The 71,646-nt window shown below is 31.1% G+C and overlaps 7 protein-coding genes across 10 annotated transcripts; 3 read left to right on the top strand and 4 right to left on the bottom strand.

The window, feature by feature from the left end:
• Positions 1–1,419: 1,419 nt before the first annotated feature.
• LOC106765293 lies at positions 1,420–3,698 on the bottom strand. Its single transcript, XM_014649866.2, has 3 exons — positions 3,567–3,698; positions 2,111–3,051; positions 1,420–1,719 (listed from the first exon to the last, which is right to left on the bottom strand). Exons 2-3 carry the CDS (start codon positions 3,047–3,049, stop codon positions 1,714–1,716), a joined length of 945 nt encoding a protein of 314 aa, XP_014505352.1. The 5' UTR covers positions 3,050–3,051; positions 3,567–3,698; the 3' UTR covers positions 1,420–1,713.
• Positions 3,699–4,879: 1,181 nt separating this feature from the next.
• Positions 4,880–11,361, bottom strand: LOC106765280 (stomatal closure-related actin-binding protein 1). Of its 3 annotated transcripts, none has more exons than XM_014649848.2 (13): positions 10,847–11,361; positions 10,219–10,519; positions 9,897–10,025; positions 9,442–9,534; positions 8,838–8,978; positions 8,419–8,487; positions 8,099–8,182; positions 7,199–7,379; positions 6,429–6,545; positions 6,190–6,248; positions 5,817–5,948; positions 5,418–5,567; positions 4,880–5,305 (listed from the first exon to the last, which is right to left on the bottom strand). In XM_014649848.2, the coding sequence occupies exons 2-13, from the start codon at positions 10,498–10,500 to the stop codon at positions 5,258–5,260; spliced, it is 1,485 nt and encodes a 494-aa protein (XP_014505334.1). In that variant the 5' UTR covers positions 10,501–10,519; positions 10,847–11,361; the 3' UTR covers positions 4,880–5,257. The 3 variants fall into 3 exon arrangements, with proteins under 3 accessions (XP_014505334.1, XP_014505335.1, XP_022637639.1); XM_014649849.2 differs by lacking the exon at positions 10,847–11,361 and adding an exon at positions 10,631–10,777; XM_022781918.1 differs by lacking the exon at positions 10,847–11,361 and adding an exon at positions 10,661–10,777.
• A 2,056-nt stretch (positions 11,362–13,417) lies between these two features.
• Positions 13,418–16,525, top strand: LOC106764413 (transcription initiation factor TFIID subunit 9). 2 transcript variants are annotated; one of them, XM_014648699.2, is made up of 4 exons: positions 13,418–13,528; positions 15,092–15,364; positions 15,813–16,046; positions 16,146–16,525. In XM_014648699.2, exons 2-4 carry the CDS (start codon positions 15,101–15,103, stop codon positions 16,215–16,217), a joined length of 570 nt encoding a protein of 189 aa, XP_014504185.1. In that variant the 5' UTR covers positions 13,418–13,528; positions 15,092–15,100; the 3' UTR covers positions 16,218–16,525. The 2 variants fall into 2 exon arrangements, with proteins under 2 accessions (XP_014504185.1, XP_014504186.1); XM_014648700.2 differs by having other exon boundaries at positions 15,813–16,525.
• A 3,375-nt stretch (positions 16,526–19,900) lies between these two features.
• LOC106763249 (floral homeotic protein GLOBOSA-like) lies at positions 19,901–20,878 on the bottom strand. The gene has a single exon (XM_022781695.1). It carries the CDS (start codon positions 20,876–20,878, stop codon positions 19,901–19,903), a length of 978 nt encoding a protein of 325 aa, XP_022637416.1.
• Positions 20,879–26,692: 5,814 nt separating this feature from the next.
• On the bottom strand, positions 26,693–29,360 carry LOC106762993 (G2/mitotic-specific cyclin S13-7). Its single transcript, XM_014647142.2, has 9 exons — positions 29,067–29,360; positions 28,759–28,888; positions 28,607–28,652; positions 28,278–28,481; positions 28,046–28,162; positions 27,713–27,961; positions 27,458–27,619; positions 27,186–27,367; positions 26,693–27,080 (listed from the first exon to the last, which is right to left on the bottom strand). Exons 1-9 carry the CDS (start codon positions 29,095–29,097, stop codon positions 26,939–26,941), a joined length of 1,263 nt encoding a protein of 420 aa, XP_014502628.1. The 5' UTR covers positions 29,098–29,360; the 3' UTR covers positions 26,693–26,938.
• A 7,348-nt stretch (positions 29,361–36,708) lies between these two features.
• LOC106763991 (blue copper protein) lies at positions 36,709–38,556 on the top strand. The gene is made up of 2 exons (XM_014648183.2): positions 36,709–37,098; positions 37,884–38,556. Exons 1-2 carry the CDS (start codon positions 36,888–36,890, stop codon positions 38,375–38,377), a joined length of 705 nt encoding a protein of 234 aa, XP_014503669.1. The 5' UTR covers positions 36,709–36,887; the 3' UTR covers positions 38,378–38,556.
• Positions 38,557–40,489: 1,933 nt separating this feature from the next.
• Positions 40,490–70,830, top strand: LOC106764665 (proteasome-associated protein ECM29 homolog). The gene is made up of 35 exons (XM_014648986.2): positions 40,490–40,933; positions 41,674–41,841; positions 42,075–42,164; positions 42,669–42,805; positions 43,203–43,293; positions 43,904–43,986; positions 44,116–44,222; positions 45,276–45,428; positions 46,275–46,339; positions 47,043–47,130; positions 47,216–47,294; positions 49,618–49,726; positions 53,256–53,315; positions 54,975–55,093; positions 55,843–56,209; positions 56,363–56,538; positions 56,643–56,712; positions 57,994–58,138; positions 58,238–58,407; positions 58,722–59,069; positions 61,042–61,209; positions 61,335–61,628; positions 62,371–62,547; positions 63,834–64,097; positions 64,810–64,908; positions 65,002–65,186; positions 66,413–66,748; positions 67,637–67,790; positions 67,905–68,015; positions 68,139–68,306; positions 68,754–68,877; positions 69,337–69,495; positions 69,580–69,692; positions 69,770–69,829; positions 70,593–70,830. Exons 1-35 carry the CDS (start codon positions 40,748–40,750, stop codon positions 70,776–70,778), a joined length of 5,409 nt encoding a protein of 1,802 aa, XP_014504472.1. The 5' UTR covers positions 40,490–40,747; the 3' UTR covers positions 70,779–70,830.
• Positions 70,831–71,646: the final 816 nt, after the last annotated feature.

The raw sequence follows: 71,646 nt of genomic DNA, 5'->3' as shown, positions 1-71,646 counted from the left end.
GGTTCTAATTGGAGTCTAAAAAATGGATAATGGTTCATATTAGAAATCCACTAAATTGGGATTCCAACTAATAAGATAGGGGTTTACAGTCCATTTTGTCATTTGTTTTCCAAATCCACTCGAAACCTGTAGGAGCCGCTCCTTGTCTGTACCTCTTACACCGGCGATTACTCCTCACCCTCGTCAGTGTCCAGATATCACATAAATTATAATTTAATCATATTTTAAGGCAAGAATCTCCCACCTTATGTACAATATTTATTCGGTGTAATAATTTATTAATCTTAGGTGCCTTAAGTTATGCAATATATATATATATATATATATATATATAATAAATTTAATTTAAAAGATTAGTTTAATTAAAAGTTTAGTAGGATGACATCTTAATTAAGAGTGAAAAAGATTATAGAAACTATTAAAATTAATCTAGAAACATTTTAAGCATAAAATTAGAGTATCTACTAAATAGAAACTATGAAAAAAAACTAATAAGAAATTATTATCGGTATAGTTTTAAGATAATTATGAAAAAATTTAATCAAATTCTTAAAATAACATATAATATACTTTATTTAAAATGATAATTCAACTTTATTGAAAATGAAAATTTCATAATTCAGTAGCAGAAGTGACGGCAGCGATGGTGGTAGTATTATGCAATGATGGAAAGTGTGGAATCTTTTCCTAATATAGTGGGGGTGCAGCTAGTAATTTTGGCAGGACGCAATAGCCTACTTTCAAACTAGTATTCAAAGTATTAAAATAATGTTTATATTCATTACCAACATTTTTTTACAATATTTTAATAATGGGTCACCATTTCATTCGTCTTTTTAAATTTATTTTAAAAAAAATATTTAAAATCAACCAATCATAAATTACTACGTTATAAAAAAAAATTATTAAAAGAAATTTTTCCGTAACATAAGGGTGCAAAAAGTTGTTTTTGTATGACAATAATATTAGTATATAACTTTTATATACTTAAGTATTAAAAGATTGCATAGATTATAGATGTAATACTCCAATTTTGATTGGGAAATAGTTCACACATTATCTAAGTTTTGTCCTTTCAGCTATACTCGTTCGAATCAAGCATTACTTTTACTAGTATTTTGGCCCAAGAAATGTTAGTCTAAAAAAGAACCTTCTCTTTATGGACGAATTTAGTAACCAATATTTTGAAATTACGAGGAAGATGCATTTTTTTGTTTTAATTCTTAGACCAGAACAGGCATAAAATTTTGGAATGTTTTCATGTTGTTTGGTACAAGTACCCTTTGATTCAAACTAATAATACAATAAACTGTTTGATTTAAGGTGTAGACCATACACAGCCCTCAAAAGAAACCATAACACGACCAATTCTCAGTCCTAAAATGACTAACAAAACTCCACCTCACAAACAGATAGATAAATAGATAAAACCGACCACATACTATTTTCAAGGCAAATCATCTTTTATCTCACATTAAGATAACATTAGATTCTAAAGATAATCAATTAAGTACAACAAAAGCATGATTCAAACAAAGAAAACAAGCCAAACTGAAGCATATTTTCACTAAAATTCTGATACTATCTCATAATTTGAATGTCAACCTGATCTCTAAAAATACATATCAATGCCATCAGAACTCATAAAGTAATGCCTCGAACTTCAAGTCTGCTTTTATTAGTAACTAGTAAATAAGCTGCTACAATTCTTTTTCAATCCTGCAAAGAAAAAGATTATAGACAGAAGTTATGAAACAAGCATATACAACTTATACAAGATAAAGAGATTACCAAGAGTTAGTGTTGGGAAGCAACCTTATTTCAGATAAGAATTTCTCATATAAGTAAAAGACAAAAAATTGTTCACCTAATCTATTTATCAAATTTCCAACCAATTACAGGAAGTGTTTTTTTTTTTTCAATACTAGATTCTGAAGCATTTCTGTTATATTGAAAATATGCAAGACAAGGGCTACATATGTTAATTCAAAGCTATCTCCCGTCTGATGATATGTGCAGTTGCAAGCCAATACCTTATCATTTTGTAGAGAATGTTGAAAACATTGAAAGGAATCAAGAAACATAATTAAAAGAAGTTTTATTAACAAACCTCATCGTCGTCATCATCATCGTTTTTCTTAAGTTTGGTTGTACCACCCTCTTTGCTGATGGGCAATTTCATTGCACCAAAGGGAGTGTCAACATCAATATTTCCTTTCATGGTGTAACCAGTTCCCCTTCCTCTAATCATATCCCAGAGGGCAGAGCCAAAATCCTTAGGCCTGAAGGTAATTGGTATATCAATATAGGTAATCCCACTTTTCTCAATTTTAGCAGACTTGGTGAGTTCAGCACCACCAATGCTATCATCACCAAGCCACACCTCATAATCAAGAGCATTCAGGCCAAGGTCAAAATCATTCTTGTTTTCCAACTTCAAATGAAGAGTTGCAACTGTCTCTTCAAAAGAGAACCTCTCAAAATGAATCTTCTCAAGATCAATATCAGGCTTATAAGGTATGGGGATTTCTCCAGTTTTCTCCAAAGGTAGAGTTAGCCTTCCCAAGATGGGAACATCAAAAATCAGACTCACCTTCACCCTATAAGGAATGATGCTTCCTGGTTTAATATCAGCATATGTTTGCTTGATGTCATCATAAATCAAAGTAAGAGGAATTTTCACAGTCTGCTCTCCGTGTGCATGGATGGTACCTGCATCTGGTATCAATCCAGAAACTAGCTTCCTTCCATCACTCTCAACCAAGTAATCTATGTCAATCAGAGGGATTGGCACTGGATTAGGGTTCTTTATGAGCACATCAACAACAAGATCTACCTTGTGAAGATTAATTGATGGAATGTGTATCGCAGTAACATCAGCAGAAGGCTTCCCAAACCCAATAGCTTCCTCAATCTTCTCACCAATGTCGTGAATGAAATCCTTCACCTTGTCAATGAATCCACCCTTCCCTTCCTCTTTGTCATCTTCCTTGTGCTTTTCATCCTTGGTACCCCTTTCCACCACCTCTGGCTCATCAGATGTCGACATATCTAAATCACAGATGCCAAATTTTCACATAAGTTAGCTTCATCAAGATCCAATTCCAACCCAATCACACAACCAATCAAAGTCAACCAAAGTCACAAGTTAACTCTCTGATCAATTATTTGCAAAGGAAAAAACACTGCAACATGCTGGATCACTTACATCAGCATTTGATAGTTACAAACACACGAATCAAAAATACAAACTTTAGATCTCCATGATCCAAAAATTCAACCAAACTTGTCATTCCATATCAGGGTGATGATAATAGGAAAAAAAAATCAACTTTATTTGCATTTTGATAAGTAATTACTTTTTGCAAGTAGATTTCCCAGGAATCAAAAATAGAAGATGCACAGAATCATAAGACTGTCAATGCTTGATTATTTGAATTGAATACAGGATACCATCCTCACAAAATGAGGAAGCATGGCCAAATTGGCCTTAAAGGGGATCAAAAAAATGGAAGATACTGGGTGGGAATGAAGCAGAAACATGAGAAAGAGTGCAGAGAAAGTACCTGAGAATTGAAATGAAACGAGTGATCCAAGAGAGAGAGAAAGAGTATGTAAATGTGAATCAGATTAACACAACACAACAACAACACTCAACAGCATAGAGATCAAGATTTTGTAGGTGGAAAATAAATACAACAAAAGAAAGTGAAAAACAATTAGCTGTGATAATGAAGGGTCGGATATTTGGCACGAAGACAAGACGAATGGTAGCCGTTGATTGAACTTTGACCACAAATCCAGCATAGCATGGTCCACACGGAATGTACATGGTTTAAAGAGGGAAAATGCGTAAATAAAGATTTCAACTATACTAACAGCTACAACTACAAAGTTCAGCAAAAAGTCAAAATATGATGAACTTATCTTTTTCTTGTTTATTAAATATTGAGTTCATATTATTGAATGTTTTTTACAAAATTATTATGGCTTATTTTTTCATTTTTGTAAACTTTGAAATAATTCTTTTAGTTTTCGTCATATGCCTAAATTTTTGTTTTAGTTTTCATTAAAAATATTTAAAATTAAAATTTATTCATTTTACAGAAAGTAAAAAGTAAAAGCACTCTTTATATCGATTAGTGTAGAAGACAGAACACCTACCAGTCAAGAGTTGGCAGTATTAAATATTTTGATACAATATGTTCTTGATTATTTTAATTAACAAAAATTGTGAAGTTTAAAACTAAATTAATAAATAGTAGTATTCAAGCAAATTTTAAAACATGGGGACGCTAAGTTGGTAAGCAACGGATATCTTATGCACTGAATTTTGTAGAAAAAAAATAGTATATAAAGAATAAAGTACATAAAAAAATAGAAAAGAAAAAATAAACAATAAATAGAATATATTGTTGGAATATCATTTTAAAAACAAAAAATAAGTACATAGAAAATAATAATAAACAGACTATTTTTAATTTTTTTTTCTGTAATATATGTTTCTAGCACTTTTAATCTGAGAAAAAAAAAACACTGAAACATCATGAAAGGTCAATTTTTGAAAAATTCACCACAATTGAACTGTTACAAAATGTTAAAACATTCACTGAGCGTTTCTTTTTTGCAACTTCAACATGTTTGTGTTGTACTTTCTTTGATATTTATTCTTCCTTATTTTAACTTTATCAAACCCTCACATTCTTTTTTAAAATGTTGATGCATAACTACATTAATACTTTAAATATATAATGAGCTTTTTTTTTATAGTTTTTGTTTTTATTTGTAGTTTTTGCTGCAAATTCTTAGTATACTGATAAACGTATAGTATCCATTTATGTGTCTACGACAGAACATTGGATTCTTGAGGTAAATGGAGTAATATAAACATTGGATTCTTTTATATCACAAATGAAAGAAGAACAAGATTCACATATTGTCCTGTTCACGAGGTCAGTGTCCATAGACAACAGCAATCAGAATTCTCAGTAATTGTCTGTCCATAAAAATACAACCAATTAGCATTTCAATACAAAATGCTATGACTAAGCAACCTAATCTCACAGGCAAATAAAAATATGCCTTGAACTGATGAAACAAAATTATATATATATGATTCAGACCACAAGGTGTGAATCACTACAAGCTAAACCAATATTATAAGGAAGATTTCAAGAGTTTAAATAACACTTATGGTAATAATACAAGGTAGAAAAACTCATAATTACAAGGGTAGGGGAAAAATATGTAAGGAGACTCATGATGTCCCCAGAGGAGCTCTGTCATCTGGTCCAGCAAGCATGATCTGTCATTGTTTGCAGTTTCAATTTAGCAATGGTGGTGGTCAAAAAGAGAGAAAGAGAGAAAAGATCAATTCTCAAATTCTAACCAATGTGTTAAGTTTCAGAAGGACATACATTACAGTCAAATGCAAATCTCCTTGCAAGCATGATGGCAGCATTCCTTTCTCGCTCTGATTCAAAAGCTAATACAAAAGAATGCCCTTGCTTTGGCTGCCAAAAAGCTCCCTGTGCTGCTGCATTTCCACCTCCTCTAACACCACAAAGCTAAAGAAAACAAGATCAAAGGGCTGTGGTTAACCAAATTCATTTATCATAAGTGACAAGAGCACAAGAACAAATGCATTTTCATGAACACAGATAGAATCGAATAATTCAATGCACAAGGTGTGTGTCTGTGTGTATATATCAGCACAGTGATTAACAATAATATAGAGAATGAGTACAAGAAAGAGGTTAGAGCATTGATTTGCTTTTCACAATCAAAATATAAATGGTGTCAAGAGTTCTAAATACCTGCATTGAACTTGAATAGTATTCTTTGGCAATTGTGGTCTTTCCTTTGCAGAGTTTTATTCTCATCTTTCCAACATGAAGCACATGGATAGATTCAGTTGGAGGTGAACCATTCATTTGAGTTACAACTACCTGAAAAAGTATTAAATGAAACTACAACATTATTATCATGTAATCTGACTAGATGTCACTTGTAAACTTTATTTTGAAATGTGAAGAGCAAAGTACGAGATAACAACAGTTTGTCAAAACTAAAAATTTTGATTAAATGGGTAAGCAACAACTATGAAACCTTACACCTTTGGATAAAAAAACAGCTCAACTTAACAAGGCACGCATGTAAACAAAAGTTAAAAGGAACAGAACAACATACGTTAAATTCAGTGTCATGTTTGCGCACAAGTGCCTCAACATAGGTTCCCAAACCAGCAGCTGCATGAGAGTACAGAAGAAATTTAAGCTCAACAAGACGGCACAGCAAAATGTGTCTCTACCTCTTAAAAAAATAGATAACAAAACAACTTTATATTTAAAATAGAAACATGCGCAGAAGCAATGCCTCTTAGTGACTTCTACTATAGCAAATGAGGATATGTCAAATTGAAACCAGACCTGGATCTATTGGACCAGCAGTTGAAAGTGTGACATGCTCACTTTCTGAAATAACATCAGCTTGCAATATACGCCCAACATCAAAAGGCTCAGGGGCGTAAACTGATTTCGTTGCTCCTGTGAAAGTTATACTATATGATAAGGAAAGATAAAAATGATGAACTTACTGGATGACATATTTAACAACAACCAGTCTTCCGGCATCTTAAACAGCACAGCATACATAATAAGCTCCACTGACAGTTATGTTTGGCTAGCTTAAATGTATAATAGCCAGAAAATGCAAGTCACAATCTATGAATTAAGATCTTACAAAGTGATTCAGACCTAACTCAACCCTACAAAATCAGTTTGTAATATGAAGTTTACATTCATTTATATACTAAAAGATGGGCATGTATCTCTTGTGGGTGTGACTGAATAGTGAGTGACATGATAGAATTAATAAACCTCACCAGAATAGGTCCGGATACCATCTTATAAAATAGTTTGAGTCTAACTAAATTAATCATTAGTATTAGTATTTAAACAACACAAGTAGTTACATTGAACATTCATCTTATAGGAATATAATTTTCTATGAATACTAAAGGATAGAACTATCATAATCATAACTGTTATTTGCCTTCCGGAAAGTGACCAATAATAGAAAATGCAATACAATCAGTAGGAGATATGCATAAATCATGAATCAGCCAACTCGCTAGTTAAAAATAAATAAATAAATAAATAAAAAAGAAAAACACAGAAAAAAAAAACAGAAAAACTACCTGATATAAGTTCTTTTTTTGCATCATCAGGTGATACACGATACCACTGAATTGTACATTTAGAAACTTCGGGAGCATTATCAGAGCAAGGTTGAATTTGCAAGTAAGAACCTAAGGTTTCATTCCCCTCAAGTTCATATAAGTGAGGAATATTCTCCCCGCCTTTCTTTGTCCTAGTTAGCTGAAAAGTATTATGAAGGATTAACAATAAAAGAAGCTTACAATGATCAATGGAAAAATAAAAACACTGTTCAACATCAATGCCCAAACACTAATTCAAATGAATAAAATCATGGAATTTCCGAACACACCATGTCAAGAATTAGAAGATTCTCCCATGTATCTAAAGATCATACCGCCTCAGCAAAGAAATATGGAAAATTGAATAGCTCATGTTTTTCATGTAGTATTTAAAAACATTTCCTTATATATCAATCATCAGAAAATAAAGCAATTATGAAAGGATTATAGGCCCAGATTTTAAGTGTTGCCAGAGAATTTGGCAGTATGAAGGTAAATACTGCATGACACAAAGCGGAGGTGACAAAAACGCTAGCTGATAAAAGGGGGAAACCAAACACTTGAGGATTCCAGCAAGCATCTCATATTACTACTCCATGTGAAACTTTCACACGCTCAAGTCCCTCTCATAAAATATCCTCCAATGGTCATGGTACACAACAATTCTCAAGGCATGTCATCCCCAAAATCCATGCATGATGCAAAACCATGTTAAACATATTTTCAACCAAAAACCAGAGTGCAAAACCAAATTCAACTTACAAAACGTGATTCATCATAACATGGTGCTTAAAACCCCAATAACTATCTAAAGTCTTCCACATGATACTGAGAGTATATCATAGAATTGACCATGGGTGGTTTATATGACACACATACCTCCTTCTGAAGTCTAAGATACTGTCTAGTCTTCTCAGCAAGTTGAGCCCTCAATGCTCGAAGTTCATGCTCCATATCCATGACCTAGAATTTAATCAACAATCAATATAATCATCTATCTTAAATAACTTAATAAAAAGTCTTAACAATATCGAAAAAAGAAGTCTATGAAAAAAACGGAAAGAATGCTAATTCAACAAAGGAGATCAATCAAGATACTGGCACACCTAAGAAAAACGGAACCCAGAAAAAGAGAAGGCATTCGAAATAGCAATCAGATGGAAGAAAACATAGGTACATGTGTATGTGTTCATATATACCTTGCTTGGCTGATGCAGCATTTTTATTCTTCGAGCCTCTTGAACCTCCTTCATTAATTGTTCCATGTCCTGAAAGATAAAACCTTTTTTTGTTGAAATGATTATTACTAAATTAAGACACACCAACAGTATTTGTTTCCTCGTATAAAAGGAAAGAGAAAGCAAAAACAATTGAGTGGGAATGACAAACAATGCATGAAAAGGAGAAGCAGTAGCTCAATTGCATGAAACCTTGAAGCATAATTGTAAACATAAAGGTAAAATACTGAGCAAAACTCTCATCTTCCACTTTCACTTGTTCTTGTGTCAGATAACCAGCAAATATATACTGTGAGCCTATTTGGATAAACTTTTCAACAAACGCATATTACCAACTCCCTATAATAAAACATGATAAATGATAAGTAAATAGCACAAACTTGTTTCCCAGAGGCTTGAGACATTCTCTCATGTTCTTGTAGTGCCTCTTCAACTCTTTGAACTGCTGCTCTGGCATCCTCTATTTCAGCACGAGCAAAAGCTCTTTCTTCATCAACAAGTTTCTTAGCATCTTCAGAAGCCTAAAAATTAAATGAACTATCAACATCGGACAAGGAATTTCTTTATGCAGCTATGGAAAAAATATTTCATTACCAGAAACTAGTATATTCGTGGAGTTATATAGTTAATATGCAACATTCTGGTCTAGAACAGAATTACAATAATGCATTGCTCAATTCATGTACGTGCACAATTCATGTAATTGCACAATTCATGCTTTCTTATTTCATTGTTGGGACAAAGTGCTTGGAAATCTTTTTGCCGAAACTTGTGACATCTCTGTGGAGCTCAGCAAAGAACTTTTTCAGGAAACTTCTTCAGTAAGGATTGTAAGGGACTGGAGTCCTCTTTGATGCAATTGCTGATTTCATTGTGTTTACTTTTATTGCTTATAAAGAGGATTTCTTATAATGCTTGATCTTCTTTTCTTTTGCTATTTCTAATCAAAATTCTGTCATCACCATGTAAAACAGGACAGCTCACCTGCTTAAGAAAATTTGCAAGCTTCTTCACCTCTGCCTTCTCTTGTATTAGTTCTCCTTCCCTCTGAGTCAACTGAACTGCTAGAGCTTCAACCTGAAGAATGCACAGAATAAATTTACAATTTAGAAGACTGTGAATGCACAGATAAATTGGCACTGCAACCAACCTTCTACTAAAAAAATTAAAAGAAGTTTAAATTCATTTTTATTCATGGAGCAATGAAAGCATTATCTAGATAAGATGCACTTCTACAAGTATATACAAAATTTAAAAGAAGTATTTCCAAGTTCATTCTCAATTTGACTTCTCTAGCAATACACAAGACTTTATACTATAGAGCCAGCTTCATATGAAAAAGAACATAACAATATAGATATGAAAACCTGATTATTAGGTAGAAACAAAGTAGAAGTAGATATCTTCCTTTTTAAAAATAAAAATAAGAAAGAACTAACCATAGCAATAGCTTCTTCCACATCATCCTTGTTTCTGCCTGCCACACGCCCTTTTAAGGATTCAAGTGCATCTCTAAGTTTCTTCAAAAGAACATGTTTTTCCAAAGATGCTGCCTCTCTAAGTCTAGCCTAATTTCACCAGCATATGAAAAGCTTAGTTTAAAAAAGGAACATCCCTTTCTTCAAAAATTATGAATATGATCACTGGTTATTTGAATTACAAGCACTGTAAAATAACAATCTCAGGTTGCAAAACCCTCCAAAGGAATAACTGTATTCCAATGTAAAAAATAATTGAGTTTTAACCAGAACAAAGGGTAACCTCTTCAGACAACTTAGCCGCAGCAGCCAAACCCTTCTCGAATTTACTGGCAAGGTCACGAACCGAGAGACGATTATGCTGCTCCAACAGCTGAGCAGTCTCACGTGCAACAACTTCCTTCATAGACAGCACTCTAGGATCATCCTTTGTCTCCATTATCTGATTGTTAGCTCCAATTCTGTAATTAGGAAACCGACTAGAAGCAAAGACAACATCAGAAGACACCGCAGGCACGGCCTCTTTTTGCATTGTATCACCAAAATCACGAGTCACCCTTGTCATTTTTCACACTCAATTGCCTCTGCCAATCACAAAACCAAACCTTTTATAGCTTACAACAATAATACAAAAAAGGGAGCATATATACACACATGAAGAACAAAAACAGAAGCACTTTACAAACAAAACATACAAAAAGTGAGAAACTGATAAACAGAGATACCCCAAGTCCACAACCCAATAAGCCTATTGAAGTCAAAGCATATTTTGAGAGTTTTTCAGACGGAAATTAAACCCCCCTAATCATCCTTATTTCCACTCCTTTTCTTATTTTTTTTCTTTTGGGTTAAACTTAAAGCAGCAAGGAAAAGGCTAACAAGAAAAGGACAAAAAGAAAGCTTTAACTTACAGATGATGAGAAGATAGAAAATGGGTAGATATGCTTGTGATTCTAGGATCAGATGCAAAGGGGTTTGCTCAAATTTGGTTATACACACACAAGCAGTGGTCAGATCAATGGTTTGAAAGAAAGAGAGAGAGAATAAGCACTTAGCATATGGATAGAGAGAATGAGAAAGATGAAAGCTTGCTTTTTGAAAAGAGGAAAAGGAATAGGTTGTGTGTTGTGCCGCCCGTGTGTGAAGTGGCCCCGCTCTTACGGGATTTTAGTGTCAACGTTTTGTGTTGTATTGTCTTTGTGTGATCCTTTGCCACACACAACACAATACAACACAACACAACAGCTTTGAATGGAACTAGGCTACTTGGATCCTTGTCTTTAAGATGTTACGCACAACTATGGTGTTTGTTTGTTCTTATTACTAACATAACCATTACATTACATTGTCACCATTTTCATGCTTCAAACTTGAATTTCTTCCATTTTCAGGGTCCCATTCAAACCCCATTTCTAGCTGTTCCTTCAGCCTTTACTTCACTCACACTTCCATTTTCATTTTGCTTTAAAAAATTAAGGCTGGCAATGGAAACCCTATCCCTCTTTTTTTCTATTATTTGATCTGCAATTATATTATTCACGTTCAATGAATTCGAGATAGCTTTCCGTGTTGGTTCTTTGACTGGGATTTGATTTTCGTGCGCGTGACTGAAGTTGAAGGAAAACATTCCAAAATATCATTTTTTTCTTAAACAAGCTGAAAAAAAAAAGTTAAATCAATAATCTCCTAATTTTACCTATTAATTTGGGAGATCAGTGTTCCAATAATGGAAGATGATATCATATTTTTCTTCTATAACGTGTGTGCGAATAAATTATGGCAGGCTGGATAGTTGACATTTTGTAATCCATTTGTTTATCTTTCCTAATAAACCTAATTCAGAATTAATCACAATTAATTGCTTATTACCATTAGGTCATATATTAAAGGGAATAATTTGCTCCTAATTTATAATTGTTTGGTGTATATATAATGTAGATGAAGGTAGAGGCAAAATTTTCACATAATATCATCATGTTATGGATTTATTATTATGCCTATGTCTCAAAAACATTGGTTCAATTAATAATATTTTTAAATAGAATTCGGATGGTAATTTTATATTAAATATTTGAAGAAAAAAAAAATCGTCATTTATTGTCAATAAATCTTAATTCGATAAAATTATATTTTATAAAAAAATATTTGTGATCTATAAAAATATGAGCATTTATAAGACCTTTCGTGAAATATGGTATAGATTATTTTGCGATAATTTGAAGTATTAATATTAATTTGATTATTTTAGTTTTCTTTTGTAAATTATTCTCTTTATTTTAAGAAATTTATGTAGGATTCACACAATAACATTGTTTTTATTAATAAATAACTTGTAGAAGAAACTTTGATTAAAAATGACTGGTCTTTGTGATTTATAGGTTAAATTTATATTTTATCTATTTACAACAACTTAAATTATTAAAAAAATAGAAAAATTAAATATAAAATATGCGTAAAAGATAAAGTACGTGGAAAAGGCTGTTAGGTTCCATCTCCATCACGTTTTCTTTTTTTCTGAAATTTCATTTAAAATAAACAGAAATGCAAAGAGTGTCACTATTTCAGTATTCTATAGAAATTAAATTATTACAACTCCTTTACACTTTTTCTTTTCTTTTATCTCTCTTTGTCATGTCACATAGATTTAATTTAAATTCAATTTTAAATTTCGACAAACCTGTCTTTATTTTAAGAAGAGATATATACATACTCAAAATTAACTATTTTAAATTAACCTTATTTAATAAAGATAATGAAATATATTGTTATTACTGAAATTCTTTCTTATATTATAGTCACATCTATTAGTTATCATCTATCCAATGATGAAGATTTCAAAAGTTTGAATTAATTTAATTGTTGGATGATAATTATATGTTTCTTATTATCAATCATCAAATCCAATGATAAGATTTCAAAAGTTTGAATTAATTTAATTTAAATAAACAATTTTTTGTTCTGCGACACGGCTTAAAGAATTTTTTAAAAATTATTTATAAAAAATTATAAAATTAAGGATTAACGAAATTAAAATAAAATGCTTAGATTTTTATTCTAAAAAAAATTGTCACATGATCAATTAGAAGACATTATAAGTTCTAAGGATTATGTGATGTCAATAGTTGAAACTCAAGCTTAAAAAAAAGTTATCGATAAAAGTTTGATAAACTTTAAGGATTAATTAGATTAAGATTGAAATTCTTGGTGTTTAATTAAAAATAATAATAAAATTTAAGATTAATCGGAACATAATTAAAAATTTAGACATCTTTTTGAAAATGTCACGAGGATTAAAAATCAATTAAAATTTAGAGTTCATAATTATAAAACAATAACGTTTTAGGATGATTAAGTGCTTTTTTTTCTCTTTATTTCATTTTTCTCTTAATCTTAATAATGCTAATTTATTATATTTATTTATCAGTGTAATAAAATATTTATGTTTCTTTAATCATTTCATTTTTAGATACAAACCCTATATTCAGAATTCAGAAACATATCTAACGTCAGTTTTCACTTTTGAGCAGAGAAGCCTCCGATTCCGGCACGGTGGGCGGCATTGCAGATTCTCGGTGGTTCATCTCCGCGCCGACGTGAGTTCCTTAATCCTTTCCTTTTTCAGCTGTGAAGATGTTGAGAATTTCATGGATGTGTATTATTCCATTTTCATCTGTGAATATCTTTATCAATGCAAACCATGAATTTTTAGTACTTGTTCTGTCCTGGTCTTGGTTATATTATATGCACATATATTATATCTCCCCGTGGATAATATATGAGAAATTTTCATGGTGATTGATTATTCACCTTCAGACCCGGAATCTGCTTTGGAATTATTACATTTGATGTAATTAGCCAAATTATGCCGTTCCTGTCATGATTAAATCGCATCTTCAAGTTGTCTAAGTATTTGTTTTGTGTTTGTGAAATAGGTTAACATAATGTAGGAATATAGTTAGATTGGAGGAATTATTAGAGCTTTATTCGATCTTAAATTTGAGTCCCGAGTTTTATAAGAAATCTCCATTGAAACATAACGATATAACACGAAAAGGATTTTAAATTCATGACTTGAGATCTTAAAAGAATTCAGTCTTAACCTAATAATTAAATTAGCCTTTAAGTTGTAACGAATTGAATTGTAAATAAAAAATTATAAAAAGTAGATGTTATAGGATCTTTAGATTGGACCAAAACTTGTAAGAAAGTCTTAAAATGATGTAACAAGGTGGTAGAATAAGAACTTGTAAAATCATCTTCATCAGGAGATGTTTACACAGGTGTTTTAATAAAGTACTAGTTGTCTGAAGCAACTTTTCATTGGAGGAATATGAGATGATACGCAAGTTGCATAAAAATAGTTTGTAGCTGATATGTCAAGAAATCGTTGCTTGTCAATAAGAAAATAATTTTTTGGGCCAAGGGAGAGGGAGTGCAAATAAAGAGAGTATAAAATAAGGAGATGGAGAGAGTAAACATATAAAATAATGAGTTAGAGTTTCTTAATGTTTTTTTTTTCTATTAGAGCAAATTTGAGTATGAGTTGAAGTTTCTTAAAAAAAAAACTCAATTTGAGAAAAAATTGATATGAGTTGCTTAAAAATAATTTGAACCACATTTTACATTTTTCAATATGGGGAGTTGCCCTAAGAAGGTCTAATGAGATCCTGTCAGTTTTAATCAATATTGTACAAAACATATTCAAGTTTTTCATTTTACTCGAAAGAATTAACCGTAGTTAAATCTCCTAAGCCACTTAATAATGCATCATTGGATGATGATACACAAATATCTTATTTAACACCCATCCAACACCAATAAAATATTACTTTTATTTTAAAATATAAGTTGATTTAGGATAAATTAACTAGAAAGTAAACATATTTTTTTATTAGGTGTTAAAGGAGTGTAGGAAATTGAAAGTTCTACATGTAAAATTGTCCGATAGAGCCTATGACATGATAGGTAAACAGGCGAGATAAAGCTTTGTAATTAGGAACATCAAGTTTAGCCCGATTCACCACTACGGCAATTCTTTTGTCCTTTTCTCTATCTACAAAACCTGTGTCAGATTGGATTTTTCAACACCGTTGTAATCTGATAAGATACAATTATCCATTTTGTTTCAAGTAATCAAAAAATGTTTTTTGGTGCAGTGGACAGGCATGTCAGATAAAGATGAAGAGTTGGCTATGCCAAGGGATGCAAAGATTGTGAAGTCTTTGTTGAAATCAATGGGCGTGGGGGAATACGAACCTCCTGTTATACACACGTTCCTTGAGTTATGGTATCGCTATATAGTTGATGTGTTAACGGATGCCCAAGTGTATTCAGAGCACGCAGGCAAGTCCGAAATCGACTGCGATGATGTTAAGCTTGCTATTCAATCCAAGCTTAACTTCAGTTTCTCGCAACCACCTCCTCGCGAGGTAATATTAGTTATTTTATATTTTTCAATATTCTTACCCAGTGGTTACATATTATATTTTTTTGTTGTTGAATTTAGGCTGGTTGTGATGTTTCTAATAGAAACTACAGAACTCCTATTCCCAAATGCTTTTATTTTCTGCCTTATTTGTAGTTAAAAACTAAACAGGTGTTGCAAGTCTCACGCTAATATGAGAGATTTTGGCATGTTTATGTACTTCAATTTAAGTAAAACCCACGAGGAGAAAGTTGTTCAGTTCTGTTAGTTTCTAATATTAGGAGATATGTTTCATGGAGGAACCTCTTTCAAACTGAACATCCTGAATGGAATGATGACACTAACATCTAAGACCACAATTGCAAAAGCTTTGGTCTAGATCAGTGGTTTTGTTAGGAAAGAAATCACATGTATTACTTCTTGAACGAGTGTTTAATTTAGTGAGTTGGCAGGTGCTTCTGGAGTTGGCTCAAAACCGCAACAAGATACCACTGCCAAAGACTATAGCTGGGCCTGGTATCCCGCTTCCACCTGATCAGGACACGTTAACCAGTCCGAACTACATGTTTGGAATTCCAAGCCAAGGGTCTGGTGAACCTGAAGAAACAGAGGATGAAGAAACTAGTATTCCCAACCCCTCTCAGGAAGAGAAGACAGACATGCAACAGCAGGATCCCCATCAAAGAGTATCATTTCCAACTTCCTTTCATGATTAACAATCTTACTATAGCTTTACACGAACTTGTTTTACTACAGTGGTAGTAACAAAAACTAAAATTTTGTAGCTTGTTCAATTTGTACTTTTGACAAATTGGTTTCAAAACGGCTCGTTGCGGTCTGAAGTTCTTGTGAACTGAGACTTCACCTCAGCTCTCTATAGTTGTTGGTTTGGAGCCATGGTAATTCTGATAGGGTGAGAAGATGGAAAGTGGAAGGAGGAAGAAAAAGAAAGGATTTTTATAAAAATGGTGACGTCACCAATAAATTATTTGAGGGGAGTAGCTGATAGCTGACAACATTCTATTTTTTTTTTTGTATTATTGTTGGTAGAGAAGCTAAATAAAATAAAATGATGTCTTCTAAAATGATTTAAAAAATAGCAATTAACAGAATGGACGTCAATAGCTGTTATTTATTATGTATTTGCTTGTGTTTATTCCTTTGTCTTGAAATATTTATATTGAACACTGAAAATTTTATATTAATTTCATAAATTATACATTTAAGAAAAGAAAATTAGTTTCTTATTCAAATCATATTAAAATATTTGTTTGTAACATGCTTTATTTATTTTTATTTGTTATAATTTAAAAAGAAATCCTAAAATGCAAATAACAGTAACATTAAAAATGTGTTTTATAATAGCTTTAGAGTATTAATCGTACTCAGTTATTGTTTTCTTACCTTGCTAGTTTAATATTTGAGAGAATTATGTTTTGGTACGGTACCAACATTTTACTAATTTTTTTATACGGATTTCTAAATCTGTTTAACATATTTTTTTAAATTGTTTTTTTAATTTTAAATTTAATAAATAAATAATTTATTTTAATATTTTAATTAAATTTTTTAATTTTAAAAATATTAAATTACCTTTATTATAAAATTTAAAAAATATTTAGTTTATTTTAATATAGGTTATTATTTCAATAGTTATTATTACAATTGTAATAATACTAAAAATAATAAAAATATAAAATCTGATTTAATATATTTTAACATATTAAATTATATTAAAATTAATTAATTATCTATGAAAATTTAAATTAAAAACAAAATTTGAAAAATATGTTAAACAATTTTTAAAAACCATTAAAATATAAAAACAAAATTATATTAACAGAATTAGAAAAAAATAATCATATTAACAAAATTATTAGATAAAATTTACATTAGAAAGCAAAATTTGAAAAAATATGTTAAATGGTCTTTGAAAACCTTAACGTGTTAACAGATTTTGAAAACCATTTAACATATTTTTATTTTTTTTAATTTAAATTAATAAATAGTTTATTTATTTTAATATGATTTAATATATTAAATAAGATTTTACATTATTATTATTTTTATTATTAGTATTATTAGTATTATTTTATTATTACAATTGTAATAATAATTATTAAAATAATAACATGTGTTAAAATAAACCAAATATTTTTTAAAATTTTATAATAAAAGTAATTATTTAAATGGAGTGTATAAAATAAAGACCTACACTTGAAATGAAATAAGCGGAAAAATAAAAAATTTAAATGAAGCAGTTTTGATTTAAAAATTGGTTGAGATTTTTAACATATCATAGAATTTAATTAAAAAGAAAAAGAAAAGGAGTTTAAAAAGGAAGACACGTAAATAATTGAGAAAAATGGGAAGAGAACACAGTAAAACAATTTTTTTAAAAAAGATAAATGTTTTCTTTTAGAAGAAATAGTATAAACCTCAAGACATAGCGTATTGTTGATTGATCTGTTAAAAGCTTTGTAATTAATTAAAGTATGAGAAATTGACCTTATTTTATTAGTGATCATTGCAATTGTTAATTTTAAATGTTTTGACCGATGGTGTGATTTTTGTGCTCCATTGAGTGATTATGATGTTTTTCTTTGTCTTTCTAAACAATTTGGGAAGAGAAAATTTTTTAAAAAGTAAGGATTAGATTTTCTTCTAATAATCTTGAAACTTATTACATAACTGAAATGAATACATAAAATTATTTCTTTTAGATTAAATCCTTTTAAAAGTTTCTTTCTATGTGGAGTTTTCTCAAGATCTCGTCTTATACGTGGATTTTTACTAATGAAACTCTTGTACATGGCATTTTCTAAATGAAACATTTTAAAAATTGGGATTTTTCTGAAAGATTTTAAAATTAAGGTTAATTGAAATTTGAATTGAGAAGAGAAATTCTGAAGCTTCAAATTGGTAGGATTTCAACCATGGAAGCATCTCTGTTCTACGTTCATCATCAAGCCCAGATTCACTTGCAAACAGAAACCAATCCAAAAATCATCATCCTCATCGTGACCCAAAAGACGCGAAACTCCTTGCATGCTCCTCATCTCCTTGGCACAACCTGCATCAGAAATCGGGACCAGAGAAAAGTAAATTTGTGCAACAACCCAAGAACCCTGAATTAAACCCTATGAAAAACCCTAAGCGCAAATTTCGTCTACCCCTCTTCTCCATCTCGTGCCACTCAAACCTTCATCCGACAACCATGGCAACCAATCAAACCAGAATCGCGTCACCCAGGAAACCATCAATACCAGTCCAATCCACTTAAGCCACGGCTGAAAGCGAGCAGCCACCATAGAAGCAAGAGAGTGTTTTCCCCTTACCAATATAAAACCTAATTCATGAAACCCTTGCACAGACCACTTCAGATTTTCTCTTCCTAATTTTAAACCCAGATCAAAATTTGCATCCCAATTTTACAAATGTTTGTTTAAGATAATGCTCAGTACAAATAAAAACCCAGGTATAGGGTTTGTGCACGCCACATCTCTAAAATTATTCACGTCACGCTCACAGATAAGCAAAAACTTAACTCCGTCAATTTGATTTAATGGCAGAACCCAATTGATTTAATTTTTCAATATTAAAAATCTAATTGGCAAAACTTAAAAGATGAGATGTAACTGGGAGAATCCAACAAAAATAAGAACATCACATTTGGTTTAACCTTCTTTTATTATAACTTATTACATATATTTTTTTTTTATTACAACTTATTACATATCTGAAATTATTTGATTTTTATAAAATTATATATGAAATAAAACATGTGAATGAATTATATATATATATATATATATATATATATATATATGATATTCTTTATTTAATTATAAAAAAACAATTATTTCAAAGTGAATCATATATTATAAATAATATATAATGACTCTTTTCATACTATTAAGGGATGTATGTTTCTTAATAAGAGATTAAATTGGACCAAAATTTCAAGGAGAGACTAATTCTAAATTAATCAACCTTAACACAATTATATTTTTAAGCATTATAAAAAAATATTTAATAATAATTCAAATTAACAATACATATACACAATATTTTGATAATTTTTTTATTATTTATTACTTAATTATTATAATTATTATTTAAATTTAAAATAAAATATATAAAAATTAATTAATTTTATAAAACTTATTTTAATTAGGGTTAAGTATATTTTTGGTCTTTTAATTTTTTTATGTAATTTTAAAAATAAGAGATTAAATTAGTCCAAAATTTCAAGGAGGGACTAATTCTAATTTTTACTATTTAGAGAGAAAAAACATATTTAATCTTTTAATTATTAAATATTAAATATAATTCAGAAAATACTCGTGCAATGAACGTTACAAATATTAGTTTATTCACCAAAATTTTCTAAATAAACAAATAAAAAGAATCTGATACAAAATTATTGTTGTAAGTAACTCTTGTAGGTAAGAAATGCTAAAAAAACAGAACAAAAAACTAAAATCCATTAAACATACTATACTGTAAGAGAAAACATATATATCTAAATAAATAGCATCTACTTTCTTCTTTCCATATAGTTTAAAAAATGAGGTTGAAGCATATTAGAAAGATCAATGGGTTGAAATCCTTGTGATGGACCTGGTCGATTTGACAGGCTCTGGAATGTTGCATCGCACTGCAATTCAGCAGGAAGAGTTTGCAAAGCAACATTATTATACGGCTGCATTGTTTGAATATTTGCATTGTAATAGCACAATGATGAGTTTTGGTTTTTGTTTGTTCTATCTTCCTGTTGTGTATTCATTCTGTGATCACTTCCACCAACTTGATTATTCCAATCCACTGCTATATTTTTTTCTATCAATTGGTTGAAGTTTTGATGACCCAATTGAAACAAACAAGGTAGAGAACTTTGGCTGAGATGACATGGATAATATGGTACTTGATTGTTATCATTAGTAGGAAAAACCTGCGTTTGAGACATGTTCTGCATGAAAAACCTTTGTTGGTTTGGAGCCAACAAAGGAACAAGTGCTTCATCATTGTCTGGTTCTGCTATTGCTTTTCCCTTTGAATCTCGTTTGAACATGTTCATCCTTTGATTACAAGCTTCAAGCTTAGCATCCAAAATGCTTACAAACATCCTCAGCTGTTCCTCTTGAAGAGTATTGTAAGAGTCATCCCAGGTTGGATACGTGAGCTGGATCTTCTCTTTGTGCACTTTGGAAATCTCTCCTTCGATTCTTTTCATCCTTTCATCGAAATACTCTTCCACATCATACACCTTTGGACGCCTATCACTGGTAGTGTTCAGATATTTCTGAATCACACGTTTCAACTCTCTTGGGTCTTGTGGCCATGTTTCAGGTTCATCAAGAAAATTTGAAGCAAAGATAATCACACCAACGTCAACTGAACAAAGTGTTGAAAACTCGTAAACTTTCTTTATTAATCCGTTCTTTCTCTTCTGAAATGTTGTCTTTCTAGCCTTCTCTTTCTCTATCAGATCCATGGGTATCCTTCCACGTCCCATTTTCTGCTATACACAACAATAATTGCCCGCATTCACTATCCAAGTGTTTGCACAAGGGAAAAAGTCTCTTAACAACTCTTTTTTGACAATTTTTTGACAACGCATACGTGACAATCTATGATTGGTCCCTTTCAAATATTTTTTTAAACATAAATTCAAACAAACCAATAAAATGATGACACGTGTCTTGTTGTAAAAAAGTTGTTAAAAAAGAGTTGTCAAAATATCATTGTCCTTGCATAAAAGTTTATACATACACAAACAAACACTAATGGATCATGATATTTTAACAACTTTTTTACAATATTGGTCTGTTTGAATTTATTTTTAAAAAAATATTTGAAACAAATCAATCACAAACTATTACGTATGCGTTATAAAAAAAATTGTTAAAAGAACTTTTTTCAACGGTAATATATGAAAAATATTTTTTTTAACAACTTTTTTTACAACACTTTTACAATGCTAATGTAATAACATTGATCCATTTCAAATATAAAAATCAATAAAATAATAACACATGATCTATTATTAAAAAATAATTAAAAAAAGTTGTTAACATGTCATGGTCGTATTATATAACAATATTTTGCAACAACAAAATTGTTTCTTTGCATCAAAATAGAAATAAGCTGAGAGTTAATCACTTCATAGCAATTTTAAGAAAGAAAACGTATCTTTAACAAATTTTTTTTACAACATTTTTATAACAGCTTATATCACAGTTTGTGATTGGTCTGTTTTAGATATAAGAACTAATAAAATAGTAACATATAATCTGTTATCAAAAGATATTGTTAAAATATCATGATCCTTTTAAGAACACAAAATCATCCAAGTTCTGGTTGTGATGACAGTGTTAGGCTGAAGATATGCAGCAAAAAGAAAACCAAAGTTTTCGCATAAATGCAAACAAGATAAATGACATTAACATTTTCATGATTCAAAAGTTTACTATTTTGTTCAAGTATAAGTGCACATACCTCTTTGATCTTCCTTTTTCCTTTTTCTCAGCAATCGTTTACTTCCTGAAGAAAGTCTGGTTTCTATTATCTCTTAAGCTTTTCTGGTTTTCTTTGCTTTCTATACATATATGGCATGATAGCCTAATGAGCGCTGTCTTAATCTCTCATTAAATAATAATCGGGATTTTAATTATAATTTCCTTTTTTACCTTTCAATTTGTTTTATTGTTTTAGATTATAATTGGATTATCCTTAATTAATTAAAAAAATATAAACCATTATTACAAAATCTCGACCTATGAAATATATTTTCATTATATTATTTATAAAAATAAATATATTTAATGACTTAAATCTTTTAAAGTTAATTAATGGTATCAGGTAATTAAAAGATTTAGAATAATTCTAATGATGGAAATTGGGTATATATGGTAACAATGTGAATTTTCAGAAATAATATTGATGACAAATTTTATTACTTAAGAAAATAGTTACGAATATATATATATATATATATATATATATATATATATATATATATATATATATATAATCATTTTATTATCTATGACTTATTGATGAAGAGAATTTTTCATTCAAATTAATAAAAATGATTCAATTTTGTAACGATTTTATAACCAGTTTTTGATGTAGATATTTCCTTGCCAATTTTACTCTTATTCATAATCTATATTTATTAAAAAATGTCAATTAAAAAATAAATTTGGTAAGTATTTATATTTATCTATTAATTTATTTATATTATTTATATTTATTTTCATATACATGTTTAATTATTCTTTTATATTGTATTTAATTATGTATTTGTTTTATTATTTATTTATTCATATATATTCGATTACACATTAATTCTATTCAATTTTATTTTTATTTATTTATAGATAAAAATATTATTTATTTGTTTAGTCATATTGTTTGGTTTTTAAATATTTATTATTTTATTTTTTATGACAAATAAATAAATACAGTAATAATAATTAATATGTAAAGATAAAATTTACAATGAGTAAATATTTGATTTTTATAACGAGAAATATGACTTTAGAAATTTAAATAAAGATGAGATATTTTTAGGTTTTTTTTTTTATTATTTACGGTGAAACTCGTTTATTTTCATTAGTCACCACAAAATTGATTTAAATATATATAAAGTATTTGTAAATTTAAAAGAATTTTTGTATCTATTTTAATATATTATTTGTGTCACATCTCTGTTTCTATTATGTATACTAATATTCGAAAAAATCACTTTTACTCTATTAGATGGTTCAATCATTTTAGAAAAAGTAAGAGAAATGATTTTTTATACACCTAAATTTTTTATATTCATTTGACATTATTTTTATTTATTTTTTTACTTTCTTCATTTTTAAAAAATTACAAAACTTTACATTTTTTAAACTATTTTACCCTTGTATTCTGTATCAAATGAATGTAAAAATATATCATAATATTATTACTCAAAAAGTAACTTGATCACACTATACATGTCCTTTAACATACACATGCCTTATTAATATATATTCTCATAAGTTATGTTATATGGAAATTAATATAATTTTTAATAAAAAAGATAATACTAAATAAATAAAAAATTTTCATCTTCTCCAACTATTACGAAAATTCAGTTTGTAAAATGTGATATAAAAATTTACATATATAAATTATAGTTATAACGTTAAATATAAATATTTTTTTATAATTTTAATATAAATAGTTTTTAATTATTTTGTAGATAGTTTCATAATTAAAAAATGGTTAATTTTAAAAGATATCAAATAAAAAAAATCAATTAAAAAAACAATTACTAAAAAAGTAAAATTAATAAAATGATTATTTTAATTTAGAAATATTTTATTAGAAGATAAAATCCCCTCGGGTAAATATTTTGCTAGGTTGAAATTCTTCTCTTTTAAAATTACAATTTATTGACCAACAAGTAATCTAACAATACAAAATAATATATAAGCATTTGGTGGCTATATTTTCTAGTCTTCAATAACTTGTCAATAAATTTCATAATTTATGGTCAATCCCATTAATTAAATAAATAAGTTATTAAAGATATGAATGACAACATCAGCTGATATGGTCAATCCCATTTTGTTTTCTCCTATTTGTCGCGAAAAATAAACCAAGTCAGTCCTTCCACACTTAACCATGAGACAAAAAGACATGGGCAGAGTTGGATTCTAAACACCATTTTTGTTTTAGTTATCAAGAATGATTTTACCTCCTAAGTTACTATTTACCTATTTAAACTCCATTATAGATAAAAAATTAGTACTACTTAATTATTTTTATTTACATAGACATGCATTAATTGTTACTTAAATGATATAAATATTCTGCTATGAATAAATTTATTACTGAATTGTTTAATTAGTCACTAGGTAAATGTATAAATGATTATGCATGGGACAAACAAAGGATTGAGTATCTTATTTCTATTTTTAAAAATGAAAATTCAGTTTGTTTTTAAAGTTAGTTGTATGGTGTAACATTTTAATTTTTAACACTGATTAAATAAAACGTTATAAAATTGTTAAAATAAAATAAATTATCTCAGAATATACAGCTTTAATATAATTATTAAAATTAAATAATTGTGAAAATAAAATATATTTTAAAGAATTAAGGATTTAGACTATCAAGAAGAAATATTATTTGCATAACCATCTTGTATTAAAGATGCTTTAATACTTGTCTTTTCATCTAAGATAGATCAACTAACTAATATTTCTTCATCTGCTCTCAGTAATAAAGGTAGTCATTGCAATAGATGCAACAGAAGAAAAACAACAATTTGAATAGCATAAAAGAAAGAATAAGCTAATGTGCAAAAGAATTTGCTTAATAGAATTGTAAAATACTAATTATACATTAAGCATGTATAACATACAACAAATGGTATATTTACACAAACAATTGTCACGTAATAAAAAATTGGACAAGTTATAATTATCACATAATTATGCTGTTAATGTTTTTAATGTTGTAAGCCAAAATGACCAACTTGAATAGCTTTTTACGAAATATGGCACAATAGTGAACTTTAAAAAAAGGTATGACCACTTTGAACATAAGTCTCCAAACTAGGGACCAAATGGTTTAATCATTTCGAAGGTCCCTATTTGTGTAGAATCGTCTCAAATAGGTCCTCATATTTTTTTATCCCAGTTAGGTCCATTTTTTTTGTAAAATTGAGTGAATTTTGACCTTGTAGTTAAATTTAATAGAAGGCGCTAAAATTTGTGTCATGCCTTGTTGACTGTGCAATTTATAATGACGTGGCAGAGTTATGTGAAATTTAATTATTTTAATTTTTGAACTTCATGGATTGACCAACTAGCACCATGAGTAACCATAGGCCATCGCCAACCTCATCGTCGAACCACCTAAATTGCTCAGTCCTCGACACAAAATCGACCAACTAGCACCATGAGTAACCATAGGTCATCGCCAACCTTGTCGTCGAACCACCTAAATTGCCCAGTCCCCAACACAAAATCGACCACCACAGCGCCTCAACCACCTAACGCAAACACAGCGTCGCCGCATCAACATCTTGCCCCAAATCGCGTCGCGATCTCCTCCATAACCAACCCAAAAACGCAAAGCTTCCTCCATTGATGTACAATCACGAAGCTTCGTCCATCACCACCTGCAAATCAAACGCAGAGAAACCTAACAGAAAACTGCGTCACCAGTAGCCAGGGCAAAACCACCATCTCCCTCGTGCTTTCATCAACCTGCAAAGAGGGAACCACAATCGCAAAAAATAAAAACAGAGACCCTAACCCGCGTGTTCCTCCATTCTAGAACCACATATCTTTCTTCTTGCGCCTCACCACCACCAACAATCCAAAACCTGGAAATCATTCTCAAAATCATAGAAATTGCAGCGCCTTCATCTTCCACTAGCCAATGCTTCTTTCTATTTGCGTAAAATCCCAAATCGAATATGTAAGAAGCACCAACATCCAACGCACCACCATGAAAGGAATTTCCAGTGCCTTCTTTCTCCTTCGCGTGCGGCGCGACGCATGATACTTTTCCTAATTTGCATAACCCTAATTTGGATAACCCTAATTTGGTAGAAAGAGGGCTCCTCCATGTGGAAGAACTTACACGTAATGAGACCACTTATTGAAAGTTGCCTAGTTAGCAAGTCAAGATAATTTTAACATCCACCGAATTTAACGACAATGTCCAAATTGACTTAATTTTATAAAAAAAAACCTAACTGAAATAAAAAAAAAATACGAAAACCTATTTGAAACGATTTTAAACAAATAGAGACCTCCAAATGATTAAACTTATTAATAATAATAAAATCTTTTATTAGACTATGTTGCTACAAAATAAAATATTTTCCACCTAATAAAACATTTTTACCAAAAGCCATCCATTTATAGTCTTATTGTATAAACAAAAGCCATCCATTTGTAGTGTATATATCTTAACAATTTTATTATTAAGATAATAGCAATCTTTTATTATTCACTTAATCATAACATTTTTACCAAAAATCATTTCTAGTATCACAGTATATGGTGTTGTAATCATAACACTTAGGTGTTAATATTCTGAAAGTAAATTAAAAACAGAAATAAGTTGAGTTTTTCTTGCAACATAGCTGCAACATTGTATACTTGAATATTTTTTAGAAACAGGGATGGAAATTATGCGAGATGAATTAATATTCTGAATATCTCATGCATTTGCTATACATTTCTGAATACTTCCTATCTTATCAATTAGAAATAATCACACTGCTTGGAGAGTGTGTATACATACATATTTATATAAACAAACACTAAGAATCTAATTGATAAAAGTCACCCGATATCATTAGTAGCAGCAAAACTCTGCTATGAAAAAAGAGAAAAAGATCATCAATCTCTGCTTTGAGGCCTTAAGCAATTTCCCAGCACCCAAAAAAGCAAACTTTCGTCTCACTCTAGAACATACAAACGAATACTAAAAAATATCAATGAATAAAAAGCCATAGATCATAACAGCCATGATCTCCCCACACATTAAAAACAACCCTCTACATGAACTAGAATGTTTAAGACAGTTCGGTCAAGTTCTTTGCTGGAGGATGAAGAGCAACAGAGGAGCAATCTGAGCTACTGTATTTCTTGTAAACTGCCCTGAGCTTACTTTCTGGAGCAGTGGCATGAAGGTTGATCAGGGTTTTGGCGCAATCCCTGGCACCAAAAACAAACAAGTCATTTCCTTATTTTAAAGAAAAAATAGCCAGTTGCATGTTTAAATATGTTCATATTAAATCTGGTGATCCAAAAAATATTAACCTCAGTTGCTCCTCAGAGTAGCCTGTGTAATGCTTCAAAGTGCTTGTCCAGAAAGGAGTCCTTTGAAGAGTACATCGAGCCACAAGCACAGCAGAAGCAGCAATCAAAGAAGGGCAGTGCAAGACTACGGTAGGATAGTGCATCATGGCAAGCTCAGCAAGGAAAAACACCATATATTCCGTCTACATTGATGAAAATTAGGCACATTATTCATCACGGCATCCTAAAACAAAATAATGAGATTAACAACATCCAGCTACAAAGGAATATACCTCTTTATCAGATGGAGTTGAGGCTTTGATATATCGAACCAAGAAGACATACGGTGTGGGAACCGTTAAGTACCACTCAAGCTTCCTAAGGATTGTTTTCTCCATCAACAGCACTTGTTCACTGACATAAGCATTGTCTGATATGCACACAAAGTCATTAACCTGCATGCATACATCGGAAACAGACCATAAGTTATGATATTCAGTTGTTTTCTCAAAACATGATCCATAATTCATAGAAGGAAAAAATTCCACCTCTGGTGCCCATATCTCTTCATATTTTGAGGCTAGCAGCATGGAGCTGATGCCAACAAGCTGAAGTTCCCTTCTAGGCACGGCCTTCACAGACAGGAACCGATCAACAATGTTTAGGGTCAAGTAGAGAGTTTCTGGCATGAGCTCAAATTTTCTATGGACTTCTATCAACCAGTCCACAAGGATTGATCTCATCTTGGCATTAATATCTGGCTGCGAACCCATGTAATCATGCACACAACCATCTTTCTGCTTCATCAGGATCAGATATGTTATTACAAGAAACATGAGGGAAGATGAGGAGATAAACAAAGAAAAAACATAGAACTTTACCTCAGTACTTTTGTAAAATTCATATATATCATCAATATACTCCGCTGCTGCCAATTCATTGTCCGTATCAGTTGCATCAATGTTCAAGACCGGCTCCCTGGGGAGTCCACAAGCAGCCTAAGGGTGGACAGTATGTGTTGTTAGAACACAAACAACAGTGAAAATGGGCACCCAAATTCCAAACCACAACATTCCAAAAAGCAAAATAATAAAAAAGGAACAATGGGACAACCTTGCTTCGAGCAGAGAGTACTGAACTAAAGGCCTTGGCATTTTTGTCCCTTGCCTTGTTTGTTTTAGGAACATATTGCTTCTTCTCCTTTTCCTCCGTTTCATCATCAGAGCTAATCACTATCACTTCAGGTTCTTCTTTAGGCTTCTCAGCTGCCTTCACCTTTGTTACCACCGCAGCATTCTCCACTTCAGTGCTTGACTTCTACATAAGATTCACTCACATATTTAGAGACACGTCCATAAAAAGAGAAACTTTTTGCACTGATCAATGTTTAAGATTGGATATGTAAAACTAAAAAGTCAGAAAAAAAGAAAGAGAAGTGCAACCTTGTTCTTGTCTTGTGCATTGGCCAACAATTGGGCACGAAAGTTCCTAGCAAAAAATGGGCAAATTTAGACAAAAGAAACAAGATGCATATGCTGATGATGGTGAACGATTGTAAAAAGATTGATTTATCAAAACAAAATAAGTTAAATACCTTGCAACAGGTTTAGACACATTAATACCAACATGGCCTTGTTTGGCCACAAGATTCCCAATATCCTGAAGAACCCTTCTGTTTCTTCCTTCACCACCCATATTCTTCTGCTTGTTCTCACGAATCTCACCTTAAACCACCCAAAAACTACAATTTTAGAAACGAAGAAAAAAAATCGCAGAATAAATATCCAAGCTTTATCCCAGGAAACCTTAAAAGGGACCCAAGTGCGAGTGCAAGAAAAAAACAAAGAAACATTCAAACGTGAGCAAGAAATGAAGAAAAAGAACAAAAAGAGAAACAAAAACCTTTGTTGGGTTGTTCCGCTATGGAAGCCATAACAACGTTGTTTTGCTGCGTTTCTTGAAAAGTTGAACTAAAAACACCGCCGAGAGTGGAGAACAGCGACGACAGAAAGCCCTGAAGACCACCGTTCCGCGCCTCTCCTTCGGCTCCTTCGTCGGTTGTCGCCACCGCTGATTCAAGCACTGTCTCAGTAGCAACCTCTCTTGTTTGCTTCTAGGGCGAACGTATGAATGGAAATATGAAACAGTGTTAGTATGTTTCTTTGTTCTTTTGTGAAATGAACATTTGTTCAACGGCTATGTTTTATTTATACAACACAATCTCAGCTTCCAACGGTCAATTCTATCTTCAACCTAGACCGTTGGATTTTCTCTCACATCAACGGCTACTAATCTTCTAGCCGTTACTCTCATTTCTCATTCCCAAACTTAACCGCTCCTTTCCTTTTTTATTTCTTTCTAATATGACTCTACAAATTATTTATTAATAAAACTGAAAGAGGTTCTTCCATTTTTTCACCATAGCAACTATTTTTTATTAATGACTTGATCAGTCACATTTAATAAAATTTATTTTTAATTAATTTTGTTATATATGTTTTAATTAATATTTTACTCAAAATATTTAAATTCAGAGTCACCGAAATTATATAGGTGTCCTTTGATCTATTTTTTGGTGAAATTAAATGTCCATTTCATCCGTTGGATTCATTCTTTAGTAACACATCATCTTATGACTTTTCACTTATTGTAAAAGAGTTTATAACATCATATTACGTAAGAGTAGTAAATTTTGATGATAAAAATATATGTTGATATTTATATAAATATTTGGTTCAAATTGATATAACAAATATCAATTTATAATTTAATATTGGCTCTAAAGCTAACATCCGTTAAACGATTTTCTTTTGTGTTATTGTATTTATAATAATTTTCGTGCTTCATTAATATTCACTTCATTTTTATTAGAGTAAAATATATTAAATTCTCAATGTTTAATTATTTTTTCTTTTAAAAAGAAAAAAATATTTCGACACAAATGTTACAAGGAGAACTAAGATAAGATATGTTACACTACTTCGTTTTTTTTTTTTTTTTCTAATCTATAAGAGTTTGATTTGTATACTGTAAAAATCACTCTATTAATCAATCACAAACCATGTCAGAGAATATTTTTAAATTAATTAGTTCAATAATAAATAAATAAATAAAAGCAATTGATGGTGTAACCATGCTTTACTATTAATACATTTATTATTTACTTTATATTTAATATAAGTTTTCTTAAAATAATTAGTTAAAAATAACAAATTAAAGCAATTGATAGTATAATCATGCTTTAATTATTAATACATTTATTAGTTACTTTTTATTTAATATAAGTTTGTTTTACCACTTGTTTAGAGATTTTACTTAATCAGATTTAAGATTATTGTTTGCTCGATTTTGATGATGAAATGTGATTGTTTTTAAAATTTTTGTAACCTTGTGTAAATTTAAATTACCAATTCAAAAAAGCATAGAAAGATAATATCCTAAAAATGAAAAAAAAAATATTTTATGTGTAAAAGTAAAAGGAAAAACGATATAATTCAGACACGAAAAAGATTTACATTTAAGTGTGATTTTTATCACTGTACCAAAACAATAAACACACTACTTATATTGTCGTTGTAAAATATTTTTTTTTTATAACGGCTAGATTTGACTCTTTTTTCTTTTTCAAAACTAATTCTGATATAGAATTTATAAGTTAGTTACTGTGTATTTTTTTTAAAATAAAATATATATTAGTATGTAATTGTAATTTTAAATATTTTAAAATAATTAAATTTTGATTAAATATTTTAGTATTATTATTTATTTTTTTAATTCTTTTAATTTAATAAGGAATTAAAAAGTTATTCGAACAGATATTAAAAGTCGTGTGAATTGTCTTTCCAATAACAAGTAATAATATTGAGTAAAAAATGCTATGAATAATAAAAAGTACATTAAAGATTATAAACTATAATCATAAAAAAAGTAAATAAATTAAAAATTGATTAAATTATAAAGTAGGTTTTAGATTATAAATGAGAAAAATTTTAAAATAAACTATTTGATATTCATTTTCAGGGGAAAGTCAATCATTTCAAATAGTACTAACTCATTAATGCATTAAAGTAAAACTTAAATATTTTTATTAAATGCTACAAATTGCTTTTAAAAACGTGTAAGGATTGAATATTTCTTTATTTAATATTTAATATTTAATATCATGTATAGTTTTATATTTATACGATAAATTTTTAATGTATTAACTATTTTTTTTTGTAATGAATACTTTAAATAATATTATAAAGCATTAATGACATTTACTAAAATTTTTAAATGACACACCATAATACATTAAGATATAAACACGGAATGTGTTTGACTTTTTCAAAATGTCATATATGGGTTTATAATATGCGTACGTCTGTTTTTCAATTGGTACGTTTTAATAATATGCATCAAATTATAATAGACAAAATTATCTTCATATATATAAAGAAATAAATCACATGAAAGTATAATAGAATACATGTATCTTTTTGTGTACGGGTTGAAGTTAATGATTTAATAGAATATATATGTATGAGTTGTTAAAAATTTAAATGTTTGTTTTTACCCTATCATTTATTTTTGTCGTTTGTTTTTTTATATTTGAAGGTTATTCAGGAAAGATGATAAATATTTGATAGCTAAGCTATTAAAATCTATTAAATATCATTATTTAACTTTTTATTTTAAATTTATATTTATATATTTCTGAATGAGTTTTGGATTACTGATGTTATAATTACAGTTGAATTGATAATAATCATACTTAATCTTAAATTCATACGTGTTAAAGATGATTTTTCTATGTTCACAAGTTTCTAAAATAATGTGTGATCATATTTGTGACATAAACCATTGTTTGGACGTCTAATTTAAGGTTGACAGGAGACTCATGATGCATGTACAAATTCCACACATGTGTATAGTTGAAAAATAAATATTTTTTTTATTTTGTAACAATAATCTAAAACAACTATGAAAGTCTAAGAAAAACTTGTACAAAAGCATAAACATTTGTGATATGTATATATATATATATATATATATATATATATATATTATTAAGTGATGAAGTTTGTAAACTAATTAATGTCTTAAGGTAAAAACTTAAGCACATAACATTTTTAATATCTTTTAATAAAAATTTTGTTTTAGATAATATTTTTACAGCATTTGTAAATGTTTATTAAATTTAAATAAAATATAAAATAAATAGTTTTATAAGGGATTAAAAGTTAAGACATTCTTTATTTAAAAGCATTTATCCGGTATAGATAAACTTTTTTAGAACATGAATTTTAAAAGGAAGAATCACTTTTTTTTTATCAGAAGAACAGTTGTGTGGAAACAGAGGAGCGCGTCCATGCATGTGAAAATGGGTGGTTAAGTGCTTTTTCTAAGACAGTTGAGTGTGCAGGATGTTGAAGCAACCACGTTCTTATGTAAGTCCCATGATTCCCTCCACCTCGTTACAGTAATATATCCACTTAAAAAAAAAAAAAAATCCTTTTAACAACTTTTTTTAACGATTTTTTTTGTAATTGATTCGTTTTAAATATTTTTTTAAACATAAATTCAAATAGACTAATAAAATAATGACACGTGTCCCGTTATAAAAAGAATTGTCAAAATATCATCATCCATCTACTTTACCTATGATTCCTAGTTTTTGTTTAGATTCCTGTCTAAGAGAAAAAATTTGAAAAAATTATAATAAAAAAGTAAATATTTTATTATATTATATTTAAACTTAATTAATTAATCATGTTTACCGTCTGAATAATTATACATGTAAATGTGGACTATACGAAATCTTAAATTCTTTTTAGAAAAAGTTTGTCTATTTTTTTTTTTAACTTTTTTTACTATTTTCTAACTTTTACCATTATTAGGTTCTATTATTAATTAGAGATTTGTTTGGAATATAAATAGTTAAAATTTTGATAAATTATGTAAAATATTAATTTTAACTCTGATTTAAAAATTATTTTTAAATTTATATTATTAGTAGGGACTATTTATATATTAATAATTTTTAGTTTATAAAATATGTGAAATATACTCAATATAATGATTTTAAATGAGAAATATTTTTAATATATTTTATATAGAATTTTATTTTTATTTTTTAAACAAGCTAATTTTAGTTACGATAAGTTTCATTTGAAAAAAAATCTTATTTTATTCTTATAGGATTATTTGCGGAGAAGTTTGTTCAAAAAAGCTTCAAGAATTGTTTGAAAAAAATTTCAATAAGATTTTGAAAGGGAAAAATAAGAAATAAAAACATAGTAAATTTCTTATTCTAATCACAAATTAAAAGTACAAATTTTAAGATATTATATAATAGACCTATTTTAAAATAGTTTATACGTTAGTTAAATTTTAATTTATGAAAAATAATTTTTTTTAAATCTCTTAAATTTGTTTGCCAATTAACTCATTTAACATTTTGAAGAAATTTCTAGACATCATGTATCTAGATTTTAACTAGGGACAAAATGTCTAATTAACTAAAAGACAACTTCTATCATTTTTTTTATGTATGCAAATTACACCTTTTAGAGTATTTTTTTTATATAAATTGAAATCCACTCATCGTAGAAAGTGGCATGATAGTATTGTAACAAGTTTTTTTTTTTTTTTTTATACTGATTCCATTAAGATTATATATAAGAAGTGATGTGATAACAATATTGTAATATATTACAAAAATTTATACTGATTTCACTCAGAACAAGTATATAATAGAATTTTCTATACCACTTAGACCTAAAATCAATATAAAGATTAGTCACTTTTTAATATATTCCAGTAATTATCTTAAAGGTTAAAAGTATATACTTTTTAACCATTTACAATAACATACCTTAAGAACAATAAGGTGTACATGTTTCTTAAATTATTAAGGGTTAATGAAATGTGTAAAAACTATCGATGATATATTTTTCAAATAAAAGAGGATATTAGCGTAGAAATAGGAACAAAAGTATGCAAAGTTTCATGAAGCACTTTTGACATAACAATTACTTTTGGTAATAATTATTGAGTTAAATTTGATATATGAAATTACAACAAGAATATGTTACAACTGATCGTAGAGTGAATTCATTTGCAGAAGCATGCTGTGATCCTCTGCATAGCTCTTTTCTACACGTAAGAGTTTAGAATGTTGTCATATTCACAGAGGTATTATACTTAAATCCTTGATATAAAAAACTTGCAGAGAAAACAAAAGGACTTTAGTACAAGAGTAATAATAAAATGACATGTAATTATATTCATTTAACATATATTACAAAAATAAAATAATTATAAAGAAAAGGGATTTTTTAAAAAAAATATTAAATTAATACAAAAAAATTATGTATATCAAAAATATCAATTTCTGTTACTATATAATATGTATTAAGAGAATATAAATGTGGATATGGAGATTCAGTACATTATACAAGGAAAATGACAAAACAAGAGGAATGATCATCAAACTTTTGTAACATTAGCACTACATTGAACCTTAATTTAATTATCTAATTGTTGGATCGTATTTATACTATTTTTTTAATAATTATCCATGTCAAAATCTTGATGATTTGAAATTTTCTTTGCTTGTATAATTTAATAGTCGAAATTTATTTACATTTTAAGTCACGTTATACTACAATAAAACATTGAGATATGAAATGTTAATTAACTTTAAATTGGTGTTGTAAACTTAATATATTTTTAATAATATTCAACAATATCCAGTTTAACTTCCATAAAAACACAAAGGATTATTAGAGTTGCAATATTGATATTTACGGTCAGTGCATCTAGTCTCTTCTAATGTGATAATATAAGTTTTTCAATGAGTAAAAAATAGAAATGGGAAAGATATAATTAATTAGGAATAATGAATATATGTTAGTATTATTCAAATCTCATTATTTTTATAATAATTGATAGCGTATTAATATGAATGAATATATAATATTTAATTTTTTAAATTAAGTATGATTTATATATTTTTTTAAATTTATCAGTTTTTCCTATTTCTACACTTAGTTTTAAGAAAAAAAAACCCTATTTCAAAACATATACATATGTACAGGTTCAACTATACATAAACAAAATTTATTAGGATAGGTATACCGTGTCGTTTGCTCTCCACATTTTTAGATCTTTTAAAATCAATGTCCTGTCGCATTTTAATATGCCCTATATTAAATTTAAACGATTTTAACTATTATTAGTACTTTGATTTTAACTATACTTAAATTGGTCGGTCCTGAACTTTCGTTTGTATTAGCTTCAACATTAATTATACACGTGATAAAGTTTTTATACATTTAATTACGCACTTAAAAAATAAATTTATTTTTATACACCATATATATATATATATATATTATTTTATTTTTCGTTTGTAAAAAAAAATCTAACTTTAAATATTATTGGTTTCTCTGCCACTCTTAAAAATAAAATTAATTGGAAAATTAATATAGAATTGTGTCAGGAAGAAAGAAGATAAGATATGAACGATTACGAATAACAGTAGGTTTTCCTTTATTCCTTGGTGTTCTAAAAACATAATAAAATCCATGTTCAAAACGAAGCAGACACGTAACGAAGATGTTTCGCCCACCCACCGTCTTGCCTCCTTCCACGTGTCACCTATCACATGGCTGTGTTTGTTAGGAATCTATGCAACTCAGTGATGATGAAACTCAAACTACCGTCACATTTTATTTTCCCCTTTCGATGGCAACTTCTTAGACTTGGAATTCGAATCAAAATAGGTTTAACTATAATATTTGGAACTATTCTTCAAATAATTATTATAAATTGATATAAAATATTCTTTTTGTTAATTATTTTAATTTTATGTTTATCCACGTCGCTATTACGTGGAAAAAAATTACAATGATTCATATTTTTAAAAAAATGTTAAGTGTATTTAAATTTTATATCAAAGAAACTGAAACATATTTTAATTTTATGTTCAAATTTAAAAATTAAAATTATATTTATCTCTAAAAAAATAGTTTAAGATAATAATACTTAGACAACATTTACGTGTCATTTTATGATTGGTTTAAAATTATTTCACAATCAATAATTATTATAAGGTTTAAACCTTTTTTTAGTCTCTAAGTTAAGTTCTGATGTTCTCCGCTTTTAAAAATTATGATAAGAAGAATGTATCAAATCAGTCTTTATGACAACACTTAATAAACAACAAATTATAACTAAAGGTTAATAAATAAGACTGATTTAATACATTTTTCATATCATAAAAACTAAAGATTTTTAAAAGCGGGAACTAAACTGAACATCAAAACTTAACTTAACTTAACTTAAGGATAAAAAAAGGTTTAAACCATTATAAATACCACTATAGCCCAATCACAAAATAATAAATGATATGTAAATATGTTTAAATATTATTAAAAAAATATTATCTAAGAATAATTATCCGATAATAATTTACGATGATATCCTGTTAAAAAAAAATATAAATGAAGTGTAACTGAAAAAGAAAGTGTAAAGAAAAGAACTAAACTTGTCTGACACAAATAATTGGAGCAACATGGAGCAGTTAGTATTTTAGTAATTAAGCAGAAAGAGAGAAGTTCATAATCTGTACATAGCTGGCAGCACAAGAATCCCACATTCCCTTTCTCTGAAGCCACCACCCACTCATAAAAGCCCAGTTTTTCTGTTCTTCCTGCACCTTCACAAACCCCAAGAACAATGAAACAGGGAAGAGGAACAACCTCTTTTCATCCTATCTCATCAATTCTCTCTTCTCTTCTCCTTTTCCTCTCTCTCTCAGGATCTGCTCATGCTTACAAGAATTACACTGTCGGAGACTCCTTAGGCTGGTTTGACAACACTCAAAACTCCAATGTCAATTATCAGAAGTGGGCTGACACTAAAAAATTCACCTTAGGAGATTTCCTCAGTATGTTTCTCACATCTTCTTTTTCTCCTTACTTCAATTCTTTCACTTTATATCTAATTTTTATTTCACCACCATGATATCTAATCAGATTTATATCAGTATATATACTTATCATATATCTCTGACTCACACAGAAATTAGATAGGCTTCAATTATTGTATGTTTCCTCTGCAGCATATGTTAATATATTAGTGTCAGTAGATTTAGAAAAGTTAGGCTTAAATTGGAAGCACTCTTGATGATATTTTCATGGAGTCTGTCACGATCCACAACCTTTAGTCACAAATCAAGTATTCATTCACTCTTAATTTGCCAAAAGAGCTAACAACGAATGTTACTGTTAGTTACCATTTGTCTCGTTTGGGGTAAATGGGGAAAGAGGAAAATCCGATACCCAAAATGACTACTTAGACAATTACTTTTTCTTTTGGTACGAACATTCTCTTTTCATACTCTTATTGAGTGGTTGCCCACTAATTTTTCTTTAATGTAATGTAAACATTTAACGATGATATTATTACTGGAAAGGGACTTGCTTTAAAGCTAACCACTACACTGGCTATGATTAAGCTATCATTTAACAAAACATAGAATAATTTGGGCTGAAAAGTTGGTCCTTCTTTGAATAACAGACCATGCCAATTTTTTACAGTTGCCGACAATTGATAGCCTATTGAATTCTTTGAACATGTAGGTGTTGGCAGTTTGGTATGAATATTTATGATATTATATATAGTCTCACCTAAGTGCTAAACACTTTTGACTTGTGGGTGTTGTTCTTGCAGTTTTCAACACAGACACTAACCACTCTGTGGTTCAGACATACAACTTTACGACATACAAGGAATGTGATTACGATGATGCTCAAGACAAAGACACGACCCAGTGGTCGGCATCTGATCCATCCAACACCCAAACACATCCTGTGACGGTGGCGATTCCTCTGATGAAGGAGGGCACAACGTACTTTTTCTCTGGTGATTATGATGGTGATCAGTGCAGGAGTGGACAACACTTCCAAATAAATGTGACCTATGGAGAAGGGTTGCCCAAAAGTCTGAAAGCCCCAGAAGATGCCCCATCTCCTGCTAATGCTGTTGCTGGAGATGATGATTCAGCACCGGACACCATTGTCCCTTCCAACTTCAACCATCCTAAAACAGAAGAAACTGATGATGATGACAAAGCTAGTGACAAACAAAACTCTACTTCTTTCTCAGTTTCACTGTCTGCACAGCTTCACCTTGTCCTATTAGGAACCCTACTTTTCTTCCTTTGATGACTCAATATTTATTTTTTATAGGTATTGTCGTTATTATTTTTTATCTATTTTTTTCTTTCATGAGTGACATATATAGTGGGATTGTGAGAGATTGAATTGCTAGATAGGATATACCATATATTATTTGTAAACTAAAATAATGATATAAGTGTTACTTTATCATCTTTGGTTTCTCAGTGCTGCTAAAAAAACTGTTCTAAGTAAATATTCTGGTTATTTTACTAAAGTTATACTCCCTAGTCCCAGTAAACATGAAATTGCTAAATCTCTGGTAATATTTCTAAAATAAAATTTTAAGGGTTCACTTCATACAAAATGCTTGGTTTTATTTTTTATAGAAAACAAATAAAGATTGTACAACATTCTGACGCACTATATGTGTATTTTTTTTCATTAAAATTAAAGTATGTTAATAAAATAACAAATAAATAATAAGTGAATAAAAAAATAACAAGTGTTATTTCAAAATGTTATAAAAAAATATGTGTGAAAATATCTTTTTCTTAATAATACATAATTATAATAAGAATGTTATTATGCATTTTTGGTTGTGTTAAATAATAATATGAAAGCTTAATACTTATTTTGAGTTTTATATTTGTTGTTTTTATTTTAAGTGGTCATGGCATTTAAAGTGGTCTAGTAATGACGTAATGTCAATTTAAGATAATATTGAATGAGTTGTCGGTTTTAAGTATACATACTAGTGTCAAGTTAAGAGAAAGTGACATGTCAATATTAAGTTAAAGTTGTTTTTGTAAAACGAAATTAATATTAGTTTCGAATGGACTATTGAATTTAGATTGAAGAAATTGGTGAAATTGTTGTTCAATTTGAGTTTGTTGTTGGTTGAAATTGCAATTGGAAGAGCCTAGATAAAGTAAGTGTTCTTAACCTGATGTTGCGTTTGCTATATTAGGGTTTTAGGGTTCGTTATCGTGGTGGCGCAATGTTCCTCATGGTGTTTATGTATGTTGCGTTTTTTTATGATGAGTCATGGTGGTCTATTGGTGGCGATGAAAACTTTTGTGATGGTAGTTTCGCGATTCAAGGTGACTGCGATTTAGGGTTTTGAGGAAGATAAAGACGCGATAGATGCTTGTGGGAAATGAGTAGTGGTTCTTGTTCTTAAGTTGTGTTGCTTCTGTTTGCAGATGTTGCGACGGACATGGTTGACAAAGGCGTAAGGGTTTCATGGTGGCGCTGTGGTGATGGAGGCTGACGCAACAAATATGGTTTGGTCATGAATTGGTTTTTACGGTATGATGAACATGGGTTCACGGTGGTGAATTATTGTGCATTGCGACGGTAGTACAAGACCATGACAGCAAGTGACCAAGATAAAGATAATGAAGTGGACAACTACCTTAAATAAAATGGACCAATCATTCAATTAACCATGACTTTGTGCAGGTTAACAATTTAGACGTCGTAAAAAAAAAAAAACTAAATTAAACAAATTTAAAAAAAAAAAAACCACAATGCCAAAAAACTCGAAGACTATTTTGAAAAAAATTTATGAATATAAAAACCAAATTCAAATTAATATTAATAGACATACAAATTTTACCGTATAATATATATATATATATATATATATATATATATATATATATATATATATGACAATTTTAATGTATGAAAATAATTATAAAATATATAATTTACGTCATTTATTGTGGAAGGTATACATTTTCTTTGTATTGTTACATCCATTTTTAATTAACACAATAATGAACTCCATCCACAACATTTTTATAGAAAATGTGTCCTTTTCATTTCATAACTTATTATAATACTCGTGGTCCAATACCAGCGTATGATTTTATGTTAACTTATCACGGGAAATACAAGTTTTGTACCTTATCAAACTAACTCTCACGAATTCCAGAATAATTCTTTTGTAAGAATGTGTCCAAACTTTCAGAACGATTATTGATGAACTTCTGAATTTGAAGTTCCGAAATTCATGATCCAAAGAATTTCTGAACAGAGTTTCTACCATTTTGAACAAGATTTTTTCTAGACATTAAATAAAAACATAAATGTAACACAATCAGCATTGCACCTGTGCTCCGGCACCAACATCTCACCAAAAAGTTCAACTGTAGAAAGACAGGTGCAACCCCAAGATCAGATAAACTCGGAAGGACAATGTTGTCATTTCAAAGTATATGGCGGTGCATGTAGAAAATATCTGGGTGCAGGAAGCATTTGGTTGTGGAGAGACCAGCTCGAACAAGGAGTCAAAGCAGTCGTGGAGCGCAAGCAGCATAATTTCCTAATTCATATTTATTAACTCGCGCTGGGCACAAAGAAGAGTTTGAGTTTGTTGGTGAAGAAACGAATCGAAGAAAGAGGGAAAAAATGGCGCAACCATCATCATCGTCTTCGTTGCCGGCGAAGTCCGACGCGGAGGTAGAGGAAATGCTGGATCGGATGCTGACTCGGTTGGCTCTGTGCGACGATTCCAAGCTTGAACCGTTGCTCGCGAAGCTTCTCCCTCTCTGCATCTCCTCCCTCTCCTCGCAATCCCCCGCTGTTCGCAAAAAGGTTCTCCACCGCCAAATTTCAATTATGCTATTTCTAAATCAAACTATGAATGCGTAAATTGAAAATTAAACATCTATCTGTCGTCGAAATTGCTGAGTGTACGGATAGGAGCTTATTGCTGTTCAGTGAGAGTAGTTTTGCTTTGGGGTGGTGAGATTGTATTGTATTTTTAAGAATAAGGAACATTTTTGCGTACATGCACACCACCATTTGTAGCTTACCTTCCGTTTCCAAATAAAACCGCGAATGCGGAAATTGATTGTATTTTGACTCTGCAAACCTTATCGTCTACAGGAATATTGAAATGTTTTTTCTCAGTTGTTGCTAGTGCTGAGTTAACTGACATAAATCACTGCTGTTTTCTAAGAGTGATTTTTGCTTTTGCATAGTACGATTGAATAGCACTTGTAAGGACAGCGAGGAGTTTGCCTACATGAACATCAGTTTTGCACGGTCTATTTTGCTCTCTTTGATGTAAATTTATGAAGTATAGTATGTTTATTCTGTGCGAACTTTATCGGCTGGATGAAATATATCTTCTCTGCTATACGAATCAGCAGAAGAAGCTGTTTGTGGTTACTAAGAGTACTTTTTGCTTTGGCATAGTGAGATCACATTTTGCACTTTAGTTTGTGTACATGTATACCGGTTTTGGACGGTATATTTTGTCCTCTTTTTGATATAAGTTTGTGAAGCGATTTGGCAAATGTTTCACAAATGTTGACTTGTTTTTCTGACAGGTGCTTGAGATTTTGAGTCACGTGAACAAGAGAGTTAAGCTACAGCCTCAAATTGGTTTACCTTTGTCTGACCTGTGGAAGTTGTATTCGGGTTCTAGTGCTGTCCCTATCATAAGGAATTTTTGCATTGTGTATATAGAGATGGCATTTCAGCGTGTTAATGCAAAGGTCTCTTGTTTTTTATATCTAAGTACCTGTTTGTTGATATTATTTTTCTGGCTTTAATGTGAATTTTGATGCTGATGATTCCTTTTCGGACACCTGGTTGAATTTTCAGAAGTAAATGATGTTTCGTTATTGGATAAATAGTCAAATTGATTGGTTTGGGATTCTTAAATATTGTTTTCTGCTATTCAATGCTTAATGTGGAGACTATCTGATGCCCCCTGCGTTTCAAATAGGAAAAGGAAGATCTGGCTCCTGATCTTTTGATGAACATCTCAAAACTTCCACTTCAACATCAGGAAATTATTCTTAGAATCATTGTTAAGGTATCAACACGCACTATTGGACTTTTCCCAAATCTTAATGGTGATGGTTATAACTTGTCATTACAGTTGGGGAAGAGTTTTTCATCGATATTTTTCAGTATTGATACACATTATTTGAGTTAGTGTCATTATAATTGTTCAGTGCATTGGGACACTTTTCTCCTTATTCTATCTATGAAAGGCTTCAGTTTTGCGGATATTTCTTTCTAGGGAATTAGAAAGGATATATAAGGAAAATTAGATGGAAATTCTAAACTTGGGAATTCAAATAAAGGGATCTTTTAGTGGGAAGAAGGGTCCATTACTACCATTAAGAGCACTTGAATTTCTTGGATCCATGGGCTTCTTTCCGGCATCATTTTTTTTAAATGGAACTTTCTTGCTCTATTTTCATTATTTATATATCTTTGTTGCTTTTTATTTTTCTTTTTACTATGTTATAGAATAGCAAGGGTCATCCTCTGTTATTTCTTGGACTACCAATGGATTTCTGCTTCTTTCTAGGTAATTGGTGAATGCCACTCTGGTCAAATTGGTGAGGAAGTTGCAGCAAAGTATAAAAAAGTGAAAAACCCTCAAGATAGAGAGCTGTTTATTGAGTTTTGTCTTCATACAATATTGTACCAGCGGGTCTCTCAAAGGTATGTAACTAACTTTCTGCTAAAAGGAGCTTATGGTATTTGAATTTGTTCTGACATGAATTAGTTAGTTTCATTCTTATTTCAATTGAATGACATTTTGGTAGAGTATATAATGTGTGCTTCTTTTTATGTGCATTTGCCTTTACTAGTTTCTGTTCATTGCAAATTGTAATCTAAAATGTCCTAAGTCAGGTCTTCTGTCAGAATGTTAGTTGATAATTGCTATTACTGTCAGTAAGTTGTGAGTTAGTTGAACAAATTAAAATAATGTATGCATAAGAATCAGAATGCTCAGAATCTGAATCTATGAATAGAAAAGTGAAAACTCAGTTTGATTTGCATAAAATCGGCAGACTTTCTCTCTCTAGAACTCATTTTAGATTTTATTTTGTTGCAGTGGTGGATTCCCTCCTGGGCTTTCGATAGCGCAAGTTAATCGTGTTACAGGGAAACAACAGTTGCAAAGTAATGAAATTTTACAAAGAAAGGTAAGATAATCATGTAATGGTTTTAATATTGTCTTGGCATGTGAAGGTCAAATGTCACATGTTGATTGTGTTGTTTTACTACTAAAAACTGATAACTCAACTGCTATCTATTATTATCCTTCACGTTTATTCTCCTGTCAGAAGAAACATAAGTGAAGAATCCATCACTCAATATAATATGATGATTTTTTAACCTTATAATATGAAGATTGAGAGGAAATGGAGGAAGAGAAACAAAATATTCATAGCAAATTAGAGAATCAGAACTTATATTATTGTGTGGCTCTGGCTGTACTAATTATATGATATTTGTATATAAGTCATATTGGATGGTTGTAATACTAACAAGTTATAGCTGGAGCCAACTTCCATAATTGGCATTCTGGGCTAATGTAGTTGTCTTTATAAACAACCATTAACTACTGCAAACGATAGCATAGCAACTACATATTAACAATATTATTCTGACATATATTACCTCTTCAAATTTTCATTTAAATAGTGGTTAACATGCCAGTATGTTTGAAAGCATACAAGCATGTCATGTCCAATCTTGCATTTACTCAGAAAGCTACTGCAATCTGTCTTATCTTGGTCTTTGTTGGTGCAGTTGGGTATTTTGAATGTCATTCAAGCTATGGAGCTTGCTCCTGAGCTTGTTTATCCTTTGTATATTGCTGCCTCTGTAGATTGGTACGTTGTAGTTCCCATATTACCAAATTTATTTATAACACTTTCTTGTAACTTACTGACTTTATTGCTTTTGGTGTTTCATTTGTGGATGATCACAATCACATCTGTTTCTTGATCAATTAACTCAAGTGAAGAGCCTGTTATTAAGAGAGGCGAGGAGCTTCTAAAGAAGAAGGCCAGTGGTGCTAATTTAGATGATTTAAATCTGATAAACAGATTATTTTTGCTATTCAATGGTATGCTATTAAAGATTTTGTTAACATGTTCTGAAATATGTTTTTGTCAATTATTTTTTTCTTCAATTTGTTTATGATAATATTTAAATATTTTTATGTTTCCCCTGAATTTAAAATATGATCCTGCTTGATTCTTACATAAATTAAATGTGTATGCGTGAGAGTATAATTGATTCTAAAGAGGTTCTGCCCAGTTTCCTATTATTTTTTCACATTTCATTTAATTAAGGTCATGTGTTTACTTTAAATGTTTTGTGCGCATCCTTCATGTTTGAACTGTGTGCTGTGTTGGTTATCTTCAATGCTTTATTACTTGCTGATCCCATTTTTCATAATTAAGCGCAATTTAAACACAGGCTAAATGGCCTACGTATTGTTTATGCTCTAGCTTGAAGCTGTAATAAATATAAGACCATTCTTAGTTGTCAGCCTAACAGCTTCTTCAATAAGTAGAGTTGGTCTTTAACATATACTCAGTGTTATTAGACCCAGACCAGCTTGATTGGATATCCTGGGAACTAACCTTTAACTGGTTTTATATTCTGTTTAGATACAGGTATTTAACCTGGGGTAGTGTGATCAACTCGGGCTGTGAACTGTGTGAACCGATGCCCTTTGGGTTTGTTAGAACAACATCACTGTTATACTGGGGCAATTTTTTATTAAAATAAATATGAAAAAAGAATTTTGTAGTCAAAATAAAATTTTCAATTAAAAATGCCAGTTTTTTTATATACTATGAAGTCTATCTGAAAATGCATAGAGAAAAAACGGAAAACTTATATGATATAAGTATTTTGATTTTTGATCATATTAGTGGTTTTCTTCTTCCACGTCTTAGCCTATTGTGGTGTTTGTATGATTTTGGTGGTAATACTAGACATTTATTGTTTGCCATTTGCTTTACTTTCGTTTTCAATTTTCAGAGAGAACTCTTGTATCTTGAAAGCGAACTCAGTTTTCTGCGCTATTTCATTCAAAACCAAATTTGAGTTTTATATATTTCTTTTTGTTTGCTCTTCAATATTTATACATTATTGATGTTGAATGTAGGTACTGTTGGAGTTGAAAATGCTGATTCAGAATCAAGAGTTAGTCCTGGAAGTTATGCTTTAAAGGCAAAATTGATGTCTATATTCTGCAGGTCAATTGCAGCAGCAAACAATTTCCCATCCACCTTGCAGTGCATTTTTGGTTGCATTTATGGTACTGGGATATCCTTTTATTTAATGATTGATCTTATTTTTGCTAATTAATGTATTTTGTTGTTCTGAAAACTTGTAACTCCTTTGTTGCAAAGTTGATTGCTTAAGAATTGGCCAGTGTAATTAAGATTTTGCAAATGCACTATAGTAATGATACTTGTGCACTTGAATTTGCAGCTTCATCTTATATAGTTTGTATGATTATTGTACATATGAATATATTATCTTAGAATTTGTCTCACTTTTCTTTGAGCTTGCTTGATTTTTTTTCTTCTACTCTTTAAGTTGTTGAAATAGATTCTGTTGCAAAGAAGGCAAGCTGATAGAAAATGCAAATGGGCAAATTCTTAAGGACGAAAATAAAAAAAGTGTTGAAACAACATTTGTTTTTGTTATAATATTTTTCTTTGATCAAACGATGTATTCAATGATACCGTGTAAATATGGACCATGCCAACAAAAGCCCCAATTTCTCTTATCTTCAACAATGTTGTATCCTTAACTAAATCATGGAATGAATGCTGGAGGGGGAGAATGGAATATAACTTTATATTGATTGTAGGCACTGTAATCTTCATTGATAAATTTTAATAACAAGTGGACATCTTTTTCATTACAAATAATGCTTCTTTCATATTAACGAAGTTTTTCCTCTTCTGTATCGTTTAAAATTTCCAACTTTCCTTAGTTTAAAACAGAGTTCTTCTTTCATTGTCAAAATGAGACAGACACACAAGCATGTGTGGATGAATAATTAGGTTTTCTGAGCTGATTTTCGTTTGCTCTATCTTTTTCCTTGTTTTTTTTATTCTTTATCTTTAATGTTTCATATTCTTGAATTTAATAGGGAATGGTACGACATCAAGGTTGAAGCAATTGGGGATGGAATTCACTGTGTGGGTATTTAAGCATGTGAGTGCAATGTTCCTTGGCTTTTGTTTTTTCGTCATAAATTTTACCCATTGAATAAAAGTCTCTTTTCCTAGTAAATGTTTAGAATCAAAAGTATGGATGCAACATGGGGCATGAATATTATGACATTAGCACAGTTATATGACAAATTTTAAAACTAAAGGTTATGCTATGATTATAATATTGCAGAGTATTAATTTAATGCAAAATTAGCATTAAATAACACAAGATTTTTTTTTTAATCAAGAAAGAGAATTGATGTTTTAAAAAGAGCTTGTATAATTGCAAAAGTCATCGTAGATATAATAAAATGCTACATTTATCTAGTTACCATGACGTTTTCATCTTTATTGGTATGAAAGTTTAAAAATAAAAGATAGAAAGTTATAAAAATATTTTCTGACACAACACATGGACATTAATACCATTTTGAATCGTTTGGGTTTTTTTTTTAAATGATTCAGTTCAAATAATTTTAAATGCCTACTGAGACATTTTTTTGGAAATGGTTAAGTTGAAGATACTGCTCAAAATTTGCAATGAATCTGCAGTTTGAAATGAATTTTACTGTGTGGGTTGTATTTCTATATTTTGATTAGCTTTTTGGAAAGTGGTTGTACTTCACTATGAATTTATTGTTCTTTACTGATGCAGTATAACTTTTTGTTTCCTCAACCTCTAATATCTGTAACTGGAAGTGCAGGCAAAAATCGAACAGCTTAAGTTAATGGGTCCTGTTATTTTGAGTGGAATTATGAAGTCCCTTGACAATTATCCAAGTTCTGAAGCAGGTTTGCTGGAGACTTGAAAGTTCTTTTTAATGTTATTTGAATAACATTTCTTTTGTTTTGAATTCAATTCTGATTATTGACTCAGATGCCACTGCACGAGAGGTCAAAACTTATGCTTTTCAATCAATTGGATTGCTTGCACAGCGCATGCCTCACCTCTTCAGGTTCAAACTTCTTCCTTGTGGTCATAATTTTTACCATTTTTTCATATTTATCTTTCCCTTTTCAGTGGTAGGGTAGACTGCTGCAGGACACTTGAAATAAAGTAATGGACAATATACAATATATTTTTATGAAGGCTAATCATGTAGGCTGTAGCTCTCATGCCATCTAGAGGAGATTGACAGTTGTGCCACTTAATTATGTCCATGTAACATACAAAAATAAGTTCTTCCCTATGCCTGAACGTCTTCCTTCAAATAGTTTACTTTGATCTCTTGGTATGAAGGTTGCTTAAATCCTGAGCCATGTTTTAAAGCTGAACCCAACATTCTCCTAAATGCTTTGTTGCTTAACACATTAAAAGGTATTGGATTTTCATAGAAATCCTTTCAAGGCCTTTACAAGCAGTTTCTCTATGATACTTCTTAAATAATTGATTAATTGTGGCGTATGAGCTAATTACCATCTTGAAAATATTTCTACTGCTGCCCATACATTCAAGTCCTTTTTCTTTTTCAGTTTGAGCATCATCATCCTCAACATCCAAATCTTGTTTTATCAGTCTCTGTGGAAGACCCACAACAATTCCAAACATCTCTTTTTTTCCCTTCTCCATACATCCTTTTTATTTCTCAGCCATGTGGTGCTTCAAGTGATAAACCCCTCCAGTTAAGACATTTTCACAGTATTTGCTTTGAAATTTCCTAGTATCACCATGAGCACACTGTCATTGACAGCTGTACAATGAATTTGGCAGAAGATGCATTAGAAGTTGTGTTGATGATGCAACAAAGTATACATTATGAGAGGGCAGAAACGAAAATGGAGACCTGAAAACACAGAAAACAGAGGAAAAAGTGATGAGTGGAAACGGAGTGTTTGAGTCAGAAGAGATGAGTGAAACAGAGTGGTGTTGTGAGAGCACAGAAGTTGTCAAAGTTGAGGGTCTTTGGAGGATTGAAAGGGAGATGAAAGATTGTAACTTGACTCATAAGAGTAATGAGTATATGAAAGACGATATTTATAGGACATGTGCATGCATTAAAATAATATAGACAAGAAAATATCTCAAAGTAAATCATAAATATTACAATCCAATTCATAACACAAGTAAAAGTAGGTTCTTTGATAATACTTTCTCCTAGTATTTACACTTCACATTTCTTGCTTTCCCATCAATTGAAACACAATGACTCTATGCAACATCAGTCCTTGTTCCAATACCATTTAACTTGAACCACCTTTAGTTGATGCCATTATTTTCCTTCAAATTCTAAGCAGAACAAAACACTTTCAAGGTCTAAATGATAGCAAGAATAAAACAAAATTTGAAGAAAATTTACAGAACAGAACAGAGTTGGAGAAGAGGGGAATGATTGACAACTATGATGTCACCACTGATGATGTTGATGCAATAGTCAAAGGTGGTGAAGTGAACCTTGTTGATAATGAAGCAAGCGTTGGCAACCACACTATGATGGCTGCCAATGGTAATGGGAGTGTTGTCAATGATGAGGGCAGTCTAGTTCGGTTCTTATTTGTGTTTGGAAACCCTTGGGGAAAAGACCAATTTTTTTTTATAAAATTTAAATTAGATCATCATAAACCTGACTTAGAAAAGCCCAATTGCATGAGTTGGGTAACTTGAAGTCTACCCTGCACAAATGAATAGATGTGGCGCACAATCTGCCGAATTTCATTTCGATCCACCATGCGTCTCCCTTTCTTGCTTGATTGTATACGTTTGTGAGGATACTCATGATTTTGGCAACATTGCTTTGACTCCAACTTAGTAAAAGATTGAAGTACCAAATGCTTAGGTCATCTGAGAGGCCTACAAGGTGTTACAAGGGAAAAAGCTCTATGGCCATTGGTCAAGACCATATAATTATAGGTGCACTTGAGGTAATAGAACCCAGGCAGGGTCAAGGAAAGGGCAGCACGTCAAGGGAGTTCTCAGCCTAATCTTACCCGTGCTATATCCTGGAAGTGTGATATGGTGGGACTGTCTTTTGTTTGGATTGTGAGACCCAATAGAATTACTATTCTCATTGTTCTAGAGTTGTAGGCATCAAAAAGCTTTCTTCTTATGTGTGTATTACATTATGGGATAGAGTTTTCTTCTTTCTATCCTTGGGGAGTGGGACTTGGTAACTTGGTTTTAAATTTGCATGGTTTTAGGATGGTTTGCTATTGCTATTTTTTTTAATGTATTTCTCTATGTTAAGGTAACAAATAATTTTTTTCTGAAATGAGAATTGCCTTGAGCTAGGTCATTTGTGCGGTCTACTTAGTTACTAACTATGCTGCTTCCTGTTCTGCCAGGGAAAAGATTGACATGGCTGCTCGTCTTTTTCATGCTTTGAAAGATGAATCCCAGTCTCTTCGATTTGTTGTTCAAGAGGCAACTATATCTCTTGCTTCAGCATACAAAGTATGTATCTTTCTACTATTTGGATGAATCTATTTTTCATTAATGTTCTCCGGTCATGTAAATTGTATTATGGTTGATGTGAATGTGAAACTCGTTTGTCAAGTATAGTTACACAGTTAAGGCTTACCTCACTTGTATATATGATACAGGATGCATCATATAGTGGCATGTCTCTTTAGATATTTTGACAAGTAAAAAATATACAATTGAACGAATTAATTGCTTATTGTACAATTGTAATTCGTAAGTCTATGCTATAAGAAAATTATTATAAGCCATTGGACACCCAAAGTTGAGCCGAAGCGCTTATCTGCCTTTATATTCAACATAATCCATCTCTTTTAGAGGAAAATATTCCATGATTCCCTCTTGATCATTAGGTGATAATTTAGATTAATACAAGAGATTGGAGACTTATGATGAACCAATGAACTTTTGTTTTAGGTAGAGGTGAACATGGATTAAACCAACCTGAATCGATCTGAATCCAAATAAGTTGGTTTGACCGAAATTGTTTGAATTTCAAACGAAGAAAATGGACAAATCAAATCTGGTAATAAGTTTATTGTTGGTTTGCAAACCAGAGACATGACCCCCAACTTATTCAAGTACATATTTTAATTAATATGAAATCATGATGAATGAGTACTTCCGGTTTTTTGTTTCACTTCTTTGCATGCGTAACACTGGAAGCAATTGACAATGACCAAACCACACTTCAACTTCCAAGCCACATCAGACTTAAACTTGGTTGATTCTGCACATAGTGCCCCTTACTCCCCAACAAATCCACAACCACTACCACCATTAATATTGAGAATTAGAACAAGTTGGAAGGCAACATAGTTCAAAGACTGGCTGGAGATTCCATTTCTAGATCCTTCAATGTGCCATAGTTAATTTATTTATTTTTTTCATAATGTCTTTCATTACCCATTAACAATTGACTCCATTCATGGAAATTCCTTGATCCTTGATGCCATAGTTACAAAATTCTCCCCCAGCGATACATATCATTTGATGAATCGTTTTGTAACCTGAATAGTTACATGAATCACCATATCGGATGTGAATTGTGTGATTCATGATTTGGTTTTCATTACATACAATTGGTGATAAAGGAATAAAAATTGAACAAATAAGAAAGAAACACATAGGAAAAGAAACTCAACAAAGATGAAAGTTCAAACAAAAGTAAAATGAACAATGGAGAAGATGAACATCATATGAATAGTGCAAAGGGAGAAGATGAAATCAGGACGTGAACAAAAATGGAAGAGAAAATCAACCTGGGACAAGATTAACCCATAAACAGTGAGAAGATGACCATGGAAGGAAGATGACCATGTGAGGGTGAGTTCTGAGTAGGTTTTTTAGAGTAATATCTTGGTTTAATATCTTCGGAAGTCCCTATTTCTGTGGATTCGTATCAATTGGGTCATCGTATTCTGAAAGTTCTCAATTAGGTTCCTATTTTGGTAAAATCGAGTCAATAAGGCCCTTGCCGTTAATTGCTGTAGACTGCGTTAACTTTCTTACGATGTGGCATGCTGAGATGTCCTTTAATTACCACGTGGCACAGGTTAACCAATCAGAACATACCACCTCACGCCTCCTGCCACATCATCTATGCCTTCTCCACAGAAACCTTAATTTCCAAACCCTAGTTACTATGCGCCGCCACCACCATCCTCGCCGGTAGTCGTCCCCTCAAGCTTCGCCGTGAACCTCCATGGCCGTTGCAAGTCCTCTGTCACTCTCCTCCTTCGTCAATTGCAAGCAACTTGCAGAAGATCAAACCACAGAACCCAGAATCACGCATCTACCGCCGCCGCGAAATCGCCACCGGACCTGCATACCAAATAATTGAATGGATGGAGATGAGGAAGATTAACCCTTCCTGGAATAATTATGCAGTGCAATTAGATCTTGGGTCCAAGACCAAAGGGGTGGTTGCGGCTGAAGAGTTTTTCTGTGGTCTTCCTCCTCCAGCCAAGAACAAGAATACGTATGGTGCTCTTTTGAACTGTTACTGCAAGGAACTAATGAAAGACAAGGCATTGAGTTATTTTGACAAAATGGATGAATTGGGTTATGTCACTTCTCTAGCTTTCAACAATTTGATGGGTTTGTATATGAGAAGTGGTGAACCCCAGAAAGTGCCTCACCTAGTGGAGCTAATGAAAAAGAGAAGCCTTCGCTTGTGTTCATTCACGTATAATATATGTTCATTCATAAGGGGGAGATGGAGAGACCGTTGCAATGAAGAAGAGAAGCCATGGATGAGGTTTGGTTTGACATAGGTTTATTCAATGCTACCTTAGCATGCCACCTCGCAAGAATGTTAACGCTGTCCACAACAATTAATGACAAAGGCTATATTGACTCAATTTTATCAAAATAGGAACCCAATTGAGTACTTTCAGAATACGAGGACCCAACTGATACAAATCTGCATAAATAGGAACCTCCGAAGACATTAAACCTAATATCTTAAAATATAAAACGTTTTTTCATAGTTTTATATCTGACAATTTTAATCATACTAACATACTTTTATATTTTACAGTGACAGTGATAATTTATATATTATTTTTTAATTTTTTTATTTTGATTTTCATAAAAAATTAATATTATCTCTCTGAAAAACTTAGTTATTGTTTATATAAGTGTTCTTATATCTTTCAATTATTGTTTAATATTTTTTTTTAGTTTTTTTAATATTTTTTTATTTACATTAGTCTTTATTTACGGATTTTTTTCATTTAATATTTTTGAAAAGAAAATAAATTTGAATTAATATACAGTTTTTGTTATATTCTTTATTTATTTTTATAAAAAATAGTGTTTGTTTAAGGGTTTTATTTATTTATCTTTTAAGTTATACAAGTTATGTATCTTACTATTCAAAGGTCATGAAAAATGATTCACATTTCGAATCTCAATTAATAACCATACAAATAAGAATCTTCCACATCACATGATTTCTTCTTCATACAGATAGACATAGGATCTATGGAACAATTATTTAGAAAGTACATTTTGTGAAAAAATCCTTCTTATCTGATAAGAAAGGATCCCATGATCCTGAACTGATCTCTCGTGATATCAGAAATCCCAAGTTTGTCAATAATGCTTATAATAATCATCTCGATTGATATTTTCCTATTATTTCTTGTATTGGTTCTTCAAGGATGTATGAAGCATATTATTTTGAAAAATTGTCACTTATTAGACTAGTAAAGCTATAGAGTTAATTGATGGTTGGGATCGTGTGATTTGTTGTGTTGAATTCTTTTATTTCATACAATTAGAGTAGAAACTCAATTTTCCTGTGACTCTGTTTTATGGGCTATATTGTTGAACTCTTTTACCAGCAAGACTTTAGCTTTTGGTATAAAAGTATAATTGTGGACTCTTTTTTCAAACCTCTTATCATGCTCTTACTTTTGAACTTATGGTTGATTTAGGATTTTACCTTCCTCTGTTTTCCTCGTTTTTTTATTCATTGTATTGTCTTGTGTATCAGGGAGCCCCATTAGCTGTGTTACAAGATTTGGAGACACTTCTGCTAAAAAATTCTCGAGTGGTAAGACAAAACATACTGACTTTTCTCCTTGTCTTGGATACTGTGTAGATATATTATTTGTTTCTGTTATGTTGGAAATTATATGATAAACATACTCCACTTTCCTAGCTGCCTCGGTTATTGTAACTTCGGGAATTGAATAAGATCGTTGTTTCTTGTAAATTGCTTGTATTTCTTTTTCCTGTGTATTATTCTGCTGCTCATATGTCTCTAGGCTGAGTGTGTTGCAACTTCCCATCATGCAATTTCACTCAAACATTCTTTCCTAAAAATCTGAAGTTCCTTCTTCAAATGTTGTTAAGAATTTGGAATGAAAAGTTGGTAGTTTGTCAAGAGTTTATAATATGATTTCTGCAGATAAAAAGTGAAACAAAACCTATCCTAATAAAGTAGCTAATTGTGAAATTAACTCCTGAAATAAATCCCTTGATCTAAGGGATTGTGGGTTGACTTTCTTAATAATGATATATACAGCTCAAAGCAGACACACACTTTGTGAGAGAGAAATCATACAATCATACATGGATGGTTTAGACTGAATTCAATGAAACAAATCCTTCTATCCACATAAAGTTGTGTGATCAAGAATTGTTGTTCTCATTATAAAAGTTGAGATAATCGATATGCTCCCATAAAAGGAAAGTCGATTGTAAATGATTTTCCTTGGGTTAGTTCTCAAAATAATGAAACATGATTTTTTGGATGTTAAAGATCTTATGGCCTTTATTTGGAGTTTTGGGTATGGTCCCCCTTACACATTATTCAATCTATAAGTTTAATGGTTTTCTTTTATTGTTCTATTTTTTCTCCAAAATATGTTACCTTAGTAAAATTCTTGTGTTTTCTCATTTATCGTCCCATATAAAATTCTTTTAAGGTGACAATATTTGGGAAGAGGTTTGAATGTGGCACTGACCCATTGTTTGCTACCATTTGGACTTATGTTACATTTTAAAAAGACCTACACGTAAAATTTGGTACCTGATACTTTTGGTGTTGTTAGGAGACAACTACAGTGTTTTTGTTTTACACTGGTCAACATTAGTGACGATTGGATAGGCCTTTTGATACTTTGTATAACATTCTATCCTATGCTATTCTGTGTTTGGTTGGAGTGAGAGTACACACTTTTGAATGAGGTTGTTTCAATTGCTTCACTTTGGTGCACTTTGTACGGCTTCCTATGGGACTCATTTCATTAGGCAATCAGAAGAACATAGAATTTCTACTTTTATTATTATATTTTTTTTATAAGAAAAGATTTTAAGATAGAGAAGATACAAAAGGAGGATAAGAAATTGTCAAGGTCTAAAGATGATACAACAAAAAATAAATGGAAAAGAAAACAGAAATTAAGTAACAAGCAAGAAAAATACCAATCTCTAACAAAGGGCACACCCCTCAGACCATGAGCAGAACGTCTTAATGGAGCTAGAAAAAATACTGAATGCAAAATGAACCAAATACAAGACTTCAGTATCGAGAGGATTCCTTTTTTCTTTCCAATCAAATACACTGCAGCCTGAGAACACCATATAGCTTTTTGGTGTCTTTACTTTAATCAAATCCTCTGAAATTAGTGCTATCATAATACCATATCTGATTAAAAATTTGATGGACACATGGTTTGAACTATAACATGCTGCATGGTGATGGCAGGAGGAAAGTGAAGTGCGTTTTTGTGCCATAAGATGGGCAACATCTTTGTTTGATCTGCAACATTGTCCAAGTCGCTTTATTTGTATGCTTGGAGCAGCAGATGCTAAATTAGATATCAGGTATTACAAATTCCTTTAGTGATGATCTGGCATGCTATGATGCTATAAAATATGTATTCTACTTAAAAGGGGGTTTCTGCTACAAATATTTTGAGGGATGTTTAGCTTTGCTTTTTTCATGTTTTCCTTTTACATTGGAGAGATTTCCTTATCCTCCCAACTGATTTTCTTCTTTCATCAATAAAATAGGAAAAAACCCTCCAAGCCTATTATTGTGCATATTTATTTTTTTTCCAAAGGAGGTGCAATTTCATAACTGAACACTTTATTACATATTTATTTTGTATTGCATCAAGTGATTTTTTGAGCCTCTTCTCAAATGTCATGATTTTATAAAGCATGTACAGAACATCATAATATGTGCATGAAAATGTATGTGACATGCATGGCTTTTATATTTTAGGTTTAAAAGATTGCTTTGTCTGGTTGTATTTTTTTCACCATAACTCTGTAAAGAGAAAAGGACAAATGCATGTGTTCAATTTTAATAACCATCTATCTTGAACATGTTATCTCCTTAGATTGAACTGCTTCTTTTAAAAATCATAGACTATGATTCTCGTAATGCATTTCTTGTTGCTGTAAACAGTTACTTTTATTCTAAACTGATGTTTTTGGAACTTTATTTTGTTATAATATGAAAAATTTGAGTTGTAATTATAGATAATTAAGTTTTGATGTTTTTTATTATTTGAAGTCTTATATCTTCATCAACTTCAGATTAAGTTTTGTTTTCTGGTTTGAAACAGAGAAATGGCACACGAAGGTCTTTGTCTTCAAAGTGAAAGTCAAATTTCTGGTCTTATTTATCCTAAATTGGGCATGATGCTGGATTACATTCTTCGACAACAGCCAAAGTTGTTGGAGTCCAGTGAAACTAGAGAACAAAACCTTGTTTTTCCTTCAAATACATATGTGGCCATGATTAAATTTTTATTGAAGTGCTTTGAGTCAGAGTTGGAGCAGAACAAATCATTAGAAGGGTCATCTGAAATTGTGTCATCAGTGAAGACATTCTGTTTAGTCCTGGAGCATTCTATGTCATTTGAAGGCTCTGTTGAGTTGCATGTCAATGCTTCCAAGGCATTGCTTATAGTTGGATCACATATGCCACAGGTCAGCTATTATTAAAGTTCTTCGATTGCTTTCTTTTTGTTGAGTTCCATCTGACACATCTATTGTTATAGGTGATATCATCACATTTTGCCCTAAAGATTTCAAAGCTTTAGCAACTTCGTTGTGTTCCATCTGACAAATTTATTGTTCTAGGTGATAGCATCACATTTTTCCCTAAAGGTTTCGTGGCTTAAGCAACTGCTAAGTCATGTGGATTGGGAGACTCGTGAATCCATTGCACGTATACTTGGAATAGTGTCTTCTGCTCTTTCCATCCCTGATGTTATTTCTGAATTGACTTCCTTATTCAGCCAAACACTCAAGTCAAGGTTTGTGTACTGGTGGAAATAAAATCTTTTATCTCATTTTTTCTGATAAGTGCTGCTTTTTCTCTGTTTGATATATGCTCATGCAGAATTAATTTTATTGATAGGTTTGAAACTCAGCACGGTGCTCTTTGTGCAATAGGATATGTAGCTGCAAATTATTTATCGAGAACACCTGTAAGTACAATTTACTGCACATTTTTAATTACTAACAGTTTGGTTGGAGGGGAGGAGGGGAGGCTTTTTAAAAATCTTGTTTGGTTTATTTTAAGGTGGGAACAATATTTGTTTTCATCCAATATTGGGGGAATTTGGAGGGAAGGAGATATGATTTAAAACATTTCAAGCATATTAACTAAAATAATCTTTCTTTTAATTTTGAAATCCAAGGTCTGAATGTGAATTAATTTTTAAAATCCCTCATCACCCCTTGTGAACCAAACAAGAAAAAGGATCCCTCCCCTTCCCTCTGTTGAAATTCTTAGTCTCCCCCTTCTTTTAACCAAATGTAATGTCTAATTAAAATCCCTCCCCTTCCCGTCTCTCCATTATAATCTGCCTAACCCCTCCCTCCATTGGACCAAACAGCCTCTAAATGGGTCAGAACGAGTTTTTGGCTGGGGCAATAGACTTTAAGGGGGGACGTATTCAATTGAGATTTACAAGACTAAAAAAAGAATCATCTTGTATTCAAAATTATACAAGTTCAATGGATTATTTTGTTGACTGGATTTCTATGGATTTTCTGTGATTTTTTAATTGTATGTATAAATATCGTTTACACGAAACAATCTCATCTAAATATGTAAAACTTTTCTACTTCATTTCAAACTTCTCTGGACAGTAATGATAGTAGAGTATTCTCTTCTAATTTTAAATGCTATTTTTTTTCCTTCAAGTAATTATTATGAGTTATTTTTATTATTATTATATGATTGTTCAATTCATGAAAACAAGGTTTTTCTGTTTACTGAATTTTTAAAATTTTTCCTTTAACCATGGTCGTTTTCAGCAACATAGTCTACTTGTTTGTGGTCAACGAGTTAAAAATGTAGCTAGTAAGATTTCTACGGAAAGCAACAAACATGGAGGAAATGGTGACATGCTAGTGTTATTTTTTTCATAAACAATTGATATAGTGTTCATTTTTGATAAAAATATCATTACATTCTTACCTAATCTTTTAATTCTACCGGACTTTTTCATGTGAAATCCCAATTGAATATGTCTCTCTCTAAGATTTTATACTTTTATGATTTAGCATAGTTGCTTAGAATGCTAGTTTTATGAGTATGACGCAATTGTGATTTTGATCTTGGTCAATATGCTGCTCTTTGAGGTGTTATCTGTTCTAAAATTTACTTTTATCCACTAAAACTGAAGTCATAATTGTTGCATATAACATCATTCCTTTGGTCATAAATGTTTACACTTTGTGTATATACATATTCTTGGCAGATGCCAGAAATACTTCTCCAGGATACACTTAGATGCTTGGTTGATGTGGTTAATTCAGAAACTTCTGCACTAGCTGCTACTGCAATGGAAGCACTGGGTCATATTGGACTACGTATTTCATTACCCCCACTTGATTCTAATTCAGGTAAATTCAAGTGTAAAATACTAATGAACATGTTTTGATTTGGACTTAGAACTGAGCTACTTGTTGAGCTATCATAATGGCGTCTGATTAACTCTGCAGATGGAATTTTGATTATGTTATCTGATAAATTGAACAAGCTTCTCTTGGGTCATGATATTAAAGCAATACAGAAGATTGTTATATCTATTGGACATATGTGTGTAAAAGAAACATCATCTACTCAGCTTGATATGGCCCTAAATTTGATTTTCAGTCTCTGTCGATCCAAGGTAATACACTTTCTTCCCTTATTTTTTGTATGATGAGCTTATTTTAGTGACTTGTGTTGGATTGATGTTTACTTTGATGTTCCTTTTTGTGTTTCCTTTCTCAAATTTTTGCTTCATTATTTTTTTCCTTTTATGTTGTGGAAAAGTTAGATTTTGGTTTCTGGGATTCCTTAATCTTGATTGGGAACAGTTTTGATGTTATTTTCTTCTTTTTGTTTTCTTTATGAGCTAAAATAAACACTAATAGTAATTTTTCTTTTCATTATAAGTTGCAGCCACTAAAAAGTATCACATTTGTTTAACTAAATTTTCAGGTTGAGGATATTCTCTTTGCTGCAGGGGAGGCCCTGTCTTTTTTATGGGGTGGTGTTCCTTTCAATGCTGATATTATTCTTCAAACTAACTATACTTCGCTGTCGATGGCTTCAAACTTTTTGATGGGAGATTTGACTTCAGTGTCTAAGAAGAGTTATAATGAACAAAGTGAATATAGTGGAGATTATCATGCTTCTGTGAGAGATGCAATTACCAAAAAACTCTTTGATGTTCTTTTGTATAGTACCAGGAAAGAAGAGAGATGTGCTGGAACTGTTTGGCTTGTTTCACTTATAAAGTACTGCAGCCATCATCCTTCTATTCAGCAAATGCTTCCAGAAATTCAGGTTTTTCATTAACAAAACAAATTTTCTATTTTATTTTTTCTTCGCATCTCTATAGAAACATGTGAAACTTCACTTATGGTATTGTATTGTTTTCCATGGTTATATGGGGAGTGATATAAATAAAATTTGATTTTCTTCAATTTATATTTGGGTTTCCTATGTATATTTGAAAAGGAAAATGGAAATTCCAGAAAGAAGTTAGTGTGATATTGATATATGGACTAAAAGATGGCCCTTCATCGTTGTAATTTTATTTTTTTGTTCTGTTCAAACTTGTTAAATAATTTTAAAGATGTCCTGAGTTCTTTTAAAAATTCATCTGGATTCTGGTTTATAACGTTTCATACCCAGGCAGGAGTCATGGTCTAGGAATAGAACATAATCATATCTGAAATTCCCTCAGTTGTCTGATCCCTTGGGTTCTAATAGTTTTTAATTTGAAAGTGCTTCCCTGTATCAGATATTAAATGCATCCCATTTATCGCCACTGGAGTAGTTTGATAGTTGATATTGGGTATTTTTAATTTCAATTGGAAGAGGTTTCTGATTAGGCCAGATGTTCTTAAGATAAAATTTGGTAGCTGAAGTGGATCTGTGGCTCTTTGTCCGTTGTCAGTCATTGTGAAGGAAAAGTCTAACTCTAATATTGAGATCATAGGTGATAGAGGAATAAAAGTGTATGTAAGGAGAAATAAAGGCGGAAAGGGAAATTAAGAGGAAATGTCTGTTAGAAGTTTGTTAGAGGGGAAAGGGAGTATAAATAGTAGTAGAATAAGTAGAGAGAGGTTTTATTAGATATTTTACACAAAGGGAATAGACTGGACGTTTTCCAGGGAGGAAGGGAGGCTTCCTTGGATATACTTACTTGTAATTCTGTGTTACACACTCTACAGAATTAATGAAATACACATACATTCATTGTAATTCTGTGTTACACACTCTACAGAATTAATGAAATACACATACATTCACTATTTTGTTGTTGTTTGAGTGCTGAGAGAGAGGTGAGCTAACTGTTGAGGTTCTCTGCATAAAAGAACTCAACAGTAGGGGTGTAAGGAAATGAGTTACCGTGGTTGTTGATGTATGTTGTCATGACTGATGAGATCGGGACCTCCTATGATACAAATGAAGGTTTGCATGTAAATACTGCAGATTAAACTGCTATTCCCCTGAAGTTTTCATTGTTAGTGTGGTGGTTTGAACATGGAAAGGTTTGTTATACAGCTTATAATTTTGGACCTCACATGCTTGTTTTGGTCAATGTTATCTGACCTAACTGTATTTTTTGATTGGGGTTTAGGAACAATTAACCGTCCTCTATCCTGTGGACCTAATAACAATGTTAGAACTGGTCAAACTTTATGTTTGTCCAGCCAGACAACTGACAAAACTTTGTGCAGTTGCAAAATGACTTGAACTACTCGGTCTTACCTAGATTTATGCTTCAACTAGAGGCTTTGAATAATGAGGTTCTAACCTAGGTTTCCAAAAGTGAAATGCAGGGCATCATACCATAGGACATGATATCTGTTATAATGAAACTAACAGAGAATATGCTTAATAAGTTGTATGCTAGGCTGAGGTTTTTCCTCATTAACACTCTAAACCGTTGTAATTGTTATGATGGAGCTTTTCTCACTGAAACCACCACTTATATTGTAACACGGTATTCCTATAATTTGTTTTGGTTTATGGTTTTTGTAGTCTGGGAAAAATGGGTTACCTTTGGTTTTAATTCCCAACTTTTAAATTTACGAGTTTTCATCTTTGTATTTATTAAAAGCTAACTCTTTACACAATAAAAAAGTCTTAAAAGTCAGGCACTAAAACTAAAGATGGTTCATTTTTGAAGCACTGGAAACACCATTAACCCATTTATTTTATACAATGTTCTTGGCTGTGTGTCTATCATTTTGCAGAATCCTGCAACTTGTGTTGTTGGATTTATGATTATAATGTAAATATGCAGGAGGCTTTTTCTCACCTTCTTGGTGAACAAAATGAACTCACACAAGAGTTGGCTTCTCAAGGCATGAGTATTGTGTATGACATTGGTGATGAATCAATGAAAAAGAATTTGGTGAATGCACTTGTGAGTACATTGACTGGGTCAGGGAAACGGAAAAGAGCTGTCAAAGTAAGTTGGTAGTAATCTAGTATATTTTTTTAAATTGTTTTAGGTGGAATAAGGCTTGGTGATTTACTGTTTTTTGCTCCCTTTAATTTTTTGTTTGAATTAATTTCTGAAGTTATTTTGTGCAGCTTGTTGAAGATACTGAAGTATTTATGGATGGAACTCTTGGTGGAAGTGCTAGTGGAGGAAAACTGAATACTTATAAGGAGTTGTGTAACTTAGCAAATGAGATGGGACAACCGGACTTGATATATAAGTTCATGGATTTAGCAAATTATCAAGCTTCTCTGAATTCAAAGAGGGGTGCTGCTTTTGGCTTTTCTAAAATAGCAAAACAAGCAGGGGATGTTCTTCAGCCATATTTACGTTCTTTAATTCCAAGGCTTGTACGCTACCAATATGATCCAGACAAAAATGTGCAGGTAAGTTCCATTTATGTAATCTGGTAAGCCTGGTATTGAATCTAATCCTCACCAAGGGCATTTACAGGTGAATCCAGAAAATTTCTTTACCTACTTTTAATCTATGATAAAAGATTATAGTGCTATATAATTATTGTCTTTGTCAAACCTCACAAAAAGTAAAATGTTGTTTTACCCCCTAAAATTTTTGGTTTGGTTCTCTATTTTTGTTGGAAGTTCCACATAGACTAAAGATAAGACCAATTCATAGTATATAAGTGGGTGCAAACCTCACCTTACAAGCCGGTTTTGTGGGGTTGAATTAGGCTTAAAGTCCACTTCTAACATGGTATCAGAGCCATCGTTAAAGCCTATCCTAACTTTTGTTGGACATATTGTTCCACCCGCTATTGGCCGTTATCGGACCACCCATTAATGTTTAGTCCCATGCTCGAGATGTATATACCTGGGCATGAGGAGGGTGTGTTGGAAGTTCCACGTCAATTAGAAATAAGGCCAATTCATAATATATAAGTGGGTGTAAACCTCACCTTACAAGCCGGTTTTGTGGGGTTAAGTTAGGTTTAAAGTTCACTTCTAACAATTTCCTTGTAAGATTTTTTCTTTTTCATGTAGCTTTTCCTTGCCTTTTTCAGTGAAAAACTCATTTTTCCTTAGAATGCAATGTTATGCATGATATCCAATATGTATTCTTATTTTCAGGAACTTAACTTGATTTGGCTATTGCATTTTTATTGTCTAGGATGCAATGGTACATATATGGAAGTCACTAGTGGATGATTCAAAAAAAACCATTGATGACAATTTAGATATCATAATTGAAGATTTATTAGAACAATGTGGATCCAGGCTTTGGCGGTCGCGTGAGGCATCATGTCTTGCCCTTACAGACATTATTCAAGGACGGAAATTTATTGAGGTCATTAAGATTACTTATATAGTTTGTATTCAGTCTGATATAGTTTCTTTTCATTCTCTATATAAAGAGAACCCTTGTTTTCTTTGTACATTTTATCAATGCAAAAGTTACTTTTTCAGTTTCTCTATTCTCTCTCTAGACTCTAATAGTAGGCAACAAAAACCTAAGTAACTACTGTTATGGTGAGTCACCATCTGTAAAAAGCAGGGCAAATTTTTCCGGTTGTGGGTTTTGTGATGTTTGTCAATGGAGAATAGTAGTAGTTATTCTGGTCTTCTGTTTCTTCCTTCCTACTTTTATTTTATTGTGTCGTTTACTTGACTTTATTCTTGTGTTAAAATATGGTTTATATGTTTATTTAAGTATTTTTTTTATTTGAAGAGAGATTACAGAGGTTTTTATATTTGATGTGCTATTCCCTTATATGAAAATTAATGGTTGATTTGCCCTTTCATTAAAACTAGTGGGAGATTTGTAGTATATTGTGCTGTTGAAAGATGTGAGTGATGAGTTGTGCTGAAGTGTGTGTGGGGTAGTTACTTTTAACATTTGGGTAGTTTATTTCAATTTTTTAATTTTAAAATATAATTAAAGGTAAATAGAAATATGAAATGTGTCCATCAAAGAGGAGAATCCCCTTTATATGTTGTATAGATTAAGAAAATAAAATTAATAATGGTAATCAGATAAAAAATAGTGGGTTATCTGTATTATATTGTGTTGTGCTGTTGAAGTGTGCGTGGGTAGTTTATTTCCATATTTCTAATTTTAAAACATAATTAAGGATAAAGTAGTAATATGAAATGTGTGCATCAAATGAGAGAATCTGTTTATATATTGTTATTGATGAATGCCTTCATTGAGTCATTACCAATATAAGTATTTTTTTATTAGTTGATTATTGATTCCTTGAATTATGAGTAGTCTCATTAAATATAACTTTCACTTAAATAAAATTTGAATTTACGACATTATTAATTAAAAATAACTAATTGAACTACTTTTATTAGTCTCTGGGAATTACATATTTGTCTTATATATAGAACCTGAGGTAATATTTTTCTTTTTTTCTTGATGAATTGGATATCCATCCATTTTGATCCGTTAAAAAATTATAGAAGAAATATAATTCATCCATGTTTCATTTGATAAATATGTCTAATCCATACATTTTGCCATCCCTATCTACAATTTGAGCACTGGTTGATTTTGATATATCTAAAGCATATCAACATGTCTTTATTCTTTTTTTTTTGTGCTTTTCTTTCATCATGCACCACCCATAGGTTGGGAAGCATTTAAAGAGATTGTGGTCTGGAGCATTTCGTGCAATGGATGACATAAAGGAAACTGTCAGAATTTCAGGTGAAAAGCTATGCCGTGGTGTAGCTTCCTTGACAACAAGGCTCTGTGATGTTTCTCTAACTGAAATGTCAGATGCACACAAAGCAATGGATATTGTTTTACCGTTTTTGCTCACAGAAGGTATACTAAGTAAAGTTGACAGTGTTCGCAAGGCATCAATTGGAGTCGTTATGAAGCTTACGAAGGTTAGGAATGGCTTGCTATCCCTTTGCTTTTCAATTTACTTCATACACTCACTTTGCTTCCGTTTTCTTAACTTTCTTCCACCCGATTGTAAATTAAATATAAGTAAATTTTGTATATTTAAGTCTCAGTTTTTTCATTAAATCTTGTCAAACTTAGTTGGATTGTATATGTTTACTTGGCTCTAGTGTATATAGATGGAATATAACAAAAGACTATTTAAATATTCTTTTATTCTCATCAAATACGATGTTCGTTGTTCCTTTTTTCTGCTTTGTTCATTAAGCAAATGATTTTTCAGGTGCGGTATTTTAAATAATCTTACTGATGTTTTGGTTTTTGGTACTACTTTCTGGGTTTATTTGTTTCGGAAGTATAACTTATCTTATTTTCTTGTACTTAAATTGTCAAACTTCTTTTCCAAAACTAATTAATTAGAATACCAACTGTTGTAGAATTCATTTCCCAGTAAGCATGATTGGTGCTAACCTGCACATATTGGATTCACAATTTTGGATGCTTTTAGTCTGTTTTGGTGTTAGTTTAGTTTATACATTGTGAAGTTTCTGGTTTTCCTCTGACTATGTTTATCCGATTGTGATTGTGTAAGAAGAATAATGATTGGTTGTTACGGAAGAATAACATAGTGCTATTATTCCATTAAGTTATGCTGCTGTTAAATCTGAGTGTATTATTATTATGGTCTGGTTTTAGCATGCTGGAACTGCAATTCGTCCACATATGTCTGATTTAGTGTGCTGCATGCTTGAAAGTTTATCAAGCCTAGAAGATCAATCGCTCAATTATGTCGAGGTTAGATTGAATGATATGTTCAGTTCCTGCATAAGTACATTTTTTTTTCTCTTGTTTATTTATGTTAACTTTTTATGTTTTTCCTTTTATTAGCTTCATGCAGCAAATGTAGGAATACAGTCAGACAAGCTTGAAAGTTTGAGAATTTCCATAGCCAAAGGCTCTCCCATGTGGGAGACTTTAGATTCATGCATAAAAGTTGTTGATGCAGCATCATTGAATACATTGATCCCACGGCTTGCTCATTTAGTTCGATCTGGTGTGGGCCTCAATACTAGGTCTATTTTTAACTTTTTATCACATCTAATGTATTTCCTTTTGCATTGTTTGCCTGCTTGAACTGTCTTGAGTCATTTCGATATTACATTTTCCCTTGAAAATTTATGGAGCTTATGTTGATTCAAGGAGGGTGGGTTAGGAGAAAACGCATGTAGGATTAGTTACAATCAGTAGTTGGCTGATGTTCTCTGTTTTACGAATTAATATATTGTCACCCTTATGATGCTGATGCTCTAGCTTTCTTATTTTAGTGATTTTTTCATATTCCTTTGTTTTTCCTCTCCCTTCTTGTGGGGAATATTCTGTCCTTCAATGAAACACATTTGTCTTTCTTTACTATTGAAGTTCTGTTTCATTATGAATAACGAAAAAACAGAACAAATGGATTCAAACTGTTATTTTTTGGCTGAATTAAGTTTTAAGCCCCTCGAATTTTTTTTTTATATTTAATTGAATCCCTGTTAAATTATTTTGGTCTATTGAGTATTCAAAACTTTTATTTTTTTTTTTATTGAGTTCTTGCCATTTAATTCTCCATTTTGTTTCATTAAGAACAAGGAAAAAACAGAACAAATGAATTCAACTTGTTATTTTTTGCCTTAATTATGTTTTAAGCCCCAAAAATTTGGTATTTTTAATTGAGTCCCTATTAAATTATTTTGGTCTATTGAGTATTCTAAACTTTTATATTTTTTAATTGAGTTCTTACTGTTTAGTTCTCCATTAAGTGTATGACGTGATTGTTATCATTTTTCTTATTTGTTTACATGTATTAAGAAATGTGAGATTTTGGAATTAATATAAAACAATCTTGTGAAACGACAAGTAATATTTGTTGTTTTCCTTGAAAACATGTAGGATAACAAGGGATTATAAGTGTCATCTACATCAATAGTAGTGACACAGATAGTCTCTTGTCGTTTTAAGTGATGACATGGAAGCTATCGAGGAGCATGATTATCTTGTTATCTAACTTGTTTTCAATTAAAGCAACAAAAGTCACTTATCTTATCATTTTACATTAACCATAATACCATTTTTTCATTCAAGATGCCTATGAGTAAATTTCACTTCTCTTCTTGCAACCACATAATGTTTAGCAGAACTGTACTAGTGCTGATAATTATATGATTCTTATAAATGCAATGAATCTATACTTAAGCTGTCTCTGATAGATGCACTTTTGTAATATTCATAATTAGTTATGCTTTCTGTGCTTGTGCAGGGTTGGTGTTGCCAATTTCATTACGCTGTTGCTTGAAAGTGTTGGTGTTGACATCAAGCCATATGCAAATATGTTGGTGAGATTGTTGTTTCCAGTTGTTAAGGAGGAAAAAAGTACTGCTGCAAAACGTGCGTTTGCAAGTGCTTGTGCGAAAATCTTAAAGTATACACCGGCCTCACAAGCACAAAAGCTTATTGAAGATACTGTGGCTCTGCACGCTGGTGACAAGAATTCTCAAATTGCATGTGCATTTCTCTTAAAGAGCTATTCATCCATGGCAGCTGATGTTGTTGGTGGATATCATGCAGTTATCATTCCAGTTGTTTTTTTTTCAAGGTTATGAACATTCTTCTTCTTTTTTTCTGTTATGGTTTTTTATTTTAATATTTTATAAAAAACCAACATTATATGAAATCCAGAATCATAAATTTAAGCAGAAGCTTGTCATTCATTGGCTGCCAGCCACTGTCCTTTAGAATATTAGTTTGTTGTTCTTTGTGAACATTGGGTGATTCCAGGTAAGTAGATGTTGAGTCTTCTTAGAGTCATTATGATGAGTTTGTAGGATTTGTCTTGTTCTTTTGTTTTTCCTATAATTTCTCTTGTACCAGTTTCAAAGGGTGCAGTATGATCTCTATGCATTCTCACCAATTTCAGAAATTATTTCATGTTATGTTGGAAAAGAAGAATTCTGAAAATGTATTTGGAAAATAGCAAAGTGTAGGTCAATAGAGAAGTTGTGAATACCATGTTGAGGTCCCACTAAGTATGGTTGTAGTGTCCTTTGTTTTAGTAAATTATTATTATGGAGAACACCAAGCCAAGTTCTCGGTTATTGTGAAGGGCCAACTCTCCTAAAGTTTAAATAGGCCGGCTGGGAATAATTTTATATATCTGACTTAGCTGAAATCATGGTTTATAATCATGGAAAAAGCACTGGCCAAGCATATCTTGTCTCAAATTGTAATTTAACTGGAAGAATGTTCCCATCAGCCTTGTAAGGATCCGTACTTGGTAAAAGCTAAGCTCTCACATTGTGGCCAATTATGGATTTTATATTTAACTCTTGAAAATCATGTATGTCGTTGTAGGCATTTAATTCTGAATTTTAAGGGTAGATGAGCAAACTGTGTTTGTTGGATAAAGCTCATATAGCAAACTAAGAACTTCACATTGAAAAATTAAAGTATTCGTATTTCACATGGACTAAAAATTGTCATGCAGATTTGAAGATGATAAAACTGTCTCTGGACTATTTGAGGAACTATGGGAAGAATATACAAGTGGGGAACGAATCACTCTCCACTTATATTTACAAGAAATTGTTTCACTTATTTGTGAGGGCATGTCATCATCATCATGGGCAAGTAAAAGAAAAGTTAGTCTTGCTCTGTTTTCTTCCTTTTCTATTATTTTCATATAACCTCATTCAACTTGGTGATTTCATGGTCTGTGTATAGATGTTTACTTATTTATCTTCTGTTGCCTGCAGTCTGCACAGGCTATATGTAGGCTTAGTGAAGTTTTGGGTGAATCTCTTTCTTCTCACCATAAGGTTTTGCTTCAGTCTCTCATGAAGGAAATTCCTGGTCGCCTATGGGAGGTAAAATAATGAAGACTTCCACTTTTAAGTTTATATATTTGGCAGAGAAACTTGTTATCAAACATCAATCATGGACGATTGCCTCAAGTTTGATGTGCTTGTTTTTCTTACTACATATGGCAGGGTAAAGAAGTGCTATTGCTAGCAGTAGGTGCTCTATGTACATCCTGCCATAAAGCAATTTTAGCTGAAGGTTCCTCCTCTTCCATTGCCATTCTGAATTTGGTATCATCTGCATGCACCAGAAAGGGGAAAAAGTATCGCGAAGCAGCACTTTCCTCTCTTGAACAGGTTAGTAATTTATTTATAATGTGTGCTGGTTAGTAATTTTGGGAAAGTTTTCTCCTTTGGGGTAAACATTGAATTGAAACCAACAAAGCAATATAATCAATATCAAATGTTCAAGAAAAAAATAAATTATAACAAAAAGTGGATAAAAGTTGCAACTCAGCGCATAATAAGTTACAAATCAAATGTGTTAAAAACTGGTGAAAGTCTCACATCGGTTAGAGATAAGATTAATTTATAGTATATAAGTGGGAACCAAACACTTGAATACTTCATCAACCCTCTTATACTACTTCGTGTGAAGCTTAGACTCCCACAATACCCATGTTCCTATAAATATGAAATCATATATGAACCTCTTACTCAACAGTTTAAGCATAACATACTAAATTCAGCAATATTTCATATATTCTTTCATATTAAGTTGCATTATTTTTTGTATGTTTCCAGGTTATAAAAGCCTTGGCCAATCCAGAGTTCTTTAATATGGTTTTTCCCTTGTTGTTTGATCTATGCAATTCAGAGCCCCTAAAGTCTGGGCAAGCACCTTTGGTCAGTGATCCCGCTGAAACAGGTTATGACAAATTCTGGATCTTCATTTATATCTTGAACAGGTTTTGTTCCTTATAGGAGACTGTGTATGACCATCAATGAATCATTTAATGCAGTTCTTGACGTTAAGTTTCTCATGCCAAGCTGGTTTAGTTTGTTGTTTCTTAACGATATTTTCATTGCGGCCATTTGGTTTCATTGTTTTTTACTCCAAAGGTTTGTTAGGAAACGTGAAAATATTTTTTTTTTTTCATTTTTGCTTTCACTTTTTCCAATACAAAGTTCTGAAAATAGGAAACAAAGTGAAAATGAAAACGTTTTATAACATCACCCTATTTAGAAACTTGATGAAATGGACGATTCTCCTTGTTACTGTTCAATGGCTATTCAAATGGCCAGCCACTTAAATCATTTGATTTTTCCTTGTTACAAGCTGCTTAGTGCTACTGACGACAACCCTTTTTGACTTCTTTTTTTGCAGAGTTGGACAGTGTTGAAGAGATTTCTGTTCCACATAACAAAATTGTTGACTGTTTAACCTCTTGTATCCATGTGGCACATATAAATGATATTCTTGAGAAGCAAAAGAGCTTAATGCACATGTATACCGCATTCCTGTTGCCTGAACATAAATGGACTGGTATTCTTTATACTTCGTTCATCATTTTTCAAAGTCCCTTCCATTTTTCTATTAGTCTTAATTAAGAAAGCCATCGTTGTGCAGTTAAAACTGCAGCCTTTTTATCTATCAAAGAACTTTGCTCAAGGCTCCACAGTGTTGTGAAAGACTCCCAAGGAAATCACGAACTTGCTGGCGCAACTTCTTTTGTTCAAGAGGTAATGGAGGCTTACTCTCAGTTGGACTAGTAACTTCAATTCTTGAATGATCTAAAATAAACTTTATTCTTTTACAGATATTTCACTCTCTGTCACCAAAAATACTACATTGCATAAGCACAATAAAAATTGCACAGGTACGTCACTGTCTTGTTTGGTTGAACATTATTCATGAGTTAGATTTCCCAATCCTATAGAACTAAAAACCCCTGGGGTAATCAGCACTTTTGGAACTAAATTTCAATAGACAGCACAATTAATTTATAATGACATGAGTTACAAGTGCAATTGCAATTAGGAATGATGAATATTTTCATTGCATTCATTTAAATATTTGATGAACGTAATTTATGAAACGTTTACTGAAATTTTTTCCAATTTTTTTTTCTATTTGTATGCATCATTTGTATTCAAAACATATTTTTGGAGAGGGGGTATAATTATGGAAAGCACTAAACAATGCTTGTTATAGTGAATGAAATTGCTCTGCTTTCACATTTATTGGGTTTGCTCATGACTTCGTACCATGTAATTAAAAAAATAGTTAAAACATGCGTCAGTTGTCGTGTACAACTTAAAAGGTTGTTGTGCTCTAGTGAATAAAGCCCAGTGTTCTATTTTATTTTCACCCAACCTACAATACTAATGAAACGCAACAGATACGATGCGATAAAAAATTTACTGCTGCACACATTACATCTGATTTGCCTTGATTATTTGGCAAAAGTGGACTCGGAAGTAAAACTGAAGCAAAATTATTTTCTTTAGGAAATATTATCAATTTAAAAATCTAAGGAACAAAACTGTCAGGATAGTCGAAAAATTTAGGGACTAGATTTGAAACTTTTTGTGTTTGCGTGATCATCGTTACTGAGTGGTGATTGTTGTGCCGAAAATCAGGTTCATATTTCAGCTTCAGAATGTCTTCTGGAAGTCATGAAACTTTCGATGGATGTGCCGTTGGTTGGCGACGTCAATGAAGGTTTCAAGGATGAGCTGATTCATCAGTACGAGATAGAGAAGAACGAAGGTGCAAAGTCAATATTAAGAAAATGTGTCAACATTCTTCAAGACTGGAAACACTAAATTGTACGAGCTATGGTCTTAATCCTTATTTATTAAGTTTTCAGATGATAAATCAGCTCCTGCTTCTTGCTCATTATTTGGTATAGTGGGTTAGTTCTTTCTTTTATACTTATATTATTTTGTCTTAATGATTTACAATTTTTGTAAGAAAATTGTGTATACGAATTATTGTGATAATACTATGGTTATAATTTCTGTTAAAGCAACAGATGTTTCTAGATAAATTAAAACTTTTAAATCAATGTATAAGATTGAGGAGAAAAGAATATCGTATTCTTGAAGTAAATTGAATTTTATCTGGTAACTCGTGTCAACCTCTAATATTAATGTTATGCAAGTTATTAAAATAAATTTATAATTTCAACTAAATTTAATAGTTGTCTGATTATTAATGGTAGGAAAATAAAATTTTAACATCATTTTTTGACATCATTTTGACATTGTACATGTGTCAAAATGTGGTTGGACGATTTCAAATTAAAAAACAAACTTTGGTTTTTCTTTTCCAAATATACTTCTGCCTCAACTTTTTTAATTTGAAATCGTCCAATCATATCTTGACACGTGTATAGTGTCAAAAAATGATGTTAAAATATCATTGTCCTTAATGGTAAGTTTGTTCTTTTGACATTTTAAAAGAACTTTATGATAAAAAAATATATTAAAAATGATAAGAAAATGTTATCGCGGACGTAGAACATTCTGAATTATATTATAATATCGTATTTTAAGTATCATTATTTATTTTAACAATTATTATAAACAACACTATTGAAGATAATCTTAGTCTGTCAAATGAAAGCTCGTTTAATTGTTATTTTTGATGTTGCTATTTTTGCATTGAGATTATTTTATGACTCGGATTTAA

The sequence above is a fragment of the Vigna radiata genome, chromosome 6 (assembly GCF_000741045.1).
Source record: "Vigna radiata var. radiata cultivar VC1973A chromosome 6, Vradiata_ver6, whole genome shotgun sequence".
NCBI classification, from domain to species: Eukaryota; Viridiplantae; Streptophyta; class Magnoliopsida; order Fabales; family Fabaceae; genus Vigna; species Vigna radiata.
Note: the sequence above shows the minus strand (reverse complement) of the source record. Positions and strands in the feature narration are given on the sequence as shown.

Coding starts and splice junctions, on each gene's coding strand:
- LOC106765293 (XM_014649866.2), bottom strand. CDS start 3,049: ATGTCGACATCTGATGAGCCAGAGGTGGTGGAAAGGGGTACCAAGGAT.
- LOC106765280 (XM_014649848.2), bottom strand. CDS start 10,500: ATGACAAGGGTGACTCGTGATTTTGGTGATACAATGCAAAAAGAGGCC. Junction 10,026..10,218: donor CGGCTAAGTTGTCTGAAGAG/GTTACCCTTTGT, acceptor TGGTGAAATTAG/GCTAGACTTAGAGAGGCAGC. Junction 7,380..8,098: donor ATCTTAGACTTCAGAAGGAG/GTATGTGTGTCA, acceptor AATACTTTTCAG/CTAACTAGGACAAAGAAAGG.
- LOC106764413 (XM_014648699.2), top strand. CDS start 15,101: ATGTCAGATAAAGATGAAGAGTTGGCTATGCCAAGGGATGCAAAGATT. Junction 15,365..15,812: donor CGCAACCACCTCCTCGCGAG/GTAATATTAGTT, acceptor GTGAGTTGGCAG/GTGCTTCTGGAGTTGGCTCA. Junction 16,047..16,145: donor AGCAGGATCCCCATCAAAGA/GTATCATTTCCA, acceptor AAAATTTTGTAG/CTTGTTCAATTTGTACTTTT.
- LOC106763249 (XM_022781695.1), bottom strand. CDS start 20,878: ATGGGACGTGGAAGGATACCCATGGATCTGATAGAGAAAGAGAAGGCT.
- LOC106762993 (XM_014647142.2), bottom strand. CDS start 29,097: ATGGCTTCCATAGCGGAACAACCCAACAAAG. Junction 28,482..28,606: donor ATGCACAAGACAAGAACAAG/GTTGCACTTCTC, acceptor AATCTTATGTAG/AAGTCAAGCACTGAAGTGGA. Junction 27,962..28,045: donor AATTTTACAAAAGTACTGAG/GTAAAGTTCTAT, acceptor CTGATGAAGCAG/AAAGATGGTTGTGTGCATGA.
- LOC106763991 (XM_014648183.2), top strand. CDS start 36,888: ATGAAACAGGGAAGAGGAACAACCTCTTTTCATCCTATCTCATCAATT. Junction 37,099..37,883: donor CACCTTAGGAGATTTCCTCA/GTATGTTTCTCA, acceptor TTGTTCTTGCAG/TTTTCAACACAGACACTAAC.
- LOC106764665 (XM_014648986.2), top strand. CDS start 40,748: ATGGCGCAACCATCATCATCGTCTTCGTTGCCGGCGAAGTCCGACGCG. Junction 55,094..55,842: donor GATGCTAAATTAGATATCAG/GTATTACAAATT, acceptor GGTTTGAAACAG/AGAAATGGCACACGAAGGTC. Junction 61,629..62,370: donor ATCCAGACAAAAATGTGCAG/GTAAGTTCCATT, acceptor TTTATTGTCTAG/GATGCAATGGTACATATATG.